Raw genomic sequence first — 65,729 nt, 5'->3', positions numbered from 1 at the left:
TTGAAACTTTCTACAGGAGCACTAATGTAACTTTAAGTCCACAACAAATTCGTCTCTGTTATCCTGACTGCTGGATACCTCATACTTGTCCCTACCCGCATAGATGGTCAACCACTCCCCACTCTTATCAAACTCTCTTTCAATTTTCTTGTTTATTTTTGGCAAAATTTCTCTAGCATATGTAACTATACTTTGTCTGTTGTCAGCTCACCTATTCATTAGATAAACCCTAATATCTTCTAACATAGACACTATGGGTTTCTCTCTAGCCTCTACAATAATAGAGTTAAAACACTCATACATGTTGTTTACAAGTGTATCAACTCTAGAAAAATAATTAAACCTGGACTTACTCCAATACTTAGTAGGGATCTCCATGAGATGATTATAAACTCCTTGATCAACCAGATGAATCTCCTCCATCCTTCTCTCCCACTCCTGGATATATGTTGCCGTTGTAGTCTTTCACATAATCATTTTCAGCTGAACACCTGGAAACCTTTTTCTGAAATTGCTATATAAGTGCCCAACACAAAACCTGTGATCTATGCCAGAAAATAACTCATCAAAGGTAGGAATCAATCCCTTGAAAACAGAATTTAAAAACAGCACAAGTCAATAACAGCACAACATGAATTAAACACAGAATCAATTACACAATTTCAGGTGAAAACTACTTAAGTTGAGGGTTAACTTTTGTTGGTCGCTCATGAATATACACAATCTAATCTTCTCAACACCCAAATCATTACACAAATTCAACAAAAGCTATGTCTATGAGTCTTTTGTCTCTGCTTCAATAAAAATATAGGCAATTGGCAAAATTTGATCGTTGGGGTTCCATCCAATGGCTGTTAGAAAGTTGACCCCCATATGGAGTCTTGATGAAGCATCCATCAAGGCCAATTGTGGGTCTGCATACCATGAAACTCCGTTTGCAAGCATCCAAGTAGATATAGATCATCTCAAATCGTGGTCTCATATTCTTACCAGGGATTAGGTGTCTCTAGTTAAAACTCAGGAGGTCTCTGCACTTGTATCCGAATAGTGGTACCCGGATTCGACCTCAGTAACTCACCAACATAGTCATGTATCCTCCTATATTGCTTTCCAATAAGTACCATTAATCTCATCCAACGGTTGCTACTTCACTCTGGCAGCTTTGGTCTTTGTGAGGTAAACATTCCACTTGCTTTGAGCTTTCCTTATTAAGGTTCTCAACTTGATTTTAGGGTTCTCACAAATCTTCTTCATAAAAGCCTTACTTAGCCACTGAGAACTCATGATACCAGTCTTGGTTGCCTTACTGCATGTGTTTTTTATAACAACCGTTCAATTGCCATATATCATCTCTCCTCATCTTATGGCAGTATGCAAACCACTTGTAACCTTCTTGGCAAACAGCTTTGCACCTATGGCTATCACACTTTGAGAACCATATTCCTCTATCACTATGCACAGCATAGCTAGTTACACATTCCTTAAAAGCATTCCTATCTACATACATTGTCCTAAACTTCCATTTATACTCTTTCATATTCTTCAAACTCTTGTACAACGAGTACTTCTTCAACAATGGATCCCCTTCGTCATCACTTACAGGGACATCCCATAACTCCTTACTCTCATACCCATCATCTTCATCACTTAGTCCAGTAGCCACCACTTGCTCCTTTCCCTTGTTAGCAATGGCACTAAATTCTCCTTACACTCTCTCAGCTGGAACACTCTGTTTTATCTTTTGGGAATCTTTCATAATTGTGATATCAATATCATACAAATGTCATCACCATTCCAATCATCATCGCTGTCATCAAAAGCTACCTCTGTTGCACTATCTCCAGAACTATTTTCACTCCACTGTTCATCAATGTCTCCCTCATCAGTGGCTTCATCATTCCTTGGCTGGTAGTCATCATCCTCAGATTCATCTACACCTGAAAAATTTGACCTCTCTGTAACCATAGAATCATCCTCCACCATATCAGGTTGGGCTTCTATCACCACCTTGGGCTTCTTACCCACCTTAGCTTGAGCAGATGATTGGGTCTTGTGCAGCACAATTGGACCATGTCCAACAGTCCCTGCAGTGGGTGCAGCAGCCTCACCACCATTTATCTCTTGAACTTTTTCAATTGTACAGCCTTTCATAGCAGTAACACCATCTTTGTGAACAACAAAAAGCTCCACCATGTTGTCCCTCATTCCAATTCTGGCCATGTCCATTGCATCTTTGTCTGTGTGAAGTATCCTCAGTCTTACATCTATTTCATCTTTCGGAGACTTATACCACATTGCAGCGATGTTCTCTGTCACATATCCCTGTTCGACCACTATCTCGATTGCTTCGAACCTACTCTACCTATCTTCATCACAGTAGTCCACTATTGAAGTCTCACCCCTCATATAGTGTAAAGGTTCACCATCAAACCTAAACTTCCCCCATGGTGTATCTTGACACTAAAATAACTCATTTTCGAATAATCTATTAGACAAACATAACAGACTTCATAAAATTCTCACATTGATCAACAACAATAGAAATGCATAAATGCAATCACTAGGGCAAAATAAAAATTTTCAAAATAAAACAAGAAACGAATATGGAACTATAAAACAAAACAATCACACACACAACATCATTACATATCAGCATGCATTAAGATGAAAACCAAATGGGTGGAGGAGATTTGATAAAGGAATACCTGACACGATCTTCTTCGGAGAAGAAGGATTTCAAACTAACTGCTTCTATGAATCTTTAATGTTACTGAAGGACAATGTCACCTCTCTAACTGCGATCTTGTAACCCTTGAGTGACGATCGGTAGGGTTTGTGGGTTTTTTTTATCGTTTCGTGCTTCACAAGAAGAAGAAGAAGAGTCAGTGGTAGAGTAAGTATGTGTTCTGTCCAAACGCGGGAACCATTACACGTCTATTAACCCTTATCCCCTCTCGTTTGCCACGTCGAACACGATGTTAATTATTTCACTCCCACTTAACGTCAGGACTTGATTGATACAAATCAAAACTATTTTAGACGTAAATAGAACATTTTAAACGTTGAAGACTAAATTAGAATTCACTCCAAACGTAAGAAACCAATTTAGTACTTTATCCTATATTTTAATTTATATTTATTATTAATCACGTACTTTTGACCAAATTAATTATCAGTATACCTAAGGTGCATCAATTTTCAATGAGTTTAAAATTTGAACAAGTTTTTTTTGGATAGAAAATTTAAACAAGTTAATAAAAACAAATTCTTGCCCCCTTCAATGGATTTGGACATTTACATTCGTCTTTACAGGCTAAGTATTTCTTTTTAGAATAGCTGCTTCTTTTTATCCACATCAATTTGATTTAATTAGTATTAATTTCGACAATTATTATTTGTAGAAAAAGAAAATGACCATTATTAAATATCAATTATGCTAGATAAATATATAATGAAAATCAGTGATAGATATAAAAATACAGGTTTTTTATTTATTTAAATAAATTTTTTTATATTCCATTTTACTTCATTTTAAAAAAATTTACGTTTTTATACATTATCTCACAATTTTATACATACTGTTTGGAAAATAAAAAACATTTTTTTACCTCAATTTCACCGTTACTAACAGCATAAAATTATAGAAGAATGTGTTTTATTCCATCTTCAACTATCACTGTTAATGTAATTGAAGAAGAATATTTATGTTACTAAAACAAACTTTTGAGATTCCTGTTTCTTCTTGACGTGTACTTTTTGGATAAAGGATACAACAACAACAATAAAATTTTGTTCCATTAAATGGGGTTGGCTACATGAATCAAATGATGCCATTGTATTCTATTATGTATCATGTCTACAGAGAGACCGTTTACATGTAAATCTCGTTTGATCACCTTATGAATGGTCTTCTTAGGTCTTCCTCTACTTTTTGCCCCTTATCCATCTTCCATCTCATCCACTCTCTTGACTGGGTGTTCTATCGATCTTCTTCTCACATGTCCAAACCACCTGAGACGCGATTCAACCATCTTTTCCACAATGAGTGCTACTCAAACTCTCTCCTTTATATCTTCGTTCCTTATTTCATCCAATCGCGTATGACCACTCATCCATCTCAACATCTTCATCTCTGCCACACTCAGCTTATGTTCGTATTCCCCTTTGGCCGTCCAACACTCCGTATCATAAAGCATAACTAGTCTTATAGCGGTGCGATAGAATTTACCTTTAAGTTTTAAATGCACTTTTTTTTCGCATATAAAACCAGATGCACTCCGCCATTTTGACCAACCTGCTTAGATCCTATGATTTACATCCTGTTCAATCTCTCCATTATATATCCTGTATGATGCACCCAAGATACTTAAAACTTTTAACTTTTTTCGTAGAATGTTTTCTCCAATTTTCACCTCTATATTAGGGTTTTCCCTTCTCATACTGAACGTACATGCCATATATTACATCTTACTACGGCTTATGTGCAGACCATACACTTCTAGAGCTTCTCTCCATAAGTCCAATTTCTTATTTAGGTCTTCCTTTGACTCTCCTATAAGGATGATATCATCGGCAAAATACATGCACCATGGCATAGGCTCTTGGATGTGCTCTGTGAGTACTTCCAAGACTAATGTGAAAAGGCATGGACTTAAGGATGATCCCTGGTGTAATCCTATACCAATAGAAAATTCTTCTGTCACATCACTTTGGATCTTCACACTAGTTGTGACCCCATCATACATGTCTTTAATTGTACAAATATATGCGATCCTTACTCTTTTCTTTTCTAAAACTTTCCATAAGACCTCTCTGGGCACCCTATCATACGCTTTTTCCAAATCAATAAACACCATATGTAAATTTCTTTTATTACTACAATATCTGTCCATCATCCTTCTTAAAAAGTATATCACTTCAGTGATAGATTTGCATGACATAAATCTAAATTAGTTCTATTACTTGTGTCTCTTTTCTCAACTTCCATTCTATCACTTTTTTCCACTCTTTCCCATGACATGGATAAAGGATAATGGTAATAATTTTCTAACTCAGTGAATCATTGAAAAGGAGGCTATAAAGATCCACATTAAGATTGACAAATTGATCCAACACCGATTTACTCATCAGCCTCATTTTCATAACTTGTTAATTTATGTTTACTAGTTATTATATGTAAAAGTATTTGATTTGAAAAATCGCCCAATTTGAAGTTTGAAGAAAAGACTAGTATATATATTCAATTGTAATTGTTAATTTTTATGTACTCATTAATTTTTATCTATTGATTCCAATTGTACTTTGTTAATTTTCATATACTATATTTTTCCTCAATTACGGTGGCGATGGCTGCGAATTTGGAATAAAACACATTCTTCTATAATTATCTAGTAGTGGCTGCGAAATTAAGATAAAAAAAATTGTTTCCTATTTCACAGGCAATGAATATAAAAAAAGTGTGAGAGAATGCATACAATCCAAAATTTTCTAAAACGGCGTAAAATAAAAATAGAGAATTTTTTATTTAAATAAGTAAAAAATTGATATCAATTTATATCAAAAATAAAAAAATTAGAGATAATCAAAGAAAAAAATTAGAATTAGAGTAAAATTTTTTTTCATACATCATAAATATCTCTATTATTATATCATATGCGTATTTATATTATAATTCTCTATTTTGGACTAGTCCAATATTAATCTTATAAAAAACCCATAAAAATACATATTGGATGGAATAACCCATAATTACATTTATAATTAAATTCGTAACCAATATAACAAAATTTTATAATAATAAAATCAAATAAAGTAAATAATATAAAATATAACTAAAGTAGATTTATATTTATAATTAAATTACAAACAAAAATATAAAAATACAATAGTGCCTAATTTTTTATGTTTATAAAAATTATAAGTATAGTATTATAAAAATATTTGATTATTTTACTTTGAAACATTTGATTATATATTCTTCTGTAAAATATTTTATTATTTTGTTTAAAATAATATACATAACTATATTTAAATATTTAATTATTGATTTTTGGTATTTATAAAACATATTTTGTAAACTATTTAACAAAATGGCAGTATCTAACGAAAAAATGCTAGGAAGCTAATATTACTAGTATATGTATCTGTACCCTGCACGGGATATATACAATATTTTTTGAATTTTTTAAATAAAAACATTCTAGTAATTTTTGTTATAAGAATTTAAAAAATTAATAAAATTTAAAGTTTAACCCTAATATATATGATTTTTTATTGTGAATAAGTTATAAAATATAAAAATAGGTAAAATAAAAAAGTAATTATCTTTTAATAAATTAAAGAAATATTTAAATTATATAATTGAGAGTGGACATATATTTATTAGACAATAAATTACATAAAATTTTAATAGAAATATTAGAGTTGATATTAAAATTAAAAAATAAATATAAAAAATGAATAAAAAATTAAAATAAAAATATTTAAAATCAAATAAAAAATAAAAAGAAATCTTTTGTAAACAATAAATCAAATATTAACATGACAATAAATTGAATCAAATAACATATCTTTGGATTAATTAAATTAAATAATTAATATAATAAATTAATTATAATTATTTGACTCAATAAAGTAAATTAAATAAATAAATAATATCTTATAAATATTCATATAAAATTATAATACTTTTAAAAATTATTAATTAAAATACATAAAACGAAAAAATTAATGCAAATAAAAATAAAATTAATTTATTTATTCTAGTCAAATCAATTAATTAATATAATTAATTAGTTATAGTTAATATGTTTAAATAAAATATTAAATAATTTGATATTTATTTTAGTCAAATTAAATAAATAATTAATTATAATATTTTTAGAAACTATTAATCAAAATATATAAGGCAAAAAACTAATGTAAATTAAAATAAATCAATTTATATATTTCAGTCAAATCAAATACGTTAATTAATTAATTAGTTATTCTTAATTTAATATTTTTTATTATATTAATAATAAGTAATTAATTAATTAACATATTTAAATAAATTAAATAAAATAAATAAAAGTTACCTTCAAAAACATTTTACGCCAGCTATGTTATTAATTAAAGAAATCTGATTTCATTAATACATAATAGATAATAGATAGATGACAATCAATTTCAGCCAACATATAAATAGAATATTCAAATATATAACAAGCAGATACATTGAATGTAAAATATTTCTCTAATATGATAAATATTATAAAGAAAAAAAGTTATTATTTTGGTGCATTAAGTAAATTTGTCTCTTGTAGTTTGACCAAAATGATGTGATCTCATGATAACAGTTGCCCACGTCATAAAAAATGGAATGAATGAACCAATATATTTTTTAAATATTTAAAATAATCAACTAAGTTTTTATTTTTAAAATTGTCTTTTATTAATTCTTTTAGGAAAATTTTTGTATAATAATTATTAGTAGGTGTAAATAGTTAAATGGCACTATTAATATTGATATTCAAAGTTAATTTATATACAATTTTAATTTAATTAAGTTATATGAATAAATTTCGAATACCACATTAAATACAATTAAAATATGTCCATATCAAATAATCATAACAATATCACATATTCAACTATTTATAGCGGCACTAAACTAATGTAATATGAGTCATATTTCTGAGCCCAAAATATACAATATCTATTGATATATTACTCCATTGTGTGAACCCTTTAAATATACGTTTGAAGTTACAAAGAAATTGCCAACAGAAAACATGGGAGTGAATGTTATTGTGATTTCATTGGGTTTACCAAGTCATATCAGGGTTGTTTCAAACGTTGCTAAGCGCCTTATTTCGAAGGGTGTTCATCATGTTACCATTGTAACCACAGAAGCAGCACGCCATAGCATACTAAGAAACAATCCAAGTTCACAAACCTCAAACATTAGCTTTGAGTTCTTTTCCGATGGTCTTAGCCTTGATAACAATCGTAGTAATCCAGAAGAAGTAATAAATTCTCTTGAAACAGAAGGCTCCAAGAATCTATCAAGTCTCATCTCTGATCTTAAAAAGGTTCAGGACTATTCTTGTATGATTATTGGCCCAATCTTCCATTGGGCTATAAATATTGCCGTTGAGCATGGTATTCCTTGTGCACTACTTTGGATCCAAGCTTCTGCCGTTTACTCCATTTGCTATCGCTACTTCAAGGGCATTGATGAATTCCCCAACATGGAGGACCTGAATGAAAACATGCACTTACCAGGATTTCCAACATTTCAGGTCAGAGATGTTCATTCTTTTATTCTTCCTTCTACCCCTGAAACCTTGAGAAAAGTTTTCATTGATTTATTCAAATCAATTGACAAGGTGAAATGGGTCATGGGGATCTCTATTTATGAGATTGAGGAAGAGATAGTAAAGTCCATGGCTTCGCTAACCCCTATTTACCCAATTGGACCACTTGTTTCTCCAATTTTATTGGGAGAAAAGGAAACTGATAATGCTGCTAAAGACTCTTGCATAGAGTGGCTAGATGATAAGCCACCTTCCTCTGTTATATATGTGTCATTTGGAACCTTGGTTGTGTTGTCCAAAAAGCAGATAGATAACTTAGCCATGGCTTTAAAGAACAGCAACATGCCATTCTTATGGGTGCTTAACCCATTCAATAACGAAGGTGATGCCGAAGAAATGCTGCCTGAGTTTCTAGAAGATACCAAAGAGAGGGGTTTGGTGGTGAAATGGTGCCAGCAAGATAGGGTTTTGATGCACCCTTCTATTGCATGTTTTGTGAGTCATTGTGGGTTTAACTCCATGATAGAGACTATCCTTGCTGGGGTGCCAGTTGTTGGTTTTCCATTTTATTCTGACCATCCTACAGATGCCATGCTTATAACTAATGTATTTGGAAATGGGGTCAGAGTCAAGTGTGGTGAAGATGGTGTTACTAGCGCTCCAGAGTTTGAAAGGTGCATTTGGGAAGTCACACATGGACCCAACGCTAAAGAGATTAAAAAGAGGGCACTGGAGGTGAAGGAGCTGGCAAAAAAAGCGGCACAAGAAGGTGGTAGTGCTGATAAATACATTAAACAATTTATCAGTGAAATTACTAAATAGAAAACTACAATTATTATTGGATTAAGTTATGGTTTTGAGACATTGTTCCCTTTGATGATATTGCGTTTCTAAATAAAATCATGGTATCTCGATCCTAGTTGTTTTTGTTTGTAATAGTTCCATTGTTCGTTGTAATGTTGCAGGACCGATCAATAACTGTTTGAAAAATAATTACTGCTTTTGTTTATATTGCTTCAATCGTTAGTTGTAATGTTGGAAAGTGTTGGCTAATTATCTAAACATTTCACTTATTTTAGTTATTTATAGGGTGTGCATGGCCCGATCCGGCCCGAACACTTTCGGGGCTAATTTGGGATGATTTCATTGGGTCTAGGGTTGGGTAAGGGTCTCAAAAATAGACTCGGTCATTATTTCAGGTCGGGTCCAGGCCATGGTTCGAGTCACCCGAAATCGGTCCGGTGGCCCGGTCATCATACACAATTAATATTTTGTGTAATAGTGATGGATGATGGCTATTTTTATGTGAAATTTAAGTATTGTAAACTTTAATATTTTGTGTAATTAGTTATTATAAGACTATAAGTTAATGTTTTATGTTTAAAATGCATAAGATTTTAGACTAATTAATGCATAATATTGTGTTATTTGTATTGATTTAAATATTTGGTGTTATTATACAATATTAGTATTGATTATGATTATACTTTAATTTTAGAGAAAAATTGGTTTTTATTATATTTTTCTAAGTAAATTTTATCATGTCAAATAATGGTTGGAGTCTTGAAAATTTGAATATTTTCACATGCTAGCTTATAAGAAGGTATCAAGATAATGTAATGTTAATGGCCCGGTTTTTACCCGGTATAATCTTGACCCGAAAGTATATAGGTTTCATCGGGTCTAGGGTCAGATTCGGGTCTAATAAATAGATCCGGTATATATTTCGGACCGAATCTAGATCACATCAAATCCAGTTTCACCTGACCCATGCACATCCCTAATTATTTATATTAAGTGTAAGATTCAAAATTTAAGACTAGTGATAATACAAATAAGTAATAAACTACAAATAAGAAATAAAATTTGCACTATTACAAATTAAAATATTGGAATTATTCCTTCATAAAAACATTGGTAAACTATCACAAATGCTCTCAAAATTATCAAATAATAACAAAATTTCCCTTAAATTTGTTAGCAGAAAAAATACTCTCAAAATATTTTAAAATAAGACAATTTAAAAATCAAATTTTATACGATTTTTATAACATAATTAAAAAAATAAGATAATTTTATTCTTAAAATTTGGTTATTTTACATCATAGAGATATTTTTTATGATTATTTTTGATAATATCAAAAAATATTTTAAAAAAATATATAATTTAAAAATCAAATTTTTTTTTACGTATTCAATTTTTAAATAATTATTTAAATATTCTTTCAAAATTTTGAATTAAATGCACTTAATTTTTTAACTATAAAAGTTATTTGTCATTTATAAAAATAAAATATTTTTGTTATTTCTATCATGTTTTAAATGTTACGAGAGAGTTGTTATATCAAAAATATTTTCTTTTTGACAAAAAGTATAAAATACGAAATTTTTTTTTTATTACCCATTACAAACGTGTGTAATCCAATCATGTTGCTTTTTTTAGGTGTTTTCTCTTAGTACGAAGTTTTATTTTTAAAAAGATAAATTTTTAAATATCAAAAAAGATATCATGAATTTTGTATAAATTATTATAATAAATCGATAACAACGTTCTTGAGACATTTTAAATATTTGGTAAATGGAGTATGAATGAAATAGATTAAATGAATACGAGAGCTTTTTTAGTAAAATGCGATTATTTTGAAAATTATTTTCCAAATTGCCCACTTTTTCCTTTTGCAACGGAAGGGTGATAATTGATTTTTTTGTCAGTAATGTTTAATTGGATAACGACTTTATTACTGAATATGCTGGTGCGGTCCATGTTTTCTTTCTTGAATTCGCTGATCTGGAAAGCGATGGTACAATCGACTTCACATAAAATTGATTTATTTTATACAAATAATTTAATTAAAAAAATCAGTTTAAATAAATTAAATAACTACTTTAAAAAAAATATTTTTTTGCGTATTATTTCTAAACTTCTACATGATAAATTGAATATGGTTTTTCTTTATCTTTTTGACCAATCGTTATTTAAATTTATCTAAATTTTATATATTTAATTTGAATATATATATATATATATATATATTTTGTTTGAAAAAATAAAGTTTGATATTCTGAAAAAAAAAATAAAAGTTACTTTTTTTGTTGTCTATATAGAAACTAGAAAAAAAAGAAAAATTAAAAATCAAGAAGGAAAGAAGAAAAAATTAAATTCATATCGAAGGAAAAAACTGAGTTTACGATACGAACAAAAGGTTATAAATAATATCATTTATCTCTATTTTTTCTGTCTCTGTTTCTATCTTTCTAAAGAGTTTTGATTTGTTTTCAATGATTCAAATTTTCAGTCGTTAAATTCTTTTTTTTAACACAAATTTTAAATTAAACTGTAAAAATATGTTTAATTACAAATTTATCATTAAATTAAATATCATAGTAATCAACAATTAGCTTTCATTTTACTAATAAATTATTTTCATAAAAATTATTGTTAATTTTTTAAGATTATTTTATAAATAAATTATTTCTTTTAAGATAATAAGACCATAATTTATTTGTCTGCTAGAAATTATGATTTTACTAGAATGTACGCTTTCGAGTTTTTTTCTAAAAAATTAGAATTTATTTTGAATGAAACGAAAGTATCTAATCAAATTCTTATATTTATGTAACTATTTAAAAGTTATTATTTTTTTATTTGATGCGTAAATGCTTAGTATAATAGATATTACAATATAATAATATATAATTTAATAATAATGTAAAAAACTCATTTAAAAATATTAGTTTTGAATAATTAAAAGAAAATGAATTTTAAAAGCGCAACGAAGAAGAGAGTAAAAATAATTATTTGGTCTAATTTAAATTAGTTTTTAATTAAACTATTTATATAAAATAAATCAATTTTTTTCAAACCAAATAATAATACGTGTCAGTCATTTAAAAATAATTTCATGTGAAGTCGATTGCAAATAAATTTCTGTCCAAAATGACACCAGTAAAGAGTTTGCTTCCCTGAAAGGCGACTTTAGTGCCACATGGCAAAAGAAATAATTATTATATATATATATATATATATATAACAACAATAAATATTAAAAAACAACTAATAATAAATCATTAAACTAGCGTTAACTATAAATATTAACTTACATAAAAACATATTAGTCAATTTAATAAATAAGAAAAGCATAAATTTAAATGGATGAAAATGTTAATATAAAAGAATAATTACGTTTTTTAATTTTAACATAGAGAATAGATTGGTGTAGGACAGTGTTATAAAGAATATACTTACTTTATTTACGTGTGGTATCAGTGAACAATTAATCAGACGGTGCGAGTTCAACAAGACTAATTAGACGGTCTGATTTCATGGGACAAAACAAACAGTTCAAGTTGTTCCCCCGGTCACGTGTCGCATGCGCATTGCTTCCCCACAACGGTACCCTTAAACCCAACAATGATACACTTAAACCCAACATACCCCTTTACTGCATGCATACCTACCTTTCGAAATCAGTTTTATCTTCATTCTACTCAGCAACCATTCTTTCTTCTTTTTGATCTAATTCTTCTTCTTCCCACAACTCTTTGAAAAAAAATAAAATACCAAAGAAATAAAAATCTAAAGATATTAATCGTCTTGAACTTCATATTATAAAATATCTCATCCATTCTAATTATGTAAATTTATTTATTAAATTTTTTATATTTTAAAATTATAATTATTATTGTTAGAAATTTAATTATAATTGTTGTTGTTAATAGTTCTACTTACGAACATATATCAGTGATATTATTATTATTATTATTGTTGTTAGAAATTTAATTATAATTGTTGTTGTTAGTAGTTCAACTTAGGAACATATATTAGTGACATTATTATTATTGTTATTATTATTAATTTAGAATTATAATTATTATTGTTAAAAATTTAATTATAATTGTTGTTGTTAGTAATTCAACTTAGGAACATATATCAGTGATATTATTATTATTATTATTATTATTGATTGATTGATTGAATTTAAGAATATATGTTTAAATAATGGTTAGAAATATATATGTAAATATAGTTAGAGAATATTTTAATCAATGATGGTATTTGAGTTCGACTAATATGATAGCTTAGTAAAAAATAAATGTTTAGAATTTTTTGTAATAATTTTAAAAAATATAATTAAGTAATTAAGTTTTATAATTAATTTTAGAAATTATAACTTTATAAATTATAGTAATTTTTCATAACAATAAATAATCTAAATCGGTGTATAATTTTTTGGAATAATGTTGATGATTTTGGTTTTGTAAAATATAATATAATGTATTTGTTTTTTGATAATAATTATTTGTTTATTGTTAGCTTTTTAATTGACATAAATATATTGTTGTAAGTGAGGTTTTAATATTACAGTGGAACATTAGTTAGATAAGAATTGAAAGTATCTATTAGCTATTATTATTAGTAGTAAGTTAGAAATAATTTTTTGGATAAATTAGTTGTTCTAGTTAGAAAATTATTATATTTTAGTAGTGAATTAGTAATTGTTAATGATTTGATTAATAATTTATGTTTTCGTAGAGTTTATGGATGTTAACGTGTGATCACCCTTTTTTCCAGATCGGTACGATGATAGGGTGGAGGAGCATTTACAATTTACTGGTTTTTATCATGCATCTCAGATTGGAATAGTCCAATGTCAGAAAAAACTGGTAAATGCTCTAGTCGAAAGGTGGCGTCCAGACACACATACCTTTCACCTTCTGGTTGGTGAATGTGCTGTGATACTGGAAGATGTGGCTATAATTCTTGGTCTTTCGACGGACGGTCTTCCAGTCACAGGGACGACTATGAGTAGTTTTGAAGCCTTAGAGGCAGAGTGTTTGCACCAATTTGGGGTTGCATCGAGAAAGTCAGACTATAGAGGAAGCGGCATAAAACTGACGTGACTTCGGGATCTAAAAGAACGGTTACAGTTGACTGATGAAAATAGTATATAGAGGTCGACGTGTCTTCGGTGCCAACGGAGGTCGATGGCATACTCCAGTCCACTTGGCATCTCACGTACTTCAAAGACCTCATTTTGCCTGTCGGAACAATTAACCTGGATATTTCCTGATGCAAGTTGGTTTGCATGCAATTTTGAGGTCATAAGCTCAGAAAAAATATGGCCAGCATTAATCCAAGCCTCCGCCTCGGCTCTTTTTCGGGTGAATAACTCGTTAAGCCTGTAGGATATTGCTTTGACAAGTGTAGTGATGGGAAGATTGCGTGCACTCTTCAAGACTGAGTTGATGCATTCGACTAGATTCGTCGTCATGTGACCCCATCGGTAGCCACTATCAAATGCCAACGCATACTGTTCGCGGAGAATTCGGTTTAACCAGTTAGTGTAAGTCTCGCCCCATTCTCGTAAACGCTGGTAACGCACTTCGTACTCGGGCACCATCCTCGAATATCCTGCACAATAACAAAAAACAAATAAAAAAAGGATGACAAACACTTATTGAAGGTAACTCTGTTGATAACGAACTTTGAATTACTCAATGTTACCTATATTGTCGACAAGTTTTTGCAGGTACGGTGCCTTGAATTTTCTCAGAAAATTCGACTCTATATGCCTAATACAAAATATGTGGAAAGCTCTAGGAGGTGACTAAGTTCCGTTACTGCAAGCCACAGCTGCATTGATGGATTCGTGTTGGTCAGATATCAGTCCCACACCATCCCGAGTCACAACATGTTGTCGCAGGTTACTAAGGAAAAAGTGCCACGCATTAAAAGTCTCTCCCTCCGCAATAGCAAATGCAATTGGGACGATATTGTTGTTACCATCCTGTGAAACTGTCACTAACAGACAACCTTTATACTTTCCGTACAAGTGAGTCCCATCCACCTTGACAACTGACTTACAATGTCTGAATGCTCTAATGCAGGGGTAATAACTCCAAAAGACTCGATGCGATACCTGGATATCACTTACCAAGTCATCGCCTTGATATGCAGGCATAGTCTCAAAATGGACGATAGCTGATGGCTCCTTATGACACATGGCCTCAAACCATATCGGCAATGCTTCGTACGATGCTTCTCAAACTCCAAATATTTTTTTTACTGACTTTTGCTTAGCCAACCATGCTTTCCGATAACTGATGGTGTAGTTGAACTGCGATTGCACTTCTACAATAACTGATTTTACCTCTAACGAGGGGTCAACCTCAACCAATGTAAGACTCCGAATTTTTAAAAATTAAATAATTAGGTATTTATGAGTTAATATATTATATTGAGATGTAATTTAAAAAAAATTAGTTTTAAAAAAATAATCAAATAAAATTTTATGATTATTGAAGTTTAATTTAATTATTATTTATTTTATTAAATTTAAATTAATGATCCAAAAATAATTTAATAAAACAAAAATTAAATTTATTATTATTATTATTATTATTATTATTATTATTATTATTAAAAAAGGGGAAAGTGGCCGAATGCCTTAAGGAAGTAAAGAAAGAAAGCTAAGGCTTGAATTCTTGTATGTATATATATACACAATGTGACACCTACCTCCCCCTTTTGCATTCATTAACGACACTAATTATTATCATTCCTTGATTCCATTCATTTTTTTTGCCAAAGCCAAAAAGAGAACCGTGGATCATAATAAGCATGACACCTAAACCCGTCTAACGTGTAACATTTTTCCTAAAGCATGATCATTAGCTCCTAACCGGCTTTGCATGCTTCATTTTTGAATAAAGGAAGAAAGAAAGAACCGAGAGAGAAGAGAGAAACGTGAACTTCCTTGAGCTTCCGATCTCCATTTTTTGCAATTCGTAACTCTAATTAAAAATCTAATCCGGTAAAAGTATTTGTATTTTCATTCTCAACACATTGGCGTTATTTTTGTCCGGTAAAAATTGACGGTGACGTAATTTCTCTTTCCCTTGAGTTCGGCTAACTGGAGTTTTAGGAAGCACAGACGATTTCTAACGCTTTCTCCTTTAGCAGCTCGGTCAGAAAACTTCTCCAGAGCTTTCAATAATTTTGATTTTATACGAAGGTAGGAGATTTCGTTTTTAAAATTACAAGTTTTTAATTTAAGAATGCCAAAAAGCTTATTGAATAATTGCAAATAATTTATACGTGTTTTGTGTGTCTAATTGATGAGAATTGGTTGTAATTTTGAGTGTTGGTCAATGTGGTGCTGCTTGTTAAATTGAAATGTGATTTGAGTTTATGAATTGGGTTTGAATTGAGGCCATGTTTGATGTTGGAATTTATGGTTATGAAAGTGGATGATAACTGATTTTGGTACTAGTAAGATGGAAAATAGGTACTAATGAAGGAATTTTGCTTTAAATTATGTTTTGAGTTCGGTTCGATAAGAAAGAAAAGAAGAAGAAGAACAAAAAGTATAAGAAAGAAAGATAATTAAAGGATCTCTGTCACAGGAGAGCAGAGAACAAAGATTAAACGAATATATTGATTAATGAAATGACTGCCACAGGAGAGCAGATGTGACATTATTTGGGCTTTAGTGCCAAATGTAAAGTGGGGACGCCCACACACTGAGAACTGTTTTCCAGATGTACGCTTATTGATTTGGAAAGTCACACTGTATGAGGCCTAGTCGTACAACTTAAAGTCACATTGTATGCGGCCTAGCCGTACGACTTATAAGCACACTGTATGCATCTAGAAAGCCATATCCGGGACTTGTGCCCGGGTAATATCGGGAGCGAGTAGGCAACCGACACATGAGCTCATGGCCTGCATTAGGGATAGACATGCATCATCATTGTTTGCATATTTGCATTTGATTGTGTTTGCCTATCTTGTCTCTCTGTAATTGTGCTGTTTGTTTTATTGCTATTTGTTTGTGTGTTGATCTGTTTCCTGTGCTATTAGTTTGTGTATTGAGGTATGGCAGTGGTGGAAATTGGCAGATTAAGAATTATTAAGAAAAACAGCGTTGCAAGTACAACTCTTAACCAGCAAAAATCCACTTGTCAATTTAGAAAAGAGTTGTCACAAATTTTAAAAATAAAAATACTGGGAGTATGAGTCCCAAGACGTCTCCCAACGAGTTGTAGAAAGATGTGCTATTTTATTAATCAGAGGTTTTCCAAAATGTTTTTGAGTTTGATAAACAGGAAATTAAATCAGAGAATTTATGTAATTCAAATAAAAACCTTGACCGGGAGAAGATTAATTGGAAGTTCTATCCTTGTTGGATTTTGCTCAAGATCAATTGATAATTGGTAGTTATTTCCACTTAGTTATCCTTTACTAAATAAAGGAAAGTCAAGTAAGTTGGGAGTCAACTTCTATTCACAAGTTCTAATCCTCTCCCTTGGGAAGGATTAACGTTAGTGACTAGAGATTCAACCAATAATAAACCCAATTACAATTTGACTCTTGAGTATTCCAACTCAAGGTTCTCCTTTTAATCAACTCCCAATCAAGTTGGAAAACTACTCCATTATCATAAATGTAGACTTCACAAAATTAAAAGGGAAAATAAAGAAAGACATGATAAACAATAATCAAAGAGATCAATTAAAAATAAAAATAGTTTTTGTATTAATAAACTCTAAAAATAATCCAATTGTAACTCTGGACAAATTAAGAATATGAAAGAGTATGTGAAAAGTAAGAAAACAAACTAGAATGACCAGTTCCGAAGGTAGACTCTTCTCAATAACCAAAGCAAAATAATCAAATTCTAAACTATGAGTGCAAAAGAAAAACCTAGAGGAAGAGGTAGAATTCTCTCTCTATATTCAAAAACTAAAACTAAAATGATGCGGAATGAAAATCGTCCCTAGTCTCTGCATGTTTTCTGGCTCTAATATGTGTTTTTGGGCCGAAAATTGGGTTAAAACGCGGTCCAAAATCTACGCCAGCGATTTTTGTAAATTCTGCAGATCGCGCACGTCACGCGACCGCGTCGTCCATGCGTTCGTGTCATCCAGCATTTTTTCTTGCCACGCGTGCGCGTCGTCCACGCATTCGAGTCAATCGTGCAGATTCCAATCCATGCGCTTGTGTCAGGCACGCGTTCGCGCCGCTGTGATTTTCTCCAATCGCGCGGATGCATGAGTCATGCGTTCGCATCGCTTTTCGGTGATCATCTCCTCAATTTCTTGTGTTCCTTCCATTTTTGCAAGCTTCCTCTCCATTCTCTACGCCATTCCTGCCCTATGAAGCCTGAAACACTTAACACACAGATCACGACATCGAATGGTATAAAGGAGAATAAAAATATACAATTAAAAGATCTTTAGGAAGCAAGTTTTCAATCATAGAACAATTTTGGGAAGGACTTGTAATATCATGCTAATCATATGAATAAGTGGGTGAAAGACTTGATAAAACCACTCAATTAAATACAATATAAATCATAAAATAATGGTTTATCAAGGTGACTGAAAACTGAGGTTATGATTGAGATTTGTCTTAAGTTCAAAAATTTAAAGAAGGTAATTAATTATATAAAGTAATAAGTAATAGGAAAAAGTATTTTCAAAAGGTTTGATAAAAATATAGTTTTATTGAGTAAAGTTAATTATTTGCATTTTATTTCATTACTCTTACGGCATTCCCATTCCCTACTGAGAACGCGTGGTTTGTTCTCACCCCAAAATCTTCCACCCTTTCAGTGACACAGGTTCGAAGACTAAGTTTAAAGCTGCAGACGGTTATTAGTTTATTTGAGTTAAGTTATTTGTTGAGTTACTTTCATAGAATTCCCTCGCCTTTGCTATTTTAGATTTTATTTTATACAGAAGGATAGGAATTGTATTCGAGTTTCATATTGAACTCACTTGTATAGTATTATTATTATTAATAACTATGTGATTATTATTATTTGAATATCTTTGATATGTGATTTTTAATACTAAAAACAATTTTCTGGAATTTTCTCAAAAACTGGAACGCGATATCGACGTAAAGGCTCAATAGTAAATTTATAATAAAGAAAATCAGGTCCGTAACACTTTACTTTTGTTACGATCATGACGTGCTAAAAGTTAGGGTGTTACAACCAACGGCTTTATTGCTTCTGCAATTGTGTTCGAATCCAACTTTGAATGATCCTGAGAAATGGTAGTTCTGGTACAAGTGAAAGACCCATAATTTTTGAAAATTTTTATTATGAGTCAATTTTAATTTATTTATTCATTAAAGATTTTATTTTCATAAACTATTTTATTAAAATTAATTAAATCAAGTTCTAATAATTAAAATAGAAATTTTACTTAATTTTTTAATTATTAGATAATTTTCTATATTTAAACTATAAAGTTTAGTAGTTATAAAAGTACCAAAATTTTATATGACTTAGTTTAAATAATTGAGATTTTAGAATTTGATATTTTAATTTTTATAAACAAAGAAACTTAATTATAATATCTCTAATTTTAAATTAGAATACTTGATTAAAAGTCATTAGCAAATTGAGAATTAAGTAATATTTTTAATGTAATTTCAAGGGATTGAACTATATTTTAAATTTATGCCTTATACCTTAAGTTTATTAAAATTACCCTAATCTATTAACCCTAAATCCCCAAATAGAGACCCACTAACCTTAACCCCTCACCGCCACTCATATTCACTCACCTCACTCACCCTCGAAACCCAATTCCCCCTTTCCTCACTCTCCCTCAATCAGAAGCACGCTAAACACACACACACACACACACACACATGGCTACCGAAAAGAAAAGAAAGAATGGATGGAAAGACGCGCTGCAAGCCGAGGAAGAGAGAAGAAAGGGTGTGCACGCGAGGGAAGGGCGGCGTTACTGTTGCCGCCATCTCTGGGCTGCCGCTGCCAAAGCCAAGTGCCACTGCCATCGCCGTTCTGAAGTTGTCAGGCCACCACGAGGTTCCAACACAAGGAGAGGAAAATAGAAACACAGATGGAACAGAGGAAAGGGAGTCACCGCTGCTGCTGAATTGATAGAGCCACTCCTGAGCTGCTGCAGCCATTGTTAGAGTTCCTAGTTCCCGCCACTGTCGTTGGTAAAGAGTATTCTTGCTTTCGGTTCCCATTCTTTCAATTTCTAGGGATATTGTTATCACTGCGATGTTATTGTCGCTGCCACTGAGGTTTTCTACCATCATCGGAGCCGCTGTGGGGACAGTTCGGAGTTGCTGCTGCTCTGTTCTGCTGTTACCGTAAGTATATTTTATTTCAATCCATCGCCGTTAGTTTTCCGTTATATGTTATTAAGGTTTTCGTGATATTTATGTTTTATGATTGAGTTATCGGGATTGCCTGTTGCGATTAAAGCCGTTTCTGCTATTGTGGAAGTGAGCAGACCTGTGGTTGAAGCTTCAGTTGATTTCGGGCAGAGAGAAATGGTTCTTGTGACGCATTTAGTTTATGGGGTCAACTATTGAGGTAGGGATTTTTTAAAATTTATTTTTTCTTATAGAGTTGTTATAAAAAGATATTAATGTGAGAAACATATGTCTGTGATTATGATTGTCCTATGAATGTGGTTGTTTGCTGGACTGAATGACTGAATGCTTGATTGCTTGAGTGGTGTGTAATTGTTGAAAAGAAATTAGTTTTAAAAGTTATTTAGTTGATTATTATGAAAAGTGTTTTTTCTTGGTTTTGAAGTTAAATTGATAGTGTAAATGAATCGGCTTTGGAAATGATTTGAGATATAAAAATGAATTAATTTTGGAAGCGGTTTAATTTTGAATTAGTTTGATTTTATAAATGATTTAATATTTGAGCTGGTTTAATTTTGGAAAAGATTTATTATTGGAAATGGTTGGATTTGAAAATAATTTGATATTAGAACTAGTTGAATTTTGGAAAATGATTGAGATTTGGAAATTGTTGAGAAAGGGTTTGAGGAATGTTTGGATAGGACCCGAAAAGGGTGGCAAAGTCCGAGTTTTAGAGGAGATGCTGCCAAAATTTTATAAAATTGGAAGTTTCATTTGAAGTAATTATTTAAAAAAATTTGGTTTTAAACATTATATGTTTTAAGATTGATTTATTTAGAAAAGAAAGAATTATGTTTTGAATTGGGATTGTTGATGAACGGAATGGAAAAAGGATGATGAGGATTGAATTTGAAATATGATTTTTGAATGAATTTGGAAATGAGATATGGATTGACAAATGACGATGATATTGAGAATGACTTAGATATTGATGAATGTTTAATGAATTATTCATATGGCTTATGAATTTGAATTATCTGAGACACGAGTTTTCTTGGGTAGACGCAGTGGCTTGTCACCACTTGCTCCAGGTTGAGACTCGATACTCTGTTGACCCTACAACGTAAGGGTGACCAGGCACTTATAAATTTCCGGGAATGGTACCCCATTGAGCGATTTGATATATATGAGAAAAAGCTATGCATAGACTTATGGGGATGTGTGTCGGGGGACAGTCCAAGGGTTTAGCAAACCGGACTTGTTGGGTTGGCTGTATAACTGACAAAAGAGCTCATTAGCCATAGGACAGACATGCATCATATGCATTTGTATGCTTTGCTTGGGTTTGAATTTATTTTGATTTGCCTAATTGTTAAACTGTTATTAACTGCTACCTGAACTATTTGTTGTAACTGCTACCTAAACCTGTGCTTTTCTTGTTTGTTTTGCCTGTGTTTGTCCTGGTGTGCTATTTTCGAGAATGAGCTTGGGTGCTGAATTGATGATTGTGTTGATTGATTGCGTGGTTGGTTTCTGATTAAGATTTTCTTATAAGAAAAGAAAGGTTTTGGATTTCTGGGTATTTAAATATTGATTTTCGAAAAGGGTTTTTGGATGACTAATTGTTGGTTTTTAAAAGATTCAAAGGACGAACAATAATCACTGAGCTTAAAAATATATTTCTCTTTAAATATCTTATTATGACAATTCTAAAACTCTGTGGTGAGACCGTGTGGTTAGGTTCTCACTACTCTATAGCTTTATTTTTTCAGGAGACAAATGTAAAAACATACGAAGGGTTGTATTGCATTTCGCTTAATCAATAATGCTGTTTAGTTATTATTTATTTACCTCTCGCCATGAATATTATATTATGTAGGAGGGATAAGAGTTGTATGATTTGTATGTATATAATATGTATAAATTACTTGAGTAAGAATTTTTGTACATGTATATGCTTGTTTTGTTTTATTAAAAAAGTACTCTTTTTCCGGTTTACAAAAAGAACAGTGATACGATTTCGAGTAAAACACTCCTATTTTATTATTAAGTATATGAAGTTGTCGTAATACTTCTTGCTATCAGAATAGCGCAGCCGGAAGCGTGACATTCTAATAGTGAGGGTGTTACATTATGGTATCAGAGCGGTCATTCTTGTAGAGCCTGAGGAATGGACTGACTATGCTTCAATTGCATACTCTGAGTGTCTGTCATGTAATAGGTCTCGTTTAGGTACCGAGAATTAGAGTTTTATGCACATGATTGTCTATTGATTAACGCTGTTAGCTTATCGTTGCATATCCACTGATGTTAAGTTTGGCCAACTTAATGTTGATGGTTTATATGTACGGGAATGTTAATGGGATATCATAGATAAAGTAGAATTAATAAGTGATGTGGTCCACGGGTTTTGGGAGCGTTAGAAATTAATTTTGAAGTTAGTTCTGTTTCAACGTATACTCTTTATTCATATTCGCCTCTATTTCCAACCACACTTATTCATTGCTATATATATATATATATATATATATATATATATATATATATATATATATATATATATATATATATATATATATATATATATATGAGTTCTTTGAACTGGTTTTGAACTTGTTTTCGTATAATGAGGATCGTTAATTCTTTGAGAAACACCAGATATTATTCCTTGATTAGTTTGCATTGAAAACATGTTACTTTAACCGTGCCATATGATGTGCTTACTGTTTATTCTTCTATTTTTCATCTTTTCCTTCTTTTATTTCAATTCTTTTTTTTAAAAAAAGCAGATTTGATTATCCATTCTTATTATTACTTATATATTTCTTTATAAATCTTGTGCCCTTTAATTTGAACTTGAATCTGTTTCAGTGTAACACATCATCCTTAATTCTTAAGTAATTTGAAATCTTGAACGTTATGATTCGAACTAAACTAACTACATAATTTGATTTTTTCGCTTCATGTTCAATTATCCATTAATCTGACTATATTCTTGATTATCTCTCAAATTTTTGACATCATGGTCCCTGTTCATACCCTCGGTCGAGTTGTCCGACTCGGAATGTTCTACAGACAAAACGACCGACCTCTTCAGGTCAAGATGACCCGACCTCTTCTCAAAGAGCTCGGCCAAATCACAGGAAAGTCCAATAAAGGGCCCAAATAGAGGAACACGACTCTAATCCAAAGGCAACCCAAGCCTAAAGAGATAAGGGCGGTTCCCATGAAAGATAAAGATAAAGATAATATAAGATAACTAACTTATCTTATTTGCAAAGGTCACGCTACACCATTATAAATACACTGGAGCACCCAGGTATAACTCACACTCTGATTCTACTCAATACCTGCTTAATACCCTTGCTAACTTAAGCATCGGAGTCCCTTGCAGGTACCCCCACCCTCCGGGGATGAAGGATCAGCACCATCACCAAGTCCAACAAGTCGGACACAGCAGCTCTGACCCACATAGAAGATCTCGTCCGAGATCGACCTACAGTTTCAGGTAACCCCCGGAACATTGGCGCCGTTGCCGGGGACCCGGAAGTCATCCTATTACCATGGCAGACGATCATGACAACGATCACTCCTCAGATCTAGAAGAAAGAACGCCGCATAAAAATGCGGACTCCACACCAAAAGATACTCCCCAAATCAACAATAAGAACTCTCCAAACGAGGGAGCTCTGGATGCATTTCAAGATCAGTTAAAACAACTTGAGGAAGATGCTCTACGTCAACGAGAGGCTGAGAAAGATCTACAAAGAGAAATAAGGCGATGCCAGGAACTGGAATCCAAACTCCTAAAACTTGAAGCCGATGTCAAGACCAAAGCCAGCCGATCCACTCCCGAAGATAACGCACGAAAGGAGCAAGACCCATTCACCAAAGAAATCATGAAGATGAAAATTCCAAAGGACTTTAAACTCCCAAACATGACCTTATACAACGGCACTACAGATCCCAGCCATCATCTCAGCAACTTCAGAAGCAGAATGTACCTTACTGATGTCTCAGATGCAATTCGTTGCAAAGCCTTTCCAACTACTTTAACAAAAATAGCAATTAGATGGTTCGACAATCTCCCTCCTAGGTCCATCTCAAGTTTCGACGACATGGCTAAAAAATTCCTGGCCAGATTCTCCATCCAAAAGGACAAAGCTAAACATGCTTCGAGCTTACTGGGAATCAAACAAGAAGAGTGGGAAACCCTGCGTAACTACATGGAGAGATTCAACAAGACATGCATGGATATACAGAACCTGCCAACAGAAGCCGCTATTATGGGCCTCATTAACGGCTTGCAAGAAGGGCCCTTTAGTCAATCTATATCAAAGAAATACCCCACATCTCTGAACGAGGTACATGAACGAGCGGAAAAGTACATCAACATGGAGGAAAACTCCCAATTAGGAGAGACCTCGAAGGCCGGGTTCACCCCCCGGGATAAAGACAAAGATTCCAGAAAGAAGGAAGATCGACATGGAGAGAAAATAATAAAATACCACAATTATACCCCTCTTCGGGTATCTCTTGTGGATGTATACAGAGAGGTTTGCAACACAAAAAAATACCACCAGCTCGACTTCTCAAAGGCAAAAAAGAAGGAGGAAACCGGGCTGAATATTGTGAATATCATCAGATCCGCGGGCACTCCACCAATGAGTGTTTTGACTTAAAAAATGTCATAAAAAAGCTCGTACGAGAAGGAAAGCTAGATCGATACCTGGCCACCCATGATGATGAAAAGGAAAAGAAGAAGAGCAGAAGATGTCGGACCAACCGCGCGATCATCCCGAATGCCAAAAAGACATGTCCACATGATACGCGGCGGATTTGCCGAGGGAGGAATATCCAAATCATCCCGCAAAAGACATCTCAAAGACGTATATCATGTCACAGAAAATGAGGAAGCACCCGACATCCCGGTGATCACTTTTACCAAGGAAGATGCATCCGGCGTCGCATCAGGGCATGACGATCCCATGGTCATCACTATTATACTGGCAAACGCAAATTTTCACCGCACGTTGATAGACCAGGGGAGCTCTGCCGATATCTTATTCAAAACCGCTTTCGACAAACTCGTCTTGGAAGAAAAATATCCGGACAGCCTGTTCGGGCTAGGAGATACCCCAGTTCAACCGATGGGATACATCTCGCTCCACATAACTTTTGGAAAAGGAAGTCAGTCAAGAACACTCAAAATAGATTACATCGTTGTCGATGTAAGCTCAGCCTACAATGCCTTAATAGGTCGGGCAACGTTAAATCAGCTCGGCGCAATAGTCTCGACTCCGCATCTATGCATGAAGTTCCCAACTGTAGGAGGAATAGCCATGATAAAGGCATATCAGAAGATGGCACGCCGCTGTTACAACGAAAGTCTAAACTTCAGAGGCAGAGGAGAAGAATTCCACACAATCGAGCTTGGTGGAGTTCGGAGGTGGGAGGAGCTCCGCCCACAACCTGAAGGAGAAATAGAGAAAATCCAGATCGGGAACACCCCGGACCAAACAACCAACATCGCCACACTCCTAAAAAGGGACATAAAAGAATCACTCATACAGTTCCTACGCGACAACGCTGACCTCTTTGCGTGGAAGGCCGCAGACATGGCAGGCATAGATCCCAAACTAATGTGCCATAAGCTAGCAGTCTACCCAGAATCTCGGCCGATGCAATAAAGGCGCAGAAAGCTAGGACCAGAACACTCTCAAGCAATGGAAGAACAGGTACGAGCTCTACTGGAGGCATGCTTCATAAGAGAAGTCAAATACCCGCTATGGGTTGCTAATGTCGTTTTAGTAAAAAAGTCAAATGGGAAGTGGAGAATGTGCATCGACTATACCGATCTCAACAAAGCTTTCCCGAAAGATCCTTATCCGCTCCCAAACATCGATGGTGGACGAAATTGTGTTTCCTATTTTCTTGTAATTGGATTTTAGAAATTGGCACGAGTGGACACAACTCCGTTCAACTAACCAGCAAGTGTACTGGGTCGTCCAAGTAATAAACCTTACGTGAGTAAGGGTCGAATCCACAGAGATTGTTGGTATGAAGCAAGCTATGGTCACCTTGCAAATCTCAGTTAGGCAGATTAAACATTATTTATGGGTTCGAGGATAGGAATAATAAAAAGAAATAAACAATAAAAGGGATAGAACACTTATGCAGATTCATTGGTGGGAATTTCAGATAAGCGGATGGAGATGCTGTAGAGCTCTTGGACGCCTGCTCTCCTACTCCTTCTACTCAGTCCTTCTTACTCCTTTCCATGGAAAGCTTTGTATAGGGGTTCACCATCAACTGTGGCTACTTTCATTCCTCACGGGGAAATAACCTGTGCGGCTGTCACTCGCACAGCTAACCAGTCTGGAGGCATCACCCATGGCTGATGGCTACATCCCATCCTCGCAGTGAAAACTATGCTAACGCACTCTGTCACAGTACGGCTAATCACCGGTTGGTTCCCGCTCCTACTGGAATAGAATCCCTCTTTTCCTTCTGTGACGAACGCCCAGCAGGTTAAAGTTTGAAGCACGTCACGGTCATTCATTACCGGAATCCTACTCGGAACACCACAGACAAGGTTGGACTTTCCGGATTCCCAGGATCCTACTCGGAATACCACAGACAAGGTGAGACTTTCCGGACCCTCATAAATGCCGCCAACTATCTAACTTATACCACGAAGATTCTGTTGGGGAATCTAAGAGATACGCATTCAAGCTCTGTTGCATGTAGAACGTAAGTGGTTGTCAATCACACGCGTTCATAATTGAGAATGATAATGAGGGTAATCTGGCTCATCACATTCATCATGTTCTTGGGTACGAATGAATATCTTGGAATAAGAATAAAAGAGAATTGAATAAAAGAAGATAGAATTTCATTAATACTTGAGGTACAGCAGAGCTCCACACCCTTAATCTATGGTGTGCAGAAACTCCACCGTTGAAAATACATAAGCAAAGAGTTCAGGCATGGCCGAATGGCCAGCCCTCTCTAACGTGATCACAGGATTCAAAATACAATCCAGGATCTGGTCAAAGACCTCTAAAACAATAGATAAATGTCCTATTTATACTAGACTAGCTATTAGGGTTTACATGAGTAAGTAATTGATGCATAAATCCACTTCCGGGGCCCACATGGTGTGTGCTTGGGCTGAGCTTGATGAATTCACGTGTAGAGGCATTTCTTGGCGTCAAACTTCAGGTTATGACGTGTTTTGGGCGTTTGACTCCGGATCATGACGTTTTTCTGGCGTTTAACTCCAGACAGCAGCGTGTACTTGGCGTTCAACGCCAAGTTACGTCGTCATTCTTCGAATAAAGTATGGACTATTATATATTGCTGGAAAGCCCTGGATGTCTACTTTCCAACGCCGTTGAGAGCGCGCCAATTGGAGTTCTGTAGCTCCAGAAAATCCATTTCGAGTGCAGGGAGGTCAGAATCCAACAGCATCAGCAGTCCTTTTGTCAGCCTTCTTCAGAGTTTAGCTCAAATCCCTCAATTTCAGTCAGAATTTACCTGAAATCATAGAAAAACACACAAACTCATAGTAAAGTCCAGAAATGTGAATTTTAGCATAAAAACTAATGAAAACATCCCTAAAAGTAGCTTAAACTCACTAAAAACTATATAAAAACAATGCCAAAAAGCGTATAAATTATCCGCTCATCACAACACCAAACTTAAATTGTTGCTTGTCCCCAAGCAACTGAAAATCAAGTAGGATAAAAAGAAGAGAATATACTATAAAGTCCAAAATATCAATGAATATTAATTTAATTAGATGAGCGGGACTTGTAGCTTTTTGCTTCTGAACAGTTTTGGCATCTCACTTTTTCCTTTGAAGTTTAGAGTGATTGGCTTCTCTAGGAACTTAGAATTTCAGATAGTGTTATTGACTTTCCTAGTTAGGCATGTTGATTCTTGAACACAGTTACTTTTGAGTCTTGGCTGTGGCCCTAAGCACTTTGTCTTCCAGTATTACCACCGGATACACAAATGCCACAGACACATAACTGGGTGAACCTTTTCAGATTGTGACTCAGCTTTGCTAAGTCCCCAGTTAGTGGTGTCCAGAGCTCTTAAGCACACTCTTTTGCTTTGGATCACGACTTTAACCACTCAGTCTCAAGCTTTTCACTTGGACCTTCATGACACAAGCACATGGTTAGGGACAGCTTGATTTAGCCGCTAAGGCCTGGATTTTAATTTCCTTGGGCCCTCCTATCCATTAATGCTCAAAGCCTTGGATCCTTGCTACCCTTGCCTTTTGGTTTTAAGGGCTATTGGCTTTTTCTGCTTGCTTTTTCTTTTTCTTTCTCAATTTTTCGCCATTTTTTTTCACAAGCTTTTGCTTTTTCACTGCTTTTTCTTGCTTCAAGAATCAATTTCATGATGTTTTTCAGATCATCAATAACATTTCTCTTTGTTCATCATTCTTTCAAGAACCAACAATTTTAACACTCATAAACAACAAGATCAAAAATATGCACTGTTCATTCATTCATTCAGAAAACAAAAATTATTGCCACCACATCAATATAATTAAATCAAATTCACTAATAATTTCGAAAATTATGTACTTCTTGTTCTTTTGAATTAAAACATTTTTCTTTTAAGAGAGGTGAAGGACTAATGGATTTTATTTATAGCTTTAAGGCATGGTTACACACTAATGATCATGAAGTAGAAACACAAAAACATAGACAAACATAATACTTAAAAACAGAAAACAGAAAAAAAATAAAGAACAAGGAATGAATCCACCTCTAGTGGCGTCTTCTTCTTGAAGGACCAATGATGTTCTTCAACTCTTCTATGTCCCTTCCTTGCCTTTGTTGCTCCTCCCTCATAGCTCTTTGATCTTCTCTTATTTCTTGAAGAGTGAGGGCGTGTTCATGGTGTTCCACCCTTAGTTGTTCCATGTTTTGGCTTAAGTCTTCTAAGGAGGTACTGAGTTGCTCCCAATAGTTGTTGGGAGGAAAGTGCATTCCATGAGGCATTTGTTGATGAACTTCCTCATGTTCTCCTTGGGGGCCGTGAGGGACTTCCCTTGTTTGCTCCATCCTTTTCTTGGTGATGGGCTTGTCTTCTTCAATGGAGACATCTCCATCTATGATAACTCCAGCTGAGTAGCATAAATGGCATATGAGGTGGGGGAAGGCTAGCCGTGCCATGTATGAAGGCTTGTCGGCTATTTTGTAGAGTTCATTGGAGATGACTTCATGAACTTCCACTTCCTCTCCAATCATGATGCTATGAACAATAATCCGACTTGTTGCATGGGGTTGGTGATGACTTCCCACCCTCTTCTTTGGATCTCATGTCGGATTTCCGGATACTCATTCTTTTTGAGCTTGAAGGGGACCTCAGGGATCACCCTCTTCTTTGCCACAACATCATAGAAGTGGTCTTGGTGGCTCTTGGAGATGAATCTCTCCTTTTCCCATGATTCGGAAGTGGAAGCTTTTGCCTTCCCTTTTCCTTTTCTTGAGGAAACTCCGGTCTTGGGTGCCATTGATGATGAATGAAAAATAAAAAGCTAGGCTTTTTACCACACCAAACTTAAAAGTTGCTCGTCCTCGAGCAAAAAGAAAAGAAGAGTAGAAGAAGAAGAAGAAGAGAAATTGGAAGAGAGGGAGAGAAGTGGGTTCGGCTATATGATAGAAGAATGGGTAGTGTTGTGTGAAAATGAAGAAGAAAGGAGAGGTATTTATAGGGAGGGGGGGAGGGTTAGGTTTCGGCCATTTTGGTTGGGAAAGGGTGGGTAATTGAATTTGAATGTAATGGAGGTAGGTGGGGTTTATGGGGAAGAGGAGGTTGATGTGAATGGTGCATGAGGTAATTGGGAAGAGGAATTGAGGTGATTGGTGAAGGTTTTTGGGAGGTGTGACATTGAAAATGAGATTTGGATTAAGAGAGTGTGATTAGGATTAAAGAAAAGGTAGGTGGGGATCCTGTGGGGTCCACAGATCCTGAGATGGGGATCCTGTGGGGTCCACAGGTCCTGAGGTGAAAAGAAATACCATTCCTTCACCCTATAGGCGTGTAAATTGCCTTCATGCACCATTCTGGCGTTCAAACGCCCATTGGTGCATGTTCTGGGCGTTAAACGCCCATGTGATGCTTGTTTCTGGCGTTGAACGCTAGTTTCAAGCTTGTTTCTGGCGTTCAGCGCCAGATTGTCCTCTGTGTGCGCATCCTGGCGTTAAACGCCAGGATGTAGCTTGTTTTGGGCGTTCAGCGCCAGAAAGATGCTCTGTTCTGGCGTTGAACGCCGGCCAGATGCATCTTCTGGGCGTTGAACGCCGGCCCGTGCGTCCTCCAGGGTGAAAAATTTTTTTCTTCTGTTTTTGACTCTGTTTTTAATTTTTTTGATTTTTTCGTGACTCCTCATGATCATGTACCTAATTCAACACAAAAATAACACCAAAACAAAATAAAATAAAATTAGATAAATAAAATTGGGTTGCCTCCCAACAAGCGCTTCTTTAATGTCAATAGCTTGACAGTGGCTCTCATGGAGCCACAGAGCAATCAAGTCAATGTTGTCTAGCCCCAACACCAAACTTAGAGTTTGGATATGGGGTTTGAACACCAAACTTAGAGTTTGGTTGTGGCTTCACAACACCAAACTTAGAGTCTGATTGTGTGGGCTCTTCTTGACCTTGAACTGAGAGAAGCTCTTCATGCTTACTCTCTTTTGTCACAGAGGGATGGCCATGTGCTTGAAACACAAGATATTCTCCATTTAGTTGAAGGACTAACTCTCCTCTGTTGACATCTATCACAGCTTCTGCTGTGGCTAGGAAAGGTCTTCCTAGGATGATGCATTCATCATCTTCCTTCCTAGTGTCTAGGATTATGAAATCAGTAGGGATGTAAAAGTCTTCAACTTTTACAAGCACGTCCTCTACTATCCCATGAGCTTATCTCATGGATTTATCTGCCAATTGTAATGAGAACAAGGCAGGTTGTACCTCAATGATCCCCAGCTTCTCCATTGCAGAGAGTGGCATAAGGTTTATTCCTGACCCAAGATCGCATAGATCTTTTTCAAAGCTCATGGTGCCAATGGTGCAAGGTATTAAGAACTTGCCAGGATCTTGTCTCTTTTGAGGTAGAGTTTCCTGAATCCAAGTATCCAAATCACTAATGAGCAAGGGAGGTTCACTTTCCCAAGTCTCATTACCAAATAGCTTGGCATTCAGTTTCATGATAGCCCCTAGATATTGAGCAACTTGCTCTCCAGTCACATCTTCATCCTCTTCAGAGGATGAATAATAGTCAGAGCTCATGAATGGCAGAAGGAGATTTAATGGAATCTTTATGGTCTCTGTATGAGCCTTAGATTCCTCAGGATCCTTAATAGGCAGCTCCTTCTTGCTTGAAGGACGTCCCAGGAGGTCTTCCTCACTAGGATTTTCGTCCTTCTCCTCCCTAGTGCATTCGGCCATGTTGACTAAGTCAATGGCTTTGCACTCTCCTTTTGGATTCTCTTCTGTATTGCTTGGGAGAATACTGGGAGGAGTTTCAATAACTTTCTTACTCAGCTGGCCTACTTGTGCCTCCAAATTTCTAATGGAGGATCTGGTTTCATTCATGAAACTGAAAGTGGCCTTTGACAGATCAGAGACTATATTAGCTAAATTAGAATTATTTTGTTCAGAGTTCTCTGTCTGTTGCTGAGAAGATGATGGATATGGCTTACTATTATTCAGCCTATTGCGTCCACCATTGTTAAAACCTTGTTGAGGCTTTTGTTGATCCTTCCAGGAGAAATTTGGGTGATTTCTCCATGATGAGTTATAGGTGTTTCCATAAGGTTCACCTAAGTAATTAACCTCTGCCATGGCAGGGTTCTCAGGATCATAAGCTTCTTCAGAAGCTACCTCTCTAGTACTGTTGGATGCATGTTGCAATCCATTCAGATTTTGAGAGATTATGTTGACCTGTTGAGTCAACATTTTGTTCTGAGCCAATATGGCATTCAGAGCATCAATTTCAAGAACTCCTTTCTTCTGAGGTATCCCATTATTCACAGAATTCCTCTCAGAGGTATACATGAACTGGTTGTTAGCAACCATGTCAATGAGTTCTTGTGCCTCTTCAGGCGTTTTCTTCAGGTGAATAGATCCACCTGCAGAGTGATCCAGTGACATTTTCGAAAATTCAGAGAGACCATAATAGAATATATCTAATAAGGTCCATTCTGAAAACATGTCAGATGGACATCTCTTGGTCAACTGCTTGTATCTTTCCCAAGCTTCATAGAGGGATTCACCATCTTTTTGTTTGAAGGTTTGAACATCCACTCTTAGCTTGCTCAGCTTTTGAGGAGGAAAGAACTTATCTAAGAAGGCAGTGACCAGCTTATCCCATGAGTTCAGGCTGTCCTTAGGTTGTGAATCTAACCGTATTCTAGCTCTGTCTCTTACAGCAAAAGGGAAAAGCATGAGTCTGTAGACTTCAGGATCAACTCCATTCGTCTTTACAGTCTCACAGATCTGCAAGAACTCAGTTAAAAACTGATAAGGATCTTCAGATGGAAGTCCATAAAACTTGCAGTTTTGTTGCATTAATGCAACTAGTTGAGGCTTAAGCTCAAAGTTATTGGCTCCAATGGCAGGAATGGAGATGCTTCTTCCATCAAACTTGGATGTTGGCTTTGTGAAGTCACCAAGCATTCTCCTTGCATTATTATTATTATTTTCGGCCATCTCCTTCTCTTGTTCGAAAATTTCTGAAAGGTTGTTTCTGGATTGTTGTAATTTAGCTTCTTTTAATTTTCTCTTCAGAGTCCTTTCAGGTTCTGGATCAACTTCAACAAGAGTGCCTTTTTCCCTGTTCCTGCTCATATGAAGGAGAAGAAAACAAGAAAAGAAAAAGGAATCCTCTATGTCACAGTATAGAGATTCCTTGATGTTAGTAGAAGAGGAAGGGGGTAGAAGAAGAGTGGAAAAGAAACACAACTGTGAGGATGGCAGAGATGTGAGATGAGATGTTAGGATATGAATGAAGAGAGGTGAATAGAAGTGTTAGTAATTAAATAATTAAATAGAATAAGAGAAGAGAAAGAAATTTTCGAAAATAATTTTGAAAAAGAGGTTAGTAGTTTCGAAAATTAAAAACAAAATATAATTAAAGTTAAAAAATAAAAAGAATTTTTGAAAAAGAGAGGGAGAATTTTCGAAAATTAGAGAGGGAAAAGTAGTTAGGTGGTTTTGAAAAAGATAAAAAACAAACAAAAAGTTAGTTAGTTGATTGAAAAAGAGTTGAAATCAAATTTTGAAAAAGATAAGAAGATAAGAAGTTAGATAAGATATTTTGAAATCAAATTTTGAAAAAGATAGAATTTTTTAAAAAAAAGATAAGATAAAAGATAAAAAGATATATTTGAAAAAGATATTTGAAAAAGATTTTATTTTAAAATTGACTTAACTAACAAGAAACTACAAGATAAGATTCTAGAACTTAAAGATTGAACCTTTCTTAACAAGAAAGTAACAAACTTCAAATTTTTGAACCAATCACATTAATTGTTAGCTAATTTTTGAAAATTTGATAAAAAGATAAGAAAAAGATTTTTGAAAATATTTTGAAAAATAATTTTGAAGTTTTCGAAAATTATAAAAAAATGAAAAAGATATGATTTTTGAAAAAGATTTTGAAAAGATAAGATTTTTAAAATTGAAATTTTGACTTGACTTGTAAGAAACAACTAATTTTAAAAATTTTTGACCAAGTCAACCCAAAATTTCGAAAATTTGGAGGAAAATAAGGAAAAGATATTTTTGATTTTTAAATTTTTAAAGAAAAACACAAAAATGACCCAAAACATGAAAATTTTGGATCAAGACATAAGATGCATGCAAGAATGCTATGAATGTCAAGATGAACACCAAGAACACTTTGAAGATCATGATGAACATCAAGAACATAATTTTGAAAAAATTTTTGATGCAAAGAAAACATGCAAGACACCAAACTTAGAAATCTTTAATGCATGAAAAATATGAATGCAAAAATGCACATGAAAAACAACAAAAGACACAAAACAAGAAATCCTCAAGATCAAACAAGAAGACTTGTCAAGAACAACTTGAAGATCATGAAGAACACTATGAATGCATGAGATTTTCGAAAAATGCAAGAAAAATTTTTAAAAGCATGCAATTGACACCAAACTTAAAAATTAACACAAGACTCAAACAAGAAACACAAAATATTTTTGATTTTTATGATTTTCTAATTTTTTTGTATTTTTATTAATTTTTTTCGAAAATATAGTTTGTAAAAACGAAAAATAAAAGAAAATTTTTGAAAAAGATTTTTGAAAAGAAAAGTACCTAATCTGAGCAACAAGATGAACCGTCAGTTGTCCATACACGAACAATCCCCGGCAGCGGCGCCAAAAACTTGGTGGACGAAATTGTGTTTCCTATTTTCTTGTAATTGGATTTTAGAAATTGGCACGAGTGGACACAACTCCGTTCAACTAACCAGCAAGTGTACTGGGTCGTCCAAGTAATAAACCTTACGTGAGTAAGGGTCGAATCCACAGAGATTGTTGGTATGAAGCAAGCTATGGTCACCTTGCAAATCTCAGTTAGGCAGATTAAACATTATTTATGGGTTCGAGGATAGGAATAATAAAAAGAAATAAACAATAAAAGGGATAGAACACTTATGCAGATTCATTGGTGGGAATTTCAGATAAGCGGATGGAGATGCTGTAGAGCTCTTGGACGCCTGCTCTCCTACTCCTTCTACTCAGTCCTTCTTACTCCTTTCCATGGAAAGCTTTGTATAGGGGTTCACCATCAACTGTGGCTACTTTCATTCCTCACGGGGAAATAACCTGTGCGGCTGTCACTCGCACAGCTAACCAGTCTGGAGGCATCACCCATGGCTGATGGCTACATCCCATCCTCGCAGTGAAAACTATGCTAACGCACTCTGTCACAGTACGGCTAATCACCGGTTGGTTCCCGCTCCTACTGGAATAGAATCCCTCTTTTCCTTCTGTGACGAACGCCCAGCAGGTTAAAGTTTGAAGCACGTCACGGTCATTCATTACCGGAATCCTACTCGGAACACCACAGACAAGGTTGGACTTTCCGGATTCCCAGGATCCTACTCGGAATACCACAGACAAGGTGAGACTTTCCAGACCCTCATAAATGCCGCCAACTATCTAACTTATACCACGAAGATTCTGTTGGGGAATCTAAGAGATACGCATTCAAGCTCTGTTGCATGTAGAACGTAAGTGGTTGTCAATCACACGCGTTCATAATTGAGAATGATAATGAGGGTAATCTGGCTCATCACATTCATCATGTTCTTGGGTACGAATGAATATCTTGGAATAAGAATAAAAGAGAATTGAATAAAAGAAGATAGAATTTCATTAATACTTGAGGTACAGCAGAGCTCCACACCCTTAATCTATGGTGTGCAGAAACTCCACCGTTGAAAATACATAAGCAAAGAGTTCAGGCATGGCCGAATGGCCAGCCCTCTCTAACGTGATCACAGGATTCAAAATACAATCCAGGATCTGGTCAAAGACCTCTAAAACAATAGATAAATGTCCTATTTATACTAGACTAGCTATTAGGGTTTACATGAGTAAGTAATTGATGCATAAATCCACTTTCGGGGCCCACATGGTGTGTGCTTGGGCTGAGCTTGATGAATTCACGTGTAGAGGCATTTCTTGGCGTCAAACTTCAGGTTATGACGTGTTTTGGGCGTTTGACTCCGGATCATGACGTTTTTCTGGCGTTTAACTCCAGACAGCAGCGTGTACTTGGCGTTCAACGCCAAGTTACGTCGTCATTCTTCGAATAAAGTATGAACTATTATATATTGCTGGAAAGCCCTGGATGTCTACTTTCCAACGCCGTTGAGAGCGCGCCAATTGGAGTTCTGTAGCTCCAGAAAATCCATTTCAAGTGCAGGGAGGTCAGAATCCAACAGCATCAGCAGTCCTTTTGTCAGCCTTCTTCAGAGTTTAGCTCAAATCCCTCAATTTCAGTCAGAATTTACCTGAAATCACAGAAAAACACACAAACTCATAGTAAAGTCCAGAAATGTGAATTTTAGCATAAAAACTAATGAAAACATCCCTAAAAGTAGCTTAAACTCACTAAAAACTATATAAAAACAATGCCAAAAAGCGTATAAATTATCCGCTCATCAATCGACATACTGGTAGATGCCTCCTCCGGATACAAATTCCTCTCCTTTATGGACGCATACTCGGGATACAACCAAATCCCAATGTACCCACCCGACCAAGAAAAAACCTCTTTCTTAACCCTAAAGGCAAATTACTGCTACATTGTTATGCCCTTCGGTCTCAAAAATGCGGGAGCCACTTACCAAAGATTAATGAACAAAGTTTTTTCAGATCACATCGGAAAGATCATGGAGGTCTACGTAGACGACATGCTAGTGAAGACGCAAAACAAAGAGATGTTATTATTCGACCTGACACAAGTATTCAATACCATAAGACAACACGGCATGCGACTCAATCCCACGAAATGTACCTTCGCAGTAGAAGCTGGTAAATTCTTGGGTTTTATGATCACACAGAGAAGAATCGAGGCAAACCCAGACAAGTGCAGGGCCGTACTCGACATGAAAAGTCCGACTTGTATCAAAGAGGTACAACAACTCAACGGGCGGTTGGTAGCCTTGTCCAGATTCCTGGCTGGATCAGCAATAAGATCTCTCCCCTTCTACGCCACTTTAAGGAAGGGAAATGAGTTTGAATGGACAGCTGAATGCAAGCAAGCCTTCCAAGACTTCAAAAAATTTCTGGGACGGCCACCTATATTAAGTTGGCCATGGGAAGGAGAACCACTCATCTTGTACCTCGCAGTGGAAAATCGGGCAATAGCCTCAGCACTGGTCCGCGAAGACAACAGTGGGCAACAACCCATATACTTTATCAGCAAAGCGTTACAAGGATCCTAGCAGAACTACCAGAAAATAGAAAAGTTCGCTTACGCTCTCATAATAACATCTCGACGACTTCGCCCATATTTCCAGTCTCACACCATTAAAGTTCGAACCAACCAGCCCATAAAAGAAATCTTACAAAAAATAGACTTGGCAGGCAGAATCTTGCAATGGGCAGTCGAGTTATCCGAATTTGACCTTCAATACGAAGCTCGGACAGCCATCAAATCTCAATATCTGGCCGACTTCATTGCGGAATTTACGGACACACCGAAAATTCCCGCAGAATGAAATCTATATGTGGATGGCTCCTCAAATAAAACGGGAAGTGGCGCAGGCGTAATAATTGAAAGCGACCAGGGGACCCAAATTGAACTCTCCCTCAAATTCGGGTTCCCTGCCTCAAACAATCAAGCGGGATATGAGGCACTACTAGCTGGTTTGAAGCTGGCTAGGGAGGTTGGAGCTCAAAAACTTATCATCTTTAGCGACTCACAGGTAGTCACTTCACAAATAACAGGAAGCTACCAAGCCAAAGATCCCACTATGAAAAAGTACCTGGACAAAACCAGGGAACAGCTCAGACAACTTAGAGAGTATGAAATTCGACACATACCCCGAGAACAGAATGCCCGGGCCGATGCACTCTCAAAACTAGCCAGCACCAAACTAGGAGGCAACAATAGAAGCCTTATCCAAGAAATTCTACAGAATCCATCAATCTCAGAAGAAGAAAAGGTCCTAGTCATAACAGGTCGCGATCAAGGATCGATGACCCCCATAATTAATTACCTCACAACAGAAGCCCTCCCTACAGATGAGAAAGAGGCAAAGAGGTTAAAACGGGAAGCACAATACTACACCATCATAAATAATACTTTATACAAAAGAGGGATTTCAACACCATTGCTAAAATGCGTGCCGACTTCCAACACTAAAGATATCCTAGAAGAAGTACACAGTGGCATTTGTGGCAATCACCTCGGGGCGCAAGCACTCGCCAAAAAAGTACTCCGGGCAGAATTCTATTGGCCAACTCTACAAAAAGAAGCCACATAATTTGTAAGGACATGTTGGCCATGTCAAAAGCATGCCAACTTCCACACCGCTTCCCAGAGGAACTCATCAGCGTAACCTCACCTTGGCCATTTGCAAAATGGGGACACGATCTCCTCGGACCTTTTCCTCAAGGATCAGGACAAGTTAAATTCCTCATAGTAGGAATAGACTACTTCTCAAAATGGATTGAGGTAGAACCCCTAGCTAATGCCACAGCTCAAAGAAGTCAAAAATTCCTATATAGAAACATCGTCACATGGTTCAGAGTTCCATACTCCATCACCAGACAATGGTACCCAGTTCACAGACGCAGGCTTCAGAAAACTAGCGGCCGACCTGAATATAAAACAACAATTCACCTCTGTTGAGCACCCCAAGCCAATGGGCAAGCTGAAGCTACTAACAAAGTTATATTAGCAGGGTTAAAATAGAGATTACAGGATGCAAAGGGAGCCTGGGCTGAGGAGCTCCCACAAGTCCTATGTGCGTACTGAACGACTCCACATTCCACGACAAAGGAGTCACCATTCCGATTAGCTTACGGAATGGAGGCAATGATCCTAGTAGATATCGAAGAAGGATTACCCAGAGTAATCCATTTTAGCAAAAAAGCCAATTCCCAACTTCAAAGGGAAGAGCTCGACTTACTTCCAGAAATCCGAGAAAAAGCTCGGATAAGGGAAGAGGCATTGAAACGACGAATAACCTTCAGATACAACCGAAAAGTAATACAGCGGGCCTTTGCTGAAGACGACCTCATCCTAATCCGAAACGACATAGGAACAACTCGACCTGGAGAAGGAAAGCTAGCAGCAAACTGGAAAGGACCCTTCCGAGTAATAGAAGTACTGGGAAAAGGCTACTACAAGCTTTTCGAACTCGACGGGCGAGAGCTTCCTAGATCATGGCACGCCTGTAACCTAAGAAGGTACTATAGCTAGGGATGATAAAAGATCTTGGACAAGGCGCACTCTTTTTCCTGAAAAAGGTTTTTTAACGAGGCGCCCCGCCAAGACCTACAAATCACCCGACTTAGGAAATTAACTCCTCATGTATATTTGCATTCTCTTTTAATAAAATTTGTTTAGATTCTCTACAAATGCTCAAGTCGTATTATTCTGAAAACATTCATCGCCCGATTGTAAAGCTACAGATCGACAGAAAGTGAAAACCGAATTCACTGCGCGATCACCATGAAAACGAGGGCTAAAAACCCAAATTCTACAAAATCGGCAAAGATGAAAATAGAATAATGCAAGAAGTTATAGAAAGTGATCCATAGAAAGGACCTGACGAGGTCCTAATAAAATGGATTGCTATAAAATAACTTAAAGACTGGCCGGCACAAAAAGTCAGACCAGCCACAACAACCCAAGTTATAAGTAAAGCCCTGGAAAGAGGTCTGGCCAACCCTATAAAAGAGGATTACTATAACTTCGAAGAGCCCAACATGACGAAGTCGGACTCCTACAAAAAGTTACAAAAGATAATCCCTGAAAGAGACCTGAACAAGGTCCAAGAAAGAGGATTATCAAGTAACTCGACAGGGTCCGATGTGACAAAGTCGGCCCGGAAAGATAAGTTACAAAAGATAATCCCTGAAAGAGATCTGAAACAAGGTCCAAGAAAGAGGATTATCAAGTAACTCGACAGGGCCCGACGTGATAAAATCGGCCCGGAAAGATAAAGTTACAAAAGATAAATCCCTGAAAGAGACCTGAACAAGGTCCAAGAAAGAGGATTATCAAGTAACTCGACAAAGCCCGACATGACGAAGTCGGCCCAGAAAGATGTAAAGCTACAAAAGGTAATTCCCAAAAGAGACCTGAACAAGGTCCAAAAAAGAGGATTACCAAGAAAACTCGACAGGGCCCGACCTGACGAAGTCGGCCCAGAAAGATAAGTTACAAAGATAATCCCTGAAAGAGACCTGAACAAGGTCCAAGAAAGAGGATCATCAAGTAACTTGACGGGGCCCAACGTGATGAAATCGGCCCAGAAACACGCAAAGCTACAAAAGGTAATCCCCAAAAGAGACCTGAACAAGGTCCAAGAAAGAGGATTACCAAGCAAACTTGACAGGACCTGTAATACCCTACCATACAGAGTCTTATGCTTAAGTCATAATTCAGAGATGGCAAGGTATTATGACCTCTAAAATAAAAATTTAGTACGTATAGTAGTATGAATGATTGATTATAACTAGGAGCCTTTGTAGAAAAAGGGGTAAACAAAAATCGCAACTCGAAAAGGCAACACTCCGATCGATAACGTAACGAACAAGGATAAACCAATGCGAGATTATATATATACAAAGGAGTGTCAAAAACAGGAATATCAAGACTCAAAATCCGGCTGCGAAGATAACCGGTCTGAGCATAGCATATATTACATATGATAAAATAAGGAAACCCCAAAGGAAACCCAAAGGGACACAAGTACAAAAAACATATTCTCCAAAATCTCCCATAAGAGGAGTCATCACAGTTTGTATTATTTAATGGAGATAAAAGTATCTAAGCAAAACATATAAACCAAAACAGAGTCCCGAGAACAAAGAATCTTCGCAAATCTAGAAGTCTCCAGCATGCCTCAGCGGGAAACCTCACGTCCTGCATCTGAAAACCACAAAATCCGCATGGGTGAGAACCAGAGGTCCCCAGCTTGGTAACAACTTCCACATATATAATACATAATAATAGAGGAAAGCCGAAGGCAATCCTAGAACTTTCTCCAAATAATTCAAAGCTTATAAACAAGTTAAACCATAAAAGGGCATCTGACTAAAGATCCTTCAGTATAACTAATATTTCCCTTTCCAATTCCTTCAGACCTCCCAACCACCAGCAGGAGTATAATGTAGCAAATACAGTTATATCAAACAAGAAATATACAAATAGGAACAATTAAGGCATTTAGACAATTAGCAAGTAATATGCAGTCAAATAGGCAATCTCAAACAATTCATATAGTATGCTTATGATGAATGCCTGTCCCTAGTGGCTGATGATATCATCTGTCGGTTATAGAGCCAACCCGACAAGTCCTGGTAGCTAACCATTGGACTGTCCCTCTGTCGCGCATCCCCAACTCGAGTTATACTCATCATAAACTTGATCATAATCATGATCTATATCCATCACCTTCACTGGTGAATATTTACTGGGGCGAGCTCATCCGGGGCTTTTACAGTCCCCGGCCACCCTTACGACATAGGGTCAAAAGAGCTTCGAGTCTCAACCTGGAGCACGTGGTGGCTAGTCACTACTTCCTTCCAGGGAAACTCTCATCTCCGACAGTAGAAGTGCAACATTCACAATTCATTCAACAACATATATACATTTATACATAGCCATAATCATGGCTCCGCCGTAACACGGAAATAATCTAGCTATCGGCTCACGGTTAAATCCATAACCAGCCATTTCATTAACAATTACGGCCTTTCGGCCCATGGCCTAACAAGCACTTCCACCACCATCCTCCGCCTCTCACATAATCATCTTTGATCCTCATTGATCATTTATTTTTCCCTTGCTTCACTCGCAAGTTACCACATCCCCTAGCTCTTTTTCTAATAGCTAGGCATATCATAATGATTTAAGACATAAGTGGTGAGATCGGAGGCTTAGAAGTATGAGATTTGACTTTTAAAACTCAAAAATCAACTTTGGGATGAAAACAGGGCCCCACGTACGCGCACTCCACGCGCACGCGTGGATGGCCACAAAACTCATCGATGCGTATGCGTCATGCACGCTAACGCGTGGATTGAAAAATACCCAAGCGACGCGCACGCGTCAGCCACGCGTACACGTGGGTGCTCTTATGCCCCAGGCACAAAACTGGCACAGTTCAGGCACAACCCTCTAGAAAATAGCTGGGCATTGGGTGCGGCACATTGGCGCGCCCGCGCACACCACGCGCACGCGTGGATGGCGTTTTCTGAAAGAACGGCGCGTACGCGCCAAGTGCGCCTACGCGCGAGGGGTCATTCTGCTAAAAATTTTCTAAGTTAAAAACTGCAGAATTCACAGATTTAACCCCCAATCTTCCAACGGACATAACTTTCTCATTTTAAATCATTTTTCACCCGTTCTTTAGACGGCATGGACATCCCGGATCCAATTTCATTTCTAAACAGAATTGGCATAAAACAGAGATTCGTAGTCCAAGTTATGTCCCGTCAAAGTGTGCCCAAAAACCATATTTTTCATATAAAACCACAAAGTACCATTTGCAAAACAAACCATTTTCAACTCTTTTCAAAATCTATCAAAACATGCCAATTTCATCCCTTTTCTTTGAAATCAATCAAAATATATCAAATTCAACATCAAGCCTTCTCAACTCACACGTTGACACTTTACCACAATTCACCAAAATCACTATCCCATCATTTTAACCCACTTCACCCAAGTGGCTCAAACCCAAACACATTGACATATCATACACTCTTCCTCATGCCAATTATCAACAACGCTAATTCCAATAAATCATCATTGTACACAATCAATGTCATACTCACCATCAACATGGTTCAACCCACAATTCAACCATAACCAATCATCAAGCATATATCACAACCTGCATATTTCTCATACATCATACCATCAAGGCATTAATAATCATCATCACATATATGACCACATCATATATTTCAACCATCCAACAACATCAACAATTCAATGCCTATCTTAGGGCCTCTAGCCTAAGTATTTCCTACCACATTACATATTAGATACGAGAAATCGAGACCATACCTTAGCCGATTTCCCAAGCTCAACCGGAGCACTTCCAAACCACTTTTCCTCAAGCTCTCAAGGCCTCAACACCTCCAAGAACAGATTTTTCACCACCAAATCCCTTTTCAAGCTTTTCAATATTACTAATCAAGCTCCAATATTTATACATACACAACCTAAGCCACAATCATCATACCCATACACAACATCTCAATACCCAAACATCATAAAATAACAAATTACACTAGGGTTGAGAATCTTACCACACTCAAGGTCCAAGGATACAAGATTAACCTTCTCCTTCAAGAGAGTTGGGTCCTATAACATCAAAGAGCCCAAAATCTCAACATTTTTGCTCAAAAACTCGAAATCAAAGCTGGAAATTCGAAGAGAAAAACGTGGCTTATCTCAAGATTGATTGTATGGGTTTTTTAGAGCTCTCCACGGTGAACGTGTGGCCGCAAACGGTGCGACAATCGGAGCTCTAGATCAAAAGTTATGGTGGTTTGAAGATCAAGGGAGAGATAGAACTTGATAGAGTGTTCTTCCCCCCTTCCTTCTAATTTTCAGCGTGAGTTTGAGTGTTGTGAGGAGAGAGAGTGCTGAAAACTAGGGTTTTTGTTTAGTTATGTTGGGCCAAGGGCCCACTTTGGGTCCGGTTGGCCCGGTTTGGCCCGTTCGGTCCAATCTTGGTCCGAATTCTATAAAATTGGTACCGAAATTTTCGTCTCAATCTCCTCTATCACATTTAGCCATAAAAATCACATTTTGGGCTTTCTAGAATAAATTCTCATTTATAGGTTAATTAGCCGTTAATTAACCGGGTTTTACATTCTACCCACCTAATTGGGAATTTTGCCCACAAAATTCAAATGCAATTACCTGAGAATAAGTGCGGATAATCCGTTCGCATCTCCGACTCAAGTTCCCAAGTGTGTTCCTCAACACTGCCTCGACTCCATGCCACTTTGACTAATGAAACCTCTTTTCCACGCAACCGTTTGATACTAGTATCATCAATTCTAACTGGAGCAATTGGAAGCGTCAAATCTTCCCTTAACTGAACCGACTCAGGTTCTAACACATGGCTAGCATCAGGAGTGTACTTCCGAAGCTGCGACACATGAAACACGTCGTGCAGGTTCGAAAGATGAGGAGGTAGAGCCATCCGATACGCCACCGGTCCAACCCTCTCCAGGATTTGAAATGGACCAATGTATCGAGGATTCAACTTCTTTGCTTTAATCGCCCTACCTACTCCCGTAGTCGGAGTAACCTTAAGGAAAACATGGTCTCCTTCTTCAAATTCTAAGGGCTTTCACCTCTGATCGGCGTAACTCTTTTGATGACTCTGCGCCGTAAGCATCCTATCTCGGATTTTCTTGACTTGTTCAGTAGTCTCAGCTATCATTTCCGGCCCCAACAAGCTTTTCTCTCCAGCTTCATACCAATATAGCGGAGATTGACATTTCCTCCCATACAAGGCCTCATACGGATCCATTCCAATGCTCGCATGATAACTATTATTGTATGCAAACTCCACTAATGGCATATACCGATCCCAACTCGCCGGTTGGTCCAAAACACAAGCTCTCAGCATATCCTCTAGTGTTTGGATCATCCTCTCGGATTGACCATCTGTTTGAGGATGGTAAGCTGTGCTCAAGCTTAGTCGGGTTCCAAAAGCTTTCTGAATGCACCCCAAAATCTTGAAGTGAAACGAGGATCTCTATCAGAGATTACAGTAGCAGGTACACCATGAAGTCTCACAATCTCCTTTATGTATAACCGTGCTAGCTCCTCAAGGGTGTAAGTCATACGAATGGGTAAAAAGTGAGCTGACTTCGTCAGTCGGTCCACAATCACCCAAATAGCATCAAAATCAGCCCTAGTCCTTGGCAATCCCGACACAAAGTCCATTGCAATACTTTCCCACTTCCATTGCGGAACCTCTAAAGGTTACAACATCCCAGAAGGTCTTTGATGTTCAATCTTTATCTTTTGACATGTTAAGCACTTTGAAACATATTCCGCCACATCATTCTTCATACCCGGCCACCAAAACATTGCCTTTAAATCATGGTATATCTTAGTACTTCCCGGGTGAATGGAGAATCCACTTTTGTGTGCCTCCTTTAAGATATCCTGCCTCAAAGTGCCAACATCTGGCACAATGATCCTACCCTTGAATCTCCATAACCCATCTTTTTCTTCTGACACTTTCCACTGTTTTCCTTGCTCAATAGCCGGTAACACCTTCCATAACGCTTCATCATTTTGATGAGCCTTTAGGAGTTCGGACTTAAAGTCACTTGAGATTTCTAATCGGCTCAAACACAAAGTTCTGGATACTTCTCGAGCACCAATTTTCAGACTCTCGAATCCCTTGAGCAACTTCTCCTCTTGAAGCATCATCCAAGCTGCATATAATGACTTCCGACTTAACGCATCCGCCACTACGTTCGCCTTTCCCAGATGGTAATTCAACTCAAAGACGTAGTCTTTCAATAATTCCATCCACCTCCTCTGCCTCATATTAAGCTCTTTATGATCAAAGAGGTACTTCAAGCTCTTATGATCAGAGAAAACTTGGAACTTAACCCCATAGAGGTAATGCCTTCACACCTTTAGCGCAAACACGACCGCAGCAAGTTCCAAATCGTGCATAGGATAATTCACTTCATGCGGTCTCAACTGTCATGAGGCATACGCCACCACATTATGATGCTGCATCAGCACGCACCCTAGACCCTTTAACGAGGCATCACAGTACACCTCAAATGGCTCGTTCGGCTCAGGTAACACTAACATAGGTGCAGTGGTCAACTTTTCCTTCAATGTCTGAAAGCTCTCCTCGCATTCTGGAGTCCAAACAAACGGAGTGTCCTTGCGGGTTAACTTTGTCATTGGCAAAACTATCTGTGAAAAGCCCTTGATAAACCTTCGGTAATAGCCAGCTAAGCCCAGAAAACTCCTTATCTCCGTTACTGTGGTTGGTTGCTTCCAATCCATCACAGCCTCCACCTTAGTTGGATCTACAGCTATCCCCTGTTTACTCACTACATGCCCCAAAAACTTCACCTCACTCTTCTAGAACTCACCCTTAGACAGTTTCGCATAGAGTTTCTTCTCCTTTAGAATCTGTAACACGGTTCTCAAGTGTTCCGCATGCTCTTCCTCAGTCTTGGAATAAATCAGTATGTCATCAATGAAGACAACAACGAATTTATCCAGAAACGGACGAAAAACTATATTCATGTAATCCATGAATACTGCTGGATTGTTTGTCAACCCAAAAGACATTACAGTGTACTCGTAATGACCATAACGAGTCCTGAAAGTGGTCTTAGGGATATCTTCACCCCTCACCCTTATCTGTTGATAACCGGATCGCAAATCGATCTTGGAGAAAACTCTAGCTCCTTGTAACTGATCCATGAGATCATCAATTCTCGGTAATGGATACTTATTCTTTATTGTGACCTTGTTCAGCTGCCTGTAATCCACATAGAGCCGCATACTCCCATCCTTCTTTTTTACCAGTAGCACTGGCGCACCCCACGGAGAGACACTTGGTCATATAAAATTCTTACCCAACAAATCCTCTAACTGAGACTTTAGCTCATCCATCTCTAATGGGGACATCCTATAAGGAGCACTTGAGATTGGTCCCGCCCCGGGCACCAACTCAATAGCAAACTCAACCTCTCGGTTAGGTGGAAACTCATCAATATCATCGAGAAATACTTCTGAAAACTCACAGACAACCAGAATCTGTTCCAACCTTTGATCATCACCTGAAACGCCCGCGGTTAACAACAGGATACCCTGACATTCGATTCCAGAACAGTTCACCATCATCGAATTCAAGTAATAATTATTCACCACGACCGGCCCTTCTGTATCTTCTGGCATAAAGTACACCGACTTTGTAGAACAATCAAGCAAAAGATGGTTCTTAGATAACCAGTCTAATCCCAAGATAAGATCAAGATCGATCATCGGTAAGCAGACTAAATTATGAACAAAATCGCGCTGCTTGAACCTAAAGGAAACTTTCGGGCATCCTAGCCTAGTTACCATGGCTTCATGGGTAGCATTATATACTTTTAGGTCATAACCTAAGGTTACAATCTTCAATCCTAACTCATGGGCTTTCTCAAATGCAATGAATGAATGTGATGCTCCCGAATCAAATAAAGCATTTAAAGTTTCACCAGCCATTTCACAGTTATCTCGAATGAGTGTCTCGGATCCCTCGGCACCTGTTCATACCCTGGGTCGAGCTGACCGACCCGGGATGTTTAGCGACAAGGCGACCGACCTCTTCAGGTCAGACTATCCGACTTCTTCTCAAAAGAGCTCGACCAAATCAACAGGAAAGCCCAATAAAGGGCCCAAATAGAGGAACACGACCCAAATCCAGAGGCAATCCCAGCCTACAGAGATAAAGGCGGTCCCGTTGAAGATAAGCTGACCTCATCTAAAGATAAGATAAGATAAGATAACTAACTTATCTTATCTAGAAAGGTCACTTCTCACCATTATAAATACACTGGAGCACCCAGGTATAACTCACACTCTGATTCTACTCAATACCTGCTTAATACCCTTGCTAACTTAAGCATCGGAGTCCCTTGCAGGTACCCCCCACCCTCTGGGGACAAAGGAATCAGCACCACCAACAAGTCCAACAAGTCGGACACAACAGCTCCGGCCGTCTCCCACCAGCCGGACACGTTAGCACCGACCAGTACAGAAGATCTCATCCGAGATCGACCTCCAGTTTCAGGTAACCCTCGAAACATTGGCGCCGTTGCCGGGGACCTAGAAGTTATCCCATCACCATGGCGGACGACCATGACAACGACCACGATTCAGGTCTGGAGGATCGGACACCGCACAAAAATGTGGATGTCACGCTACAAAACACTCCGGAAACCAACAAAAACAAAGACTCACCAAATTCAGGGGCAATAGAAGCGCTCCTGGATCGCCTAAAACAACTGGAAAAAGAAACCCAACAACAACGGGAAATTGGAAAAGATCCTCAAAGAGAAGTGCGGCGACGTCGGGAGTTGGAAGAAAAACTACAGCAATTGGAAGCCGATCTCAAATCAAAAGCCCCGCGGGCTAATCTCGAGGAAAATTCACGCAAAGAGCAAGATCCGTTCACCAGGGAAATCATGAAAACCAAAATTCCAAAAGAGTTCAAACTCCCGGATATGACCCTGTATGATGGCACCACGGATCCCAACCACCATCTCAGCAACTTCAGAAGTAGAATGTACCTCACTGATGCCCCAGATGCTGTTCGCTGCAAGGCTTTTCCAACAACTCTCACAAAGACAGCGATCCGATGATTCGACAGCCTACCCCCGAAGTCTATCTCAAGCTTTGATGAGTTAGCTACAAAATTCCTGGCCAAATTCTCCATTCAGAAAGATAAAGCCAAGCTCGCCCCCAGTTTACTAGGGATCAAACAAGGAGATCGGGAGAGCCTCCGCAACTATATGGAGAGATTCAACAAAACATGCATGGACATACAAAGTTTACCAACGGAGGCCGCCATTATGGGACTCATCAATGGCTTACGAGAGGGACCTTTCAGCCAATCTATCTCAAAAAAGTACCCGACCTCCTTAGACGAAGTACAGGAACGAGCAGAAAAATACATCAACATGGAAGAAAACGCTCGGTTAGGAGAAACCTCAAAATCAGGGGCCTCCTACCAAGACAGAGACAAGGAATCCAAAAGAAAAGAAGATCAATGATAAACCCCAATTTGACAGTTTATCTTGTATTGAATTTAGAGTATTTTGTAGACCTTTTCTCACATTTACCCAATGAATTAGCATGGTTTTGTATATTCTCCTTTAATTGTGCTTAAGAGTGAAAATTTATGCTTTTGAGGTCTTAAAATAAATAAATTTAATTCACCTTGATTCCATTAGATGCCTTGATATGTTTGTTAAGTGATTTAAGGTTTAGGAGACCAAGATTGGATCAAGGGAATGAAGAAAGAAAGCATGAAAAGTTGGAGAACTCATGAAGAAATGAAAGAACCAAAAAGCTGTCAAGCCGACCTCTTCGCACTTAATTGATCATAACTTGAGCTACAAAGGTCCGATTGATACGGTTCCAGTTGGGTTGGAAAGCTAACATTCGGGGCTTCGAAAAGATATAAGATTTGCCATAGTTGCATCGCGCATAGAGGCGCGCACGCGCACGGTACGCGGACGCACCGATGGTGGCACATGACCCACTTAATGCAACACGTGGCCAGCGATTTTAGAAGCCTTGTGGGCCTAATCCAACTCATTTCTGATGCTATTTAAGCCAAGGATTGAAGAGGAATCAACATACTTTTTGATCAATAGTCATAGTTTAGTTTTAGAAGTAGTTAGAACTAGTTTTTAGAGAGAGAAGCTCTTTCTTCTCTCTAGAATTAGGATTAGGAGTTAGGGTTAGATTAGGATCTTATAGTTCTAGGTTTAATTCAAGTCTCCTTCTACTTCTACCTCCAATTGGTGATTGCTACACTTTGGTTCTTCTCTCTATCCCTATTCTCTTGTTGTAATTTCTCTTATTTTATTTCTAGGTTTTGTAATTGAGATACTCTTGTTCTCTTTATTTTCTTTCAATAATGCAATTTGAGGTAATTCATGATAATTGTGATTTCCTTGATTGTTGTTGTTAATTCTTTACATTCAATTGTAGTTAGAATTCATTCTTATTGTGATTGACTATACTTTTCTTTTGTGCCTTCCAAGTGTTTGATTAAATGCTTGGAAGAATGTTAGACTAGAATTTTATGTTCTTGGCTTAAGAAGGTAACTTAGGATTTCTTGAGTCACTAGTGTCCAATTGATTGATAGTTGATAGCCATTAACTCTAGCCTTTATTAATCCAAATAGCGGAAAGCTAGGATTTATGGACTAGGATTGATATAACTCACTTGACTTTCCTTTGTTAATTGATTTAAGGACGACTAAGTGGGATTAATCCTTGCAACTACCATACTTATGGCTAGTGATAATGATGAAGACCCTTGACAACCAAACCTTGCCAAGACCATTTTGTTAATAAAGTTTTCTTACCATTTACTATTCATATTTCTCATCCAAAACCCCAAAATAAACAAGTCCATAACCAATAACAAGAACACTACCCTGCAAGTCCTTTGAGAGACGACCCGAGGTTTAAATACTTCGGTTTATAGATTTTAGGGGTTTGTACTTGTGACAAACAAAATTTTTGTATGAAAGGATCATTGTTGGTTTAGAGACTATACTTTACAACGAGATTTCATTAGTGAAATTCTAAACCGTCAAAAATCCAATCATCAATCGACAAGGGGAGAAAATAAAAAAATACCATAATTTCACTCCTCTCAGGGCATCCCTGGTCGAGATATACAAAGAAGTCTGCCATACAGAAAAAATCTCCCAGCACGGCCACTCAAAGGCAAAAGGGGAGGAAGAAACCGGAAGGAATATTGTGAATACCATCGAGTCTGAGGACACTCCACAAACAAATGCTTCGACTTAAAAAATATCATAGAAAAATTGGTGAGAGAAGGAAAATTAGATCGATTCCTGGCCACCCAAGATGATGATCAAAGAAAGAGATGAAGGGATGAAGATATCGAACAAACAGAACGATCACCTCGGACACCAGAAAGACATGTCCACATGATACACGGTGGATTAACAGCAGGTGGGATCTCCAAATCCTCTCGCAAAAGATATCTCAAAGAAGTATATCATGTCAAAGGAGAGGAGAAAGCACTCAACATTTCGGCAATTACATTCACTAAAGAGGACGCATCCGGCATCATCACAGGACACGATGATCCCATGGTTATCACCATCATATTGACAAACTCCAACCTACACCGCACATTAATAAACCAAGGGAGTTCTGCCGACATCTTATTCAAAACAGTCTTTGATAAACTCGGCTTGGAAGAAAAAGAACTTAAAACATATCCAAACAGCTTGTTTGGGCTAGAAGATACCCCGGTTCGACCACTCGGATACATACCACTACATACAACCTTCAGAAAAGGGGACCAATCCAGGACCCTCAAAATAGACTACATCGTAGTCGATGTAAGTTCAGCTTACAATGCTCTCATAGGATGGACAACACTCAACCAACTCGGCGCAATAGTCTCGACCCCACACCTATGTATGAAGTTCCCAACCCCAAAGGGATAGCCACGATAAAAGCAGACCAGAAGACGGCACGTCGCTGTTATAACGAAAGCCTAAACCTCAGAGGCAAAGGAGAAGAGTTCCACACAATCGAGCTGGACAGAGTTCATCGACGAGAAGAACTTCATCCCCAGCCAGAAGGTGAGATAGAAAAGATTCAGATCGGGAACACCTCGGAAAAAACAACCAATATCGGCACAATCCTAAAAGGAGATTTAAAAGAATTACTAATACAATTCTTGCGAGATAACGTCAATCTCTTCGCGTGGAAAGCCGCAGACATGCCAGGCATAGATCCTAAGCTAATGTGTCATAAGTTGGCAGTTTATCCAGGATCTCGACCGGTGCAGCAAAGACGAAGAAAACTTGGGCCAGAGCGATCCCAAGCTGTGGACGAGCAAGTACAGGCACTACTGGAAGCCGGATTCATAAGAGAAGTCAAATACCCGCTATGGCTAGCCAACATTGTCTTGGTGAAAAAATCAAATGGGAAGTGGCGAATATGCACCGATTACACCGATCTCAACAAGGCTTGTCCAGAAGATCCATACCCACTCCCAAGTATTGACGCTCTAGTAGATGCTTTCTCCGGATACAAATATCTCTCGTTTATGGACGCATACTCGGGGTACAATCAAATCCCCATGTATCCACCAGATCAAGAAAATACCTCGTTCCTAACACCAAAAGCAAACTACTGCTACATCGTGATGCCTTTCGATCTCAAGAACGCAGGAGCTACTTATCAAAGGCTAATGAATAAAGTCTTCTCAGATCACATCGGAAAAATCATGGAAGTTTATGTGGACGACATGTTGATAAAGACACAAAGTGAAGATACATTATTATCCGGCCTGACTCAGGTGTTTTACACTATAAGGAAGCACAACATGCGGCTCAATCCCGCAAAATGCACCTTCGTAGTAGAAGCAGGCAAATTCTTAGGCTTCACGCTCACACAAAGGGGAATTGAAGCAAATCCAGACAAATGTCAAGCCATACTCAACATGAAGAGCCTAACCTGTATCAAAGAAGTACAACAACTCAACGGGAGGTTGGCCGCCCTATCCCGATTCTTAGCAGGAGCTGCGATAAGATCCCTCCCCTTCTATGCTACTTTAAGAAAGGGAAAATAGTTCGAATGGACGACAGAATGTGAGCAAGCCTTCCAAGACTTCAAGGAGTTCTTAGGACGGCCACCTATCCTATCTCGACCACGAGAAGGAGAACCGCTCATATTATATCTCGCAGTAGGGAGCTGGGCAATAGCCTCAGTACTAGTCAAAGACGAACATGGGCAACAACCCGTCTACTTCATTAGCAAAGCGCTACAGGGATCCGAGCTGAACTACCAGAAAATAGAAAAATTTGCCTATACCCTCATTCTAACATCTCGACGACTCCGCCCGTACCTCCAGGCTCACACCATTAAGGTTCGAACTAACTAGCCCATAAAAGAAATATTGCAGAAAACAGATCTGGCAGGCAGAATTCTACAATGGGCAGTCGAGTTGTCAGAGTTTGACCTCCAATATGAAGCTCGGACGACCATCAAATTACAGTATCTGGCTGACTTTATTGCAGAATTCACAGATGCCCTAGAAACCCCCATAGAATCTTTACGTGGACGGTTCTTCAAATAAAATTGGAAGCGGCGCAGGTGTAATAATAGAAAGCGACCAAGGAACCCAAGTTGAGCTCTCCCTCAAATTTGGGTTCCCGACCTCAAACAACCAGGTAGAATATGAAGCATTATTAGTTGGTTTGAAGCTGGCTAAAGAGGTCGGAGCTCAAAAACTCAACATTTACAGTGATTCACAAGTTGTCACATCACAAATAACAGGGAGCTACCAAGCCAAAGATCCTACCATGAAAAAATATTTGGATAAAACTAAGGAATAGCTCAGACAAATCGGGGAGTATAAAATCTGCCACATACCCCGCGAACAAAATGCCCGAGCTGATGCACTCTCAAAACTAGCTAGCACCAAACCAGGGGGCAACAATAGGAGCCTCATCCAGGAAATGTTGCAAAACCCATCAATCTCGGAAGAAGAAAAAGTCCTGACTATAACAAGCTAGGACCAAGGATGGATGACCCCCAAAATCAACTACCTCAAAACAGGAACGCTCCCCACAGAAGAAAAGGAGGCAAAGAGGTTAAAAAGGGAGGCACAGTACTACACCATCATAAACAACATCCTGTACAAAAGAGGAATCTCAACACCTTTACTAAAATGCGTGCCGACCTCTAACACAAGGGAAGTGCTAGAAGAAATACACGGCGGCATTTGTGGCAATCATCTCGGAGCACGAGCTCTCACCAAAAAAGTTCTCCGGGTGGGATTTTATTGGCCAACTCTACAGAAAGAAGCTACAGAATTTGTAAAGACATGTCCACCATGTCAGAAACATGCCAACTTTCACATCGCCCCGCCAGAAGAGCTCATTAGCGTGACCTCGCCTTGGCCGTTTGCAAAATGGAGACTCGATCTTCTCGGCCCCTTCCCACAGGGATCAGGACAAGTTAAATTCCTCATAGTAGGGGTAGATTACTTTACAAAGTGGATCGAGGCAGAGCCCCTAGCCAATGCCACCGCTCAGAGAAGCCAGAAATTCTTATATAGAAACATTATCACAAGGTTCGGGGTTCCATATTCAATAACCACAGACAATGGCACTCAATTCACAGATGCAGGCTTCAGAAAACTAGTAGCTGACTTGAATATACAGCACCAGTACACCTCTGTCGAACATCCACAAGCCAATGGACAGCCAAAGCTGCCAACAAAGTCATATTGGTGGGGTTAAAACGAAGACTGCAAGATGCAAAGGGAGCCTGGGCAGAGGAGCTTCCACAGGTTCTATGGGCATATCGAACGACGCCACATTCGACCACAAAGGAATCCCCTTTCCGATTAGCATACGGAATGGAGGCAATAATTCCGGTAGAAATTGAAGAAGGATCGCATAGAGTAGTCCATTATAATGTGGGAGCAAACTCCCAACTTCAGAGGGAAGAACTCGACCTACTACCTGAAATTCAGGAAAGAGCTCGGATTAGAGAAGAAGCTCTAAAACGTCGAATGGCTTCCAGATATAATCAAAGGGTAGTACCAAGAAGTTTCGCTGAGAACGATCTCATCTTAATCCGAAACGACATTGGAACAACTCGGCCCAGAGAAGGGAAGCTGGCAGCAAACTAGAAAGGACCCTACCGAGTCATAGAAGTACTTGGGAAGGGCTACTACCGACTGTCCAAACTTGATGGACGAGAGCTTCCCAGATCATGGCACGCCTGCAACCTTAGAAGGTACTACAGCTAGAAAAGGCAACGGATCTCACTAGTGGATGAGCTCTTTTTCCTGAAAAGGTTTTTTAATGAGGCACCTGGTGCACGAATTTGTAATCCGCACAACTAACCAGCAAGTGCACTGGGTCGTCCAAGTAATACCTTACGTGAGTAAGGGTCGATCCCACGGAGATTATTGGTTTGAAGCAATCTATGTTTATTTTATTAATCCTAGTCAGGATGCCAATAAGATTAATTCGTTTTAAATGATAAGAAGTCAAAGTATTTGGAATAAGGAATTGTTACTTTATTGATGGAGAATATGTTGGAGTTTTGGAGATGCTTTGTCCTCTGAATCTCAACTTTTCCTTGAAATCCTTTTCCCACACGCAAGGTCCCTTCCATGGCAAGCTCTATGTAGGGTGTCACCGTTGTCAATGGCTACTTCCCATCCTCTCAGTGAAAACGTTCCTATGCTCTGTCACAGCACGGCTAATCATCTGTCGGTTCTCAATCAGGTTGGAATAGAATCCATTGATTCTTTTGCGTCTGTCACTAACGCCCAACCTTCAGGAGTTTGAAGCTCGTCACAATCATTCAATCCCAGAATCCTACTCGGAATACCACAGACAAGGTTTAGACTTTCCGGATTCTCATGAATGCTGCCATCAATCCAGCTTATACCACGAAGATTCTGATTAAGGAATTTAAGAGATACTCATTCAATCTGATGTAGAACGGAGGTGGTTGTCAGGCACACGTTCATGGATTGAGGAAGGTGATGAGTGTCACGGATCATCACCTTCTCCATAATTAAGCGCGAATGAACATCTTAGATAAGAACAAGCGTGTTTGAATGGAAAACAAAGGAATTGTATTAAATCATCGAGACGCTGCAGAGCTCCTCACCCCCAACAATGGAGTTTAGAGACTCATGCCGTCACAAAGTATGTAATTCAGATCTGAAAATGTCATGAGGTACAAGATAAGTCTCTAAAAGTTGTTTAAATAGTAAACTAGTACCCTAGGTTTACAGAATATGAGTAAACTAAGATAATTGGTGCAGAAATCCACTTCTGGGGCCCACTTGGTGTGTGCTGGGGCTGAGACTAAAGCTATCCACGAGTTGAGGCCTTTCTTGGAGTTAAACTCCAAGTTATGACGTGTTTTGGGCGTTCAACTCCGGATCATGACGTTTTTCTGGCGTTTAACTCCAGACAGCAGCATGAACTTGGCGTTCAACGCCAAGTTACGTCGTCTATCTTCGCACAAAGTATGGACTATTATATATTGCTGGAAAGCCCTGGATGTCTACTTTCCAACGCCGTTGAGGGCGCACCAATTGGACTCCTGTAGCTCCAAAAAATCCATTCCGAGTGCAGGGAGTTCAGGATCCAACAGCATCAGCAGTCCTTTTTCAGCCTAAGTCAGATTTTTGCTCAACTCCCTCAATTTCAGCCAGAAAATACCTGAAATCACAGAAAAATACACACACTCATAGTAAAGTCCAGAAATATGATTTTTGCCTAAAAACTAATAATATTCTACTAAAAGCTAATTAAAACATACTAAAATCTACATGAAATTACCCCCAAAAAGCGTATAAAATATCCGCTCATCACAACACCAAACTTAAACTGTTGCTTGTCCTCAAGCAACTAGATGAATAAAAGAGGATAAAAAGAAATCAAGAAGCAATAATATCTCAGAGTTTTAAGTGAAGCTCAGATTCTAATTAGATGAGCGGGGCTAGTAGCTTTTTGCTTCCAAACAGTTTTGGCATCTCACTTTATCCTTTGAAATTCAGAATGATTGGCATCCATAGGAACTCAGAAGTCAGATAGTATTATTGATTTTCCTAGTTAAGTATGTTGATTCTTGAACACAGCTACTTTTATGAGTCTTGGCCGTGGCCCTAAGCACTTTGTTTTCCAGTATTACCACCGGATACACAAATGCCACAGACACATAACTGGGTGAACCTTTTCAGATTGTGACTCAGCTTTGCTAGAGTCCCCAGTTAGAGGTGTCCAGAGCTCTTAAGCACACTCTTTTTGCTTTGGATCACGACTTTAACCACTCAGTCTCAAGCTTTTCACTTGGACCTTCATGACACAAGCACATGGTTAGGGACAGCTTGATTTAGCCGCTTAGGCCTGGATTTTATTTCCTTGGGCCCTCCTATCCATTGATGCTCAAAGCCTTGGATCCTTTTTACCCTTGCCTTTTGGTTTTAAGGGCTATTGGCTTTTTCTGCTTGCTTTTTCTTTTTCTTTCTAAATTTTTTTTTCGCCACTTTTTTTTTCACAAGCTTTTGCTTTTTCACTGCTTTTTCTTGCTTCAAGAATCAACTTCATGATTTTTCAGATCATCAATAACATTTCTCTTTGTTCATCATTCTTTCAAGAGCCAACAATTTTAACATTCATAAACAACAAGATCAAAAATATGCAATGTTCAAGCATTCATTCAGAAGACAAAAAGTATTGCCACCACGTATAAATAATTAGAATTTTCCTTATTAAGAACTCGAAAGAAAAAAATTAAATTGCCTCTTTATTCTACAAATCTACTATTTTATTCATGTTTGATGATGATGGGAAAAATAAATTATAACTTAATTGGAGATAAAACCAAAATAGATATGCTAATTACTACTACTCCTATATAACTTCTAAGGTAAAATCCTATAATAATACTATCACAGAGTGTTAAAGCTAGAATTAGAACTTAACAACCTGTATTTTGGGAAGTGGATGTTCCTCTAGTCTGTAGGGTGCCTTCAAGAATTAATTTCTGATGCTTCAGCTCCCTTAAGTTCACATCCTTGCTCTTCTTGTTCCCTTAGGTGCCATGATCTTGATGAGTTTTAGCTCAGTGATCATGGCAACTCACACCAAACTTAGAGGTTTGCTTGTCCTCAAGCAAAAGAAAGGACAGGAGAGGAATAGAGGGAGAGGCAATTTCGAAATCCAAAAGATATGATGAGTTGAAAAAGATTTGAAAAAGATTTGGATTGGAAAAAGATTTGGGTTTATGAATTAAGATATATTTGATATTTTTGAAAAAGGGATTTTAGAAATTAGTGTTTTTAGAAATTAGGATTAAAAATTTTGGAATTGAAGGATGACATTTTGAAACATGTTTATGCAAGAAATCATGAATTGAAACATAAAAATTTAGAAAAATTATAAAGAAAAACGAATTTTACCTCCTCCCCACCATTCTGGCGTTAAACGCCCAAACGATGCATGTTTTGGGCGTTTAACGCCCAAATGCCGCTTCTCCTGGGCGTTCAACGCCCAGCTGTTGCTTCTTTCTGGCGTTGAACGCCAGGAAGTCCTTTGTCACTGGGCGTTTTTCTGAACGTCCAGGACGCTGTCAATCTGGCGTTAAACGCCCAGAAGGTGCTTCTTTCTGGCATTCAACGCCCAGAAGATGCTCCCTTCTGGTGTTTAACGCCCAGATGGCTACCCTTACTGGCGTTGAACGCCCAGTGGGTGCTTCTTTTGGGCGTTCAACGCCCAAAATGTTTCTTACTGGCTTTTTCATGCCAGTGAGCTTCCAAATTCCCTTGTAACTCTGTGAATCCAATCAATTGCTATTTTACCTTGAAGATACTTTGACATATACCTATAAAGAAAAGAAAATTTATTTAATTTGTAAATAAACTTTGTAAATGGCTGGGTTGCCTCCCAGCAAGCGCTTCTTTATTGTCTTTAGCTGGACTATTACTGAGCTCTAATCAAGTCTCAGTTTTGAGCATTCTTGCTCAAAATTGCTTTCAAGATAATGTTTAATTCTTTGTCCATTGACAATGAACTTTTTGTTAGAGTCATTATCTTGAAGCTCTACGTATCCATATGGTGATACACTTGTAATTACATATGGACCTCTCCACCGGGATTTTAATTTCCCGGGGAATAATTTGAGCCTAGAATTAAATAGCAGAACTTTCTGCCCCGGCTCAAAGACTCTGGATGACAATTTCTTATCATGCCATCTTTTTGCTTTCTCTTTGTAAATTTTTGCATTCTCGAAAGCATTGAGTCTAAATTCCTCTAGCTCATTTAACTGGAGCAATCGTTTTTCTCCAGCTAACTTGGCATCAAGGTTTAGCAATCTGGTTGCCCAGTAGGCCTTGTGTTCCAGTTCTACTGGCAAGTGACATGCCTCTCCATACACAAGCTGGTATGGAGAGGTCCCTATAGGGGTCTTGAATGCTGTTCTGTATGCCCACAGAGCATCATCCAAGCTTCTTGCCCAATCCCTTCTACGGTTAATTACAGTCCGTTCCAGGATTCTTTTAAGTTCTCTATTTGAGACTTCAGCTTGCCCATTAGTTTGTGGGTGATATGGAGTAGCTACCCTGTGGCTAACTCCATAACGTACCAGAGCAGAGTAAAGCTGTTTATTGTAGAAATGAGTGCCCCCATCACTGATTAATACTCTAGGGATACCAAATCTACTGAAGATGTATTTCTGGAGGAATTTTAACACTGTTTTAGTGTCATTAGTGGGTGTTGCAATAGCCTCCACCCATTTGGATACATAATCCACTGCCACCAGAATATAAGTGTTTGAGTATGATGGTGGGAAAGGTCCCATGAAATCAATACCCCATACATCAAATAACTCAATCTCCAAGATTCCTTGTTGAGGCATGGCATAACTGTGAGGCAGATTGCCAGATCTTTGGCAACTGTCACAATTAAGTACAAAAGCTCGGGAATCTTTATAGAGAGTAGGCCAGTAGAAGCCACATTGGATGACTCTTGTGGCTGTTCGCTCACTTCCAAAATGTCCTCCATACTGTGATCCATGGCAATGCCATAGAATTTTCTGCGCTTCTTCTTTAGGCACACATCTACGGATTACTCCGTCTGCACATCTCTTGAAGAGATATGGTTCATCCCAAAGATAGTACTTTGCATCTGTGATCAATTTCTTTGATTGTAGCCTACTGTACTCTTTGGGTATGAATCTTACTGCCTTGTAGTTTGCAATGTCTGCAAACCATGGCACTTCCTGGATGGCAAAGAGTTGCTCATCCGGAAAAGTTTCAGAGATCTCAGTGAGAGGGAGAGACGCCCCTTCTACTGGTTCTATTCGAGACAGGTGATCTGCTACTTGATTCTCTGTCCCTTTTTTGTCTCTTATTTCTATATCAAACTCTTGCAGAAGCAACACCCATCTGATGAGTCTGGGTTTTGAATCCTGCTTTGTGAGTAGATATTTAAGAACAGCATGATCAGTGTACACAATCACTTTTGATCCTACTAAATAGGATCTGAATTTGTCAATGGCGTAAACCACTGCAAGTAGCTCTTTTTCTGTGGTTGTGTAATTCTTCTGTGCGTCATTTAGAACATGGCTGGCATAGTAAATGACGTACAGAAGCTTGTCATGCCTTTGTCCCAACACTGCACCAATGGCATGGTCACTGGCATCACACATCAATTCAAATGGTAATGTCCAGTCTGGTGCAGAGATGATTGGTGCTGTAACCAATTTAGCTTTCAGGGTCTCAAATGCCTGCAGACACTCTTTATCAAAGATAAATGGCGTGTCAGTGGCTAGCAGGTTGCTCAGAGGTTTGGCAATTTTTGAAAAATCCTTTATAAACCTTCTATAGAATCCTGCATGCCCCAGAAAGCTTCTGATTGCCTTAACATTAGCAGGTGGTGGTAATTTTTCAATTACTTCTACCTTAGCTTGATCCACTTCTATTCCCTTGTTCGAAATTTTGTGCCCAAGGACAATTCCTTCAGTCACCATAAAGTGACATTTTTCCCAATTTAAAACCAGGTTAGTCTCTTGGCATCTTTTCAGAACAAGTGCTAAATGGTTAAGACAGGAGCTGAATGAGTCTCCAAATACTGAGAAGTCATCCATGAAGACTTCCAGGAATTTTTCCACCATATCAGAGAAAATTGAGAGCATGCACCTTTGAAAGGTTGCAGGTGCATTGCATAGGCCAAATGGCATCCTTCTGTAAGCAAATACTCCAGATGGACATGTGAATGCTGTTTTCTCTTGATCCTGGGGATCTACTGCAATTTGATTATAACCTGAATATCCATCCAGGAAGCAGTAGTATTCATGACCTGCTAGTCTTTCTAGCATCTGGTCTATGAATGGTAAAGAAAAATGATCCTTTCTGGTGGCTGTATTGAGCCTTCTATAATCAATGCACATACGCCACCCTGTAACTGTCCTTGTAGGAACCAGTTCATTTTTTTCATTATGAACCACTGTCATGCCTCCTTTCTTAGGGACAACTTGGACAGGGCTCACCCAGGGGCTATCAGAAATAGGATAAATAATCCCAGCCTCTAGTAATTTAGTGACCTCTTTCTGCACCACTTCTTTCATAGCTGGATTCAGCCGCCTTTGTGGTTGAACCACTGGCTTGGCGTCATCCTCCAGCAAGATTTTGTGCATGCATCTAGCTGGGCTAATGCCTTTAAGATCACTAATGGACCACCCAAGAGCTGTCTTGTGCGTCCTTAGCACTTGAATTAGTGCTTCCTCTTCCTGTGGCTCTAAGGTAGAGCTTATAATTACAGGAAAGGTATCACCTTCTCCCAGAAATGCATATTTTAGGGATGGTGGTAATGGCTTGAGTTCTGGTTTTGGAGGTTTCTCCTCTTCTTGAGGGATTTTCAGAGGTTCTACTATCTTCTCTGATTCCTCCAAATCAGGCTGAACATCTTTAAAGATGTCCTCTAGCTCTGATTCAAGACTCTCAGCCATATTGACCTCTCTTACCAGAGAGTCAATAATATCAACACTCATGCAGTCATTTGGGGTGTCTGGATGTTGCATGGCATTGACAACATTCAACTTAAACTCCTCCTCATTGACTCTCAAGGTTACTTCCCCTTTTTGGACATCAATGAGGGTTCGGCCAGTGGCTAGGAAAGGTCTTCCTAGAATGAGAGTTGCACTCTTGTGCTCCTCCATTTCCAGCACCACAAAGTCAGTAGGAAAGGCGAATGGCCCAACCTTGACAATCATGTCTTCAATCACGCCTGATCGGTATTTAATGGAGCCATCAGCAAGTTGAAGACATATCCTGGTTGGTTTGATTTCTTCAGTTAAACCAAGCTTTCTGATAGTAGATGCAGGTATTAGGTTGATACTTGCCCCAAGATCACATAAAGCTTGCTTGGCACAAGTACCCTCTAATGTGCATGGTATCATAAAGCTTCCAAGATCTTTAAGCTTCTCAGGTAAGCTTTTCAGAATGACTGCACTGCATTCTTCAGTGAGGTAAACTTTTTCAGTTTCCCTCCAATCCTTCTTATGACTTAAGATCTCTTTCATGAACTTAGCATAAGAGGGTATTTGCTCAAGTGCTTCTGCAAACGGAATCTTTATTTCAAGAGTTCTGAGATAGTCTGCAAAGCGGGCAAATTGCTTATCCTGTTCCGCTTGGCGGAGTTTTTGAGGATAAGGCATCTTGGCTTTGTATTCCTCAACCTTAGTTGCTGCAGGTTTATTACCTACAGAAGTGGGTTGGGAAGCCTTTTTAGAAGGGTTGTTATCAGCACTTGTATGTGACTGATCACCCACTGGCATTTGAATGCTAGGGGTGGAAGCTGGAGTGGCGTTAGACGCCACTTCCTTATTTGTTACTGGCGTTTGAACGCCAGAACCATGTTCCCTTTGGGCGTTCAACGCCGGATACATGCTTGTTTCTGGCGTTGAACGCCAGGAATGAGCATGGTCTGGGCGTTCAGCGCCAGCATCATTCCTCTCTGGGCTCTGATTGTCCTCAGAGGGATTTTGAGTAGACATCTGTTCATTTCTTGGCTTCCTGCTGCTTTGAAGTGAGGTATTTAATGTTTTCCCACTTCTTAATTGAACTGCTTGGCATTCTTCTGCTATTTGTTTTGACAGTTGCTTTTCTGTCTGCTTTAATTGCACTTCCATATTCCTGTTTGCCATTCTTGTTTCCTGTAATATTTCCTTGAATTCGGCTAGCTGCTGAGTTAGAAAGTCCAATTGCTGATTAATTTCATTAGCCTGATCCACCGGACTGAGTTCATCAGTTACTGTTTTAGCTTCTTCCTTCATGGAAGATTCACTGCTTAGATACAGATGCTGATTTCTAGCAACTGTATCAATAAGCTCTTGAGCTTCTTCAATTGTTTTTCTCATATGTATAGATCCACCAGCTGAGTGGTCTAGAGAAATCTGAGCTTTTTCTGTAAGCCCATAGTAGAAGATGTCTAATTGCACCCATTCTGAAAACATTTCAGAGGGGCATTTTCTTAGCATCTCTCTGTATCTTTCCCAGGCATCATAAAGGGATTCATTATCTCCTTGTTTGAAGCCTTGGATGCTTAGCCTTAGCTGTGTCATCCGTTTTGGAGGGAAATAGTGATTCAGGAATTTTTCTGACAGCTGTTTCCATGTTTTTATGCTGTTCTTAGGCTGGTTATTTAACCACCTCTTAGCTTGATCTTTTACAGCAAATGGAAACAGTAATAATCTGTAGACATCCTGATCTACTTCCTTATCATGTACTGTATCAGCAATTTACAGAAATTGTGCCAGAAACTCTGTAGGTTCTTCATGTGGAAGACCAGAATACTGGCAGTTTTGCTGCACCATGATAATGAGCTGAGGATTCAGCTCAAAGCTACTAACTCCAATGGAGGGTATACAGATACTACTCCCATATGAAGCAGTAGTGGGGTTAGCATATGACCCCAGAGTCCTTTTGGACTGTTCATTCCTACTTGCTTCCATATTGGATTACAAGAGATAATTTATATGTTGATTTTATTTATTTTATAAGAGTGGAATAAATAAAAACAAAATATATAAAAAGAAGTTAAAAAAAATATATTTTTTTTCGAAAAAATTGAAATTAAAATTTGAAATTTATATTAAAATTTCGAAAATGTAGTTTTAAAATTGGTTAGAAAAGATATTTTTTTTTTGAATTTTATGATGAAAGAGAAAAACACACAAAAGACACAAGACTTAAAATTTTTAGATCTAGTGCTCCTTATTTTCGAAAATTTTTGGAGGGAAAACACCAAGGAACACCAAACTTAAAAATTTTAAGATCAAGACACAAGAAAAACTCAAGAACACCTTGAAGATTCACAAGAACACCAAGAACAAAAGAAAGAACACCAAACTTAAAATTTTTAGAAAACCAAGACAAATTTTCGAAAATTAAAGAAAAATTAACAAGAAAACACCAAACTTAGAGTTTGGCACAAGATTCAATCAAAGAAAAATTATTTTTGAAAAAGATTTTTAAAAGAAGATGCCCAATTGCCAAGAACATAAGCCAACGCTATAACCAACTGAGCTAAAAATGTAATGTATTTTAAAGATGTATTATTTTTTTTTGGATAAAAGTATAATATTTGAAAGTTAATGTTTTGAAAAAGCACAAGAAAAACAAGAAAAGACACAAAACAAGAAAAACTCAAGATCAAACAAGAAAAATAAACAAGAACAACTTGAAGATCAATGAAGAACAAAGAACACAAGTTCGAAAATTTAAAGAAAAATATAAAATATGCAATTAACACCAAACTTAGAACAAGACACTAAACTCACGAAAAATTAACAATTAATTAAGAAAAATAATATTTTTGAAAAGAAATTTTTGAAAAGAAATTATCCTATCAGAATTTAATGACTCTATAAAAATAAATTATTCCTGATCTAAGAAATAAAATATGCCTTCAATTGTTCAAACTCAATAATCCCCGGCAACGGCGCCAAAAACTTGGTGCACGAATTTGTAATCCGCACAACTAACCAGCAAGTGCACTGGGTCGTCCAAGTAATACCTTACGTGAGTAAGGGTCGATCCCACGGAGATTATTGGTTTGAAGCAATCTATGTTTATTTTATTAATCCTAGTCAGGATGCCAATAAGATTAATTCGTTTTAAATGATAAGAAGTCAAAGTATTTGGAATAAGGAATTGTTACTTTATTGATGGAGAATATGTTGGAGTTTTGGAGATGCTTTGTCCTCTGAATCTCAACTTTTCCTTGAAATCCTTTTCCCACACGCAAGGTCCCTTCCATGGCAAGCTCTATGTAGGGTGTCACCGTTGTCAATGGCTACTTCCCATCCTCTCAGTGAAAACGTTCCTATGCTCTGTCACAGCACGGCTAATCATCTGTCGGTTCTCAATCAGGTTGGAATAGAATCCATTGATTCTTTTGCGTCTGTCACTAACGCCCAGCCTTCAGGAGTTTGAAGCTCGTCACAGTCATTCAATCCCAGAATCCTACTCGGAATACCACAGACAAGGTTTAGACTTTCCGGATTCTCATGAATGCTGCCATCAATCCAGCTTATACCACGAAGATTCTGATTAAGGAATCTAAGAGATACTCATTCAATCTGATGTAGAACGAAGGTGGTTGTCAGGCACACGTTCATGGATTGAGGAAGGTGATGAGTGTCACGGATCATCACCTTCTCCATAATTAAGCGCGAATGAACATCTTAGATAAGAACAAGCGTGTTTGAATGGAAAACAAAGGAATTGTATTAAATCATCGAGACGCTGCAGAGCTCCTCACCCCCAACAATGGAGTTTAGAGACTCATGCCGTCACAAAGTATGTAATTCAGATCTGAAAATGTCATGAGGTACAAGATAAGTCTCTAAAAGTTGTTTAAATAGTAAACTAGTACCCTAGGTTTACAGAATATGAGTAAACTAAGATAATTGGTGCAGAAATCCACTTCTGGGGCCCACTTGGTGTGTGCTGGGGCTGAGACTAAAGCTATCCACGAGTTGAGGCCTTTCTTGGAGTTAAACTCCAAGTTATGACGTGTTTTGGGCGTTCAACTCCGGATCATGACGTTTTTCTGGCGTTTAACTCCAGACAGCAGCATGAACTTGGCGTTCAACGCCAAGTTACGTCGTCTATCTTCGCGCAAAGTATGAACTATTATATATTGCTGGAAAGCCCTGGATGTT

The 65,729-nt window shown here is 37.6% G+C and overlaps 2 protein-coding genes and 1 non-coding gene across 3 annotated transcripts; 2 read left to right on the top strand and 1 right to left on the bottom strand.

Annotated features, from left to right (window-relative positions):
• Positions 1 to 7,772: 7,772 nt before the first annotated feature.
• On the top strand, positions 7,773 to 9,119 carry LOC112700166 (UDP-glycosyltransferase 84B2-like). The gene has a single exon (XM_025751765.1). It carries the CDS (start codon positions 7,773 to 7,775, stop codon positions 9,117 to 9,119), a length of 1,347 nt encoding a protein of 448 aa, XP_025607550.1.
• Positions 9,120 to 14,162: 5,043 nt separating this feature from the next.
• Positions 14,163 to 15,259, bottom strand: LOC112700007 (uncharacterized). Its single transcript, XM_025751752.1, has 3 exons — positions 14,920 to 15,259; positions 14,318 to 14,709; positions 14,163 to 14,207 (listed from the first exon to the last, which is right to left on the bottom strand). The coding sequence occupies exons 1-3, from the start codon at positions 15,257 to 15,259 to the stop codon at positions 14,163 to 14,165; spliced, it is 777 nt and encodes a 258-aa protein (XP_025607537.1).
• A 17,426-nt stretch (positions 15,260 to 32,685) lies between these two features.
• LOC112714010 (small nucleolar RNA R71) lies at positions 32,686 to 32,789 on the top strand. The gene has a single exon (XR_003158972.1). It is a non-coding gene; the product is annotated as a small nucleolar RNA R71 (small nucleolar RNA).
• Positions 32,790 to 65,729: the final 32,940 nt, after the last annotated feature.

The sequence above is a fragment of the Arachis hypogaea genome, chromosome 1, assembly GCF_003086295.3.
Source record: "Arachis hypogaea cultivar Tifrunner chromosome 1, arahy.Tifrunner.gnm2.J5K5, whole genome shotgun sequence".
In the NCBI taxonomy this organism is placed as follows: domain Eukaryota; kingdom Viridiplantae; phylum Streptophyta; class Magnoliopsida; order Fabales; family Fabaceae; genus Arachis; species Arachis hypogaea.
The sequence above is the reverse complement of the archived record's forward strand: the minus strand, read 5'-3'. Positions and strand labels throughout refer to the sequence as shown.

Bases quoted from the DNA above. Each gene is read 5' to 3' on its own strand.
- LOC112700007 (XM_025751752.1), bottom strand. From the start codon at position 15,259: ATGCCTGCATATCAAGGCGATGACTTGGTAAGTGATATCCAGGTATCG. The intron at 14,710-14,919 runs GTAACGGAACTT...GTTATTGTGCAG, and splicing joins CAATGCAGCTGTGGCTTGCA to GATATTCGAGGATGGTGCCC. The intron at 14,208-14,317 runs GTACGTGAGATG...CCGTTCTTTTAG, and splicing joins GGCAAAATGAGGTCTTTGAA to ATCCCGAAGTCACGTCAGTT.
- LOC112700166 (XM_025751765.1), top strand. From the start codon at position 7,773: ATGGGAGTGAATGTTATTGTGATTTCATTGGGTTTACCAAGTCATATC.